Source organism: Lynx canadensis, chromosome A2 (genome assembly GCF_007474595.2).
Source record: "Lynx canadensis isolate LIC74 chromosome A2, mLynCan4.pri.v2, whole genome shotgun sequence".
Classification (NCBI taxonomy): domain Eukaryota; kingdom Metazoa; phylum Chordata; class Mammalia; order Carnivora; family Felidae; genus Lynx; species Lynx canadensis.
Window position 1 is genome coordinate 21,553,351 of NC_044304.2, and position 63,734 is coordinate 21,617,084.

At 51.2% G+C, this 63,734-nt stretch overlaps 1 protein-coding gene across 1 annotated transcript; it reads right to left on the reverse strand.

Annotated features, from left to right (window-relative positions):
* Positions 1-16,464: 16,464 nt before the first annotated feature.
* On the reverse strand, positions 16,465-42,781 carry TKT (transketolase). Its single transcript, XM_030307016.2, has 14 exons — positions 42,579-42,781; positions 32,349-32,466; positions 31,375-31,488; positions 30,521-30,618; positions 26,262-26,453; positions 24,165-24,283; positions 22,513-22,706; positions 21,485-21,649; positions 20,251-20,407; positions 19,990-20,120; positions 18,992-19,075; positions 18,792-18,885; positions 17,464-17,586; positions 16,465-16,746 (listed from the first exon to the last, which is right to left on the reverse strand). Exons 1-14 carry the CDS (start codon positions 42,683-42,685, stop codon positions 16,571-16,573), a joined length of 1,872 nt encoding a protein of 623 aa, XP_030162876.1. The 5' UTR covers positions 42,686-42,781; the 3' UTR covers positions 16,465-16,570.
* Positions 42,782-63,734: the final 20,953 nt, after the last annotated feature.

Genomic DNA, 63,734 nt, shown 5'->3' on the forward strand with positions numbered 1-63,734 from the left:
GTGCCAGATACTGTGTTGAGTTCTTAATCCCCATCGTGTCAGTAGTCCCTGGGGAAATATTCCAGCAAGGAGATGCTGGAGGACCATTTTTAAGAGACTCAGGGATGCGAAGTTTATACATCTAGACGTCTGTCCTGACCTGTAAGAGGATCCTGGGGCTAGTCCATATCTCTAACCCATTCTCTGGCATTCATCCCAACATTACAGTCACATTTCCTTAATTTATTCCTTATTAAAGTGTGCATAGCTGATATGAGCTGGGAGCTCCCTGTTCTCCTCAAGTTTTAATAGCAGGAAACGAGGTGTGTCGAATTTGCCAAGGTGGGAGGGGCTAGTGAGTCCAGGACCTCCCACGGATGCTCTTGGCCTCATTCCAGCAGGCTGGGGGTTTGTACTCTGGAGCCCACCGTGCACCTGCCTTCTCTTTGGCCCCTCTAGGCTGGGTGGGACCTCTGGCTCCCTCTTGCGGCCTGACTGTGCCCAGCAGGTGACCTCACAGACTACCCTGTGGGTGGTTAGAGGCTGGAAAAGCTCCTGTTGGTTCCTCTGAGTCCTGACTTCCTTCCCAGGCACCTTCTTATCTCCTTGGTTCTGGCGAAGGGGAGATGCGCGCAACTGGAAAATGGAACCTGGTAGCAGAGAAGGGGAAGGGGGGCAAAGGAAGACCCTCAAAGGTGGATTCTAGGCCCAAGTCAGTACGGCTCAGGTGAGGCCAGACCTGTGAGGTTTGGGGCACTCCCTGGGTCTTTCATGTGATTGAATACAACCCTCTGTAGTCTCAGTGATTTAAACCTTTGAAACTTTGGGGCGCCTGGGTGGCTCAGTCGGTTAAGCGTCCGACTTCAGCTCAGGTCATGATCTCACACTCCATGAGTTCAAGCCCTGCGTCGGGCTCTGTGCTGACAGCTCAGAGCTTGGAGCTTGCTTCAGATTCTGTGTCTCCCTCTCTCTCTGCCACTCCCCTGCTCATGCTCTGTCTCTCTGTGTCTCAAAAATAAATAAAAACATTAAAAAAAATAAACCTTTGAAACTTTAACACCAGTCCCCAAATCAGGCTTTTTCAGCGACCTTAGAAGACCCCCAATTTATTCTCTTTCCCTGCTGAGAAATACATACTCTGAAAGCCCTGCCATTTACTGTTCAGCCCACATTAAGCACCATACAAAGCTCCAAGTCTTCTGGGGGAAGATATTTTTCCTTTTTATTCTTCTGAGATGGGAGTTTAGCTTTCTGCTGATTTCACCTGTGTTGGTGGAGGGACGATTTCTGTGGGTGGCATGGCAGTTTGGGGCTCTGTTACCAAATTCATGCATTCTGACACAGAATGGGTGCCTGCTCTGTGCCAGGAGCTCAACAGGCAGCCTTTGGAGCTGTCACTCAACAGGGCTGATCTAGCACTTACTGTGTGTGTGTGTTTTAAGAGCTCGTGAAGGGGACACCCTGGGCCTAGCACTGTGCTTGATGCTTTCCCTACAGCATCGAAGGCAATTAATCCTCACAACAGTCCCATGAGGAGAAAACTGGTAGTCTTCCCATTTTATAAATCAGCAAACTGAGGCTCTGAGAGGTCAAGGACAACTTGCCCTGGGGCTCTGGGCTGGGGGCTCTGTTGTGATGTTTTCTGCAGAGACAAGAAATCTCCCACAGTCTCCAGGGCTTGCTCAGGAGCTATTAGGGAGAGCACGTGAGTCCCTTGCCCTGGTCCCCAAAGGCTCCAGGAAGAGGGAAGGTGGGCCTGGTGACAGGCAGAGACAATGGAGGGCAGCTAGGATGGGGCATGGGCAAGCTGCCATGGAGCTGAAAGGACCCTCAGAGAGGGTGAATTTTCAGTGGGGATCTCTGTGGATTCACGATGGAAAACTGAGCTTAAAGAAGGAAAGGGGCGGGGCACCTGGGTGGCTCGGTCCGTTGAGCCACTGACTTTGGCTCAGGTCATGATCTTGCGATTCGTGAGTTTGAGCCCTGCATGGGGCTCGCTACTGTCAGCATGGAGCCCAGTGCAGAACCTCTGTCCCCCTCTCTCTGCCCCTCCCCTGCTCACACTGCCTCTCAAAAATAAACATTTCAAAAACAAAACAAAAAAAAAAAAAGGAAAGGGGCTGGGCTGTGTCACACAGGGAGGCAGAAGCTGGGACAAAGGCAGACCCTCAGGGGGAACAGACATTTGTGTCCCCAGCCTTCCCCTTCCCGTAGGGCAGCAGCGTGCCTCCTCCTTTCTGTCCACTGCAGGCTCACACCGAGCCTGGCACACAGTGGGCAGTCAGGAAACGCTGATGAATGAACACTTGTGAGCATGAAGCATCCACTGAGCACTTGCTATACCCCCAGCACTGTCCTGCCCCTCCTTCTCTGTCCCCTGCCCCTGCTCTGGGATGGGGAGGGGCCAAGGGTAAGTAGGGACAAGCAGGGGAGGCTGCCAGTCCTGCCGGGTGGCCTTAGCAGTGGCAGGTGACCAGAACCCAGCGACCTCAGAAGGTGATGTCCACCATCTGGTGGGTGGCAGAGGTCCAAAGCCCGTTTAAGAGAAAGGCAGCTGCGGCTGGTCACAGTCCAGTAGAAACCTGCCATCAATAATATTGGCAAGTCCTCTGAAGCAACTTCCTGGGTTTTAAATCATGAGTTCAGAAACAATTAAGCATACTTTGAATCAAATACGTTAAAAATAATGCATTTCAGGGGCGCCTGGGTGGTGCAGTCGGTTAAGCGTCTGACTTCAGCCAGGTCACGATCTCGCGGTCTGTGAGTTCGAGCCCCGCGTCAGGCTCTGGGCTGATGGCTCAGAGCCTGGAGCCTGTTTCCGATTCTGTGTCTCCTTCTCTCTCTGCCCCTCCCCCGTTCATGCTCTGTCTCTCTCTGTCCCAAAAATAAATAAACGTTGAAAAAAAATTAAAAAAAAAATAATAATGCATTTCATAAAAGGCTTGCTTTGAATTAAAAATGGATCTCGTTAAGCTTAAATGTTCTTGAATGCCCCGTTTGAAAACAATGTCTTTTTTAAAGCTATTCCTCTAAATGTGCCAGTGGTTTTATTTTTCTTTAATGTTTATTTATTTATTTTGAGTGGGGGAGGGGCAGAGGGAGGAAGAGAGAATCCCAAGCAGGCTCTGCTCTGTCAGCACAGAGCCCTCTGCAGGGCTTGATCTCACAAACCATGAGGTCATGACCTGAGCCAAAGTCGAGAGTCGGACACTTAAGTGACTGAGCCACCCAGGTGCCCTGAAAACAATGTATGTTTAAAAAAGAAAAAAAAGATTGTCTTTAAGTCCTCATGTAGGTTTGTCAATAGCTGGATATCAAACGCCCCTGTTTTTGTTGGGCTCATATTCATACTCAGCCTAATGTGTGCCAGAAGGTGGCAGTGCTTATGGCCAACCCATAGGATGCAGGTGTGGAGCCAGATATAGGTCTACACCTGCCTGACCCATCCCCAGCTGTTACTCAGCCTCTCTGAGCCTCAGTTTCCTCACCTGTAGCTTGTTCATAACAGCACCTTCTTTTTTTTTCTTTTTTTAAATGTTTTTATTTATTTTTGAGACAGAGAGAGAGCATGAGCAGTGGAGGAGCAGAGAGAGAGGGAGACACAGAATCCAAAGCAGGCTCCAGGCTCTGAGCTGTCCGCACAGAGCCTGACACGGGGCTCGAAGTCACAGACCGTGAGATCATGACCTGGGCTGAAGTCGGACGCTTAACCGACGGAGCCACGCAGGCGCCCCGACAGCACCTTCTTTATAAGGTTGTGAAGCTACTGCATGGAAGCCTTCTTGCAGCTTGGCACCCGGTAAGCACTCAGGGAATCTGAGACTATTGTTCTTATGAACTCCGTGAATGTTTTACTTCACGCATGCTTGCCTCATAACAAGGCTGTCAGTACAAGCCCAGACTAGTAGCATCCGGGAAACCTGTAGAAAGGGAGAGGACGTAGTTTCCCTGGGTTGGGAGTGAAGAGCAGTGGATTGTGAGTTGGGAGCGGATTCCAGACCTGGCAGCAACGTCCTTCACTGCTGCCCTCGCTAGGGGCTCTGGACATGAGCCAGCTCGACAGCAGGAAAATGAGGGTCTAAGGCTGATATGAACGGTGAGTGGGTCTCATGTGGATTTAAGTTCTGAAAAAGAAAAATTGAATGTCAAATACCCCCACTCTTGGCACAAATTAAAACCAAGTGATATGAAAGGCAGTAATTACCACTGTCATGAAATTCTATTGAAAGTTATGGCTGCGGCAGAAAGAACCCCTGCCCCCTCCTGTGTGGGTCTTACACCCCACGTTGAAATCTCTCCTCAAGCCTCATGAGCCTCCCCAGCATGTTGCAGAGGCAGAGCTGGAGAACCCCCCTGCCCCCCACACCGAGGCCCCCAAATGCATCTCCTGCTGGTAGCATCTGGGCTGCGGGGATAGGCAGGTTGCACTGATGTTTCTCGAGTAGCTATGAAGGTCAGATCCTGCACGGGTGGCTTTTCTAGTACATTTCTGGTCATGACTCCCAGAAGAAAGCCGATTCATTCTGTGAGCATTTAGTATGCACTGACTGTTTGTCAGGGCCTCTGCAGGATGGGAGGAAACCGGTGCAAACAAGGAACAGGCCTCATGGTCTCCTGGGGGAGGCAGGTGTATGAGCAGACAATTGCAGGAGGATGGGGTGAGGCGCCTGGTGGACTGTGGGTACGGAGAGGGTGTGCTGGCTTTTCCTGGGAGAGCAGCGGGGACTGAGAAAAGCCTTCTGGAAGAGGAGACATCTAATCTGGAGATCTAAAGAATGAATAGGTCCTTGCAACCCCTACCATCTGCTAATTGCTGACGTTCGAAGCAGTGGGTCCCTGTTAGCAAGGGTGGGCTGTAAATTGGCCCCCTTCTCCTGGAAGGCAATTGGTACTCTTCGGGGAGGCTGAGGACCCAGAGTTTGCACTGCTGGAGAAAGTCTTGGTGGGGACATTGAGAGCCACAGGTGCAGGAATGTTCGTTGCCTCGTTGTTTGTAAGATACAAAGTTGGAAACAACTGAATGTCCTCAACAGGAGACTAGATCCAGAACTGCAGGTGGATTCCTGCGGCAGAATACTGGTTCCTCTGCTTTCTCTGTGGGAGAAAGCTGCCGGCTTCAGGGCTTCAACACTGATAAAATCTCAAATCCACAGTTGAGGGCAGATCACATTGCGGAAGGGTAAGTGCAAAGTGATGAAATAGTACTGTGTGGAGCTCAGACTGCAGTTCGGTGTGAAGTTCAAGTTCACAGACCAGGGGTGGGAATGTGGGGCCAGGACACTGGCCACCTCTTGGGGGTGAGGGAGATGCATGGGGTCTGGAGGGTACCTGAAGGGCTCAACTTCCGTCTGTAATGTTTCGCCTCTTAAGACAAATCTGAAGCATGTAAGGAAAACCTTTAGAGGCTCATAGAACTCCATGGAGGGTCTGTAGCTGCTGTTTTAATCTCTGTGCCTATCTTTATGTTCAGAATGTATCGTGAGTTTTAAAGGTGTTTTTTAAAGAACTGCCAGGCATTCTGTCTCTTGACCTGACTGCTGGTTACACAGGTATCTCTTTTTTTAACGATTTGTTACACTGTGTATCTGTTCTATGTGCTTTTCTTTATGGAGGTGACATTTCAGTTTTTAAAAGTTAGGGGCTCCTGGGTGGCTCAGTCGGTTGGGCGGCCGACTACAGCTCAGGTCATGATCTCACGGTCTGTGAATTCGAGCCCCGCATCAGGCTCTGTCCTGAGAGCTCAGAGCCTGGAGCCTGCTTCGGATTCTGTGTCTCCCTCTCTCTCTGCCCCTTCCCTGCTTGCTCTCAGTCTGTCTGTCTGTCTGTCTGTCTGTCTGTCTCTCTCTCTCTCAAAAGTAATAAACAATTAAAAAAAATTTTTTTTAAGTTAAAAAGAATGAGCAGGTGAGAGGCTGGGGGCAGAGAAGCAGCCTCAGGCAGGGGTGAGTGCAGAGGCCTGGGAGCTGGGCAGAGCCCTTTATATACAGGTCCCCCAGGGATAAGCGGTCCCCTGAGTGGCAGTCCTGCTCCCAGCCCTGCCTATCTGTGGTTGGGCCCCCCTCTCCCCACCTGGCACCTAGGGGCTAGGCCTGATTCAGCCCCGAGCCTGCATGAGGCTGGCTAGAAATGGAGCTCTCAGGGAGGGACACCAGCTGGAGGTGAGAGGAGGGCTTCAGTGAAGTCTTTCAACCAGTGCCTGCTGGGCATGCGGCCTGAAGGTGGGGGTTACTAGGAGCTTGGCATTTCTTGGAGGCAGCGGGGGGTGGGGGGTGGTGGCAGGAGAGGGCAGAGCCCTGGGGGGAGGTACAGAGGAGCAGCACCTCACGTGGTTCCACTGGCAGCTGTCTTTAGGAGCTGGGAGGCTTTTTCCTGGGCTTTCAGAAGGTTGGGAAACACACGGCATGTGCAAGGGTGATGGCAAAGCTGCATTACTCTGGGGGAGAGAAAATAAGCTTCAAGTAGAAAAGGTTGGGTTCTTAAACTCTCTGGTGCTCTCTCTGCACCTGCATGAGATGGGAAGTCAGACCCAGGCAAGGGGCTTGGACTACCCGAGGAAGCAGGGTGCCTGACTTGGGTGGGAGTGCAGAGTGATTGGTCCTACAAGTGATCCTATTAAGAAAACTCTCAGGGGTGCTCAATTGGTTGAACTTCCGACTCCGACTTCGGCTCAGGTCATGATCTCATGGTTCGTGGGTTTCAGCTGTGTCGGGCTCTGGGCTGACAGCTCAGAGCCTGGAGCCTGCTTCAAATTCTGTGTCCCTCTCTCTCTGTCCCTCCCCTGCTTGTACTCGGTCTCTCTGTCTCTCAAAAATAAACATTATTATTTTTTTAAAACTCTAAGGCATATAGGAAAGGATAGAGAAGGATTTTGCCCCAGACTAAGAAATAAAACATTGGAGGTGAAACTGCCCCCTTTGTACCTCCCTCCCCAGCACACACCCCTGTCATTTTCTCTATTCTTCCAGAGGGGCCAGAAGCCACTTTTAGTATGTGGAGCATTTCTCTGCACCACAGGCCTATAGGCATCCCTGAACATAGTCTAGGGAGTTGTTTTCCCTGTGTTTAAGCTTCATACAAACAGTATCTGTGTCCTGAGGACCCTGCTGCCCCTGGATATCCCCCGGGCATGCTTTCAAAATTGATTTTTGCTAAGTGTTGCAGCTCACATGCTGTTCTTTTCTGTTTGTGAGAACTTTGAAATTCTCATGCCATACAATTCACCCATTTAAAGTGCAAAGTTCAGTGGCTTTCAGTGTGTTCGTGGAGTTGTGGAACTATGGCCACCATCAATGTGAGGACAGCTTCATCACCTAGAAAGGAACCCCACACCCCAATTCTCCCCTATCCAACCCTAGACAACCACTAGTTGACTTTCTGACTATAGACTTGCCTTTCAGGACATTTCATATAAATAGAATCATGCAATATGTAGTCTTCTGTGACTGGTTAAAGCATTGCTTTCCATGCATGGATGTTCCATCCTACACACAATTTATTTATCTAAATAAAGGATGTAGAATCCTGCTTTCAGCCAAGATGGAGTAAAGGGACTGTATTTACCTTCCTGACTAAAAAAAAAAAAAAAACTAAAAAAAAAAAAAATCAATGAAACAACAGTTCTCGAGATGCTGGACATCAGGCAATGAAGGGTAGTGCTTCTTGAGAGATGGGGACAAAGGAGGTGAGCCCTCTGATTGCTTTGGCTTTACTGCCTGGAGACAGTCTCCAGGCCGAGGACAGGGAGGGAAACACAGGTGGTGCCCAGTGGGCTCCTCAAGTCGAGGAGAAGCAGCTAGAAGTTCAGGGAAGCCAAGGTGGCTAGAATTCAGTGTAGCCTACTGGAGATGAGAGAGAGAGAAAGCAGGCTGGAGAGATGCCCAGGATCCTCTCTGAGCACTCAGCTTGAGTGCCCATTGGTACATATGTGCAAGGAAAAGACCCAAGGCTGGGGAAAGAGCCCTCTGTGTGGATCAGAGGGAACAATCCTCAGAACCCACATAGGGGTGGAACAGGATCTGTTCCCAGAAGCCAGACTGCAGAAGCTCATGATTTAGGGGTTACTATATAAAATACCAAGAAAGTACATCCTAGAAAAAAGCCTGATAATTTTTATGAGAATTCAGAAAATATCCAGTGTTCAGTAAGGTAAAATTCACAATGTCTGATACCCAATCAGAAATAACCAGACATGAAAAGAAATAGTAGAAATATCAATCAATTAAAACTGACCCAAAGCCGGGGTGCCTCAGTGGCTTAGTTAAGCGTCTGACTCCTGATCTCAGCTCAGGTCATGATCTCGCAGTTTGTGAGTCTGAGCCCCATGTCGGGCTTTGTGCTGATGATGTGGACCTTATTTATGATTCTTTTTCTCCCTCTCTCTGCACCCCACCCCCGCTTGCACGATCTCTCTCAAAGTAAGTAAATAAACTTAAAGGACCCAGGGGCACCTGGGTGGGTCAGTTGGTTAAGCGTCTGACTTCAGCTCAGGTCATGATCTCACAATTTGTGGGTTTGAGCCCCACATTGGGCTCTGTACTGACAGCTCAGAGCCTAGAGCCTGCTTCGGATTCTGTGTCTGCCTCTCTCCCTGTTCCCCACTCACACTCTATCTCTCAAAAACAAACATTAACAAAAAAAAACTGACCCAAAACCAACACAATGTTAGAATAATCAGACAAAGACATTAAAGTTATTATAATGTATTCCATGTATTAAAAAAGTTATGTAGAAGATGACTAGGCAGGAGCACATAGGGTTTTTAGGACAGTGATATTATTCTGTGTGTTACTATCATGGTGGACACATGTCATTATACGTTTGTGCAAACCCACAGAAAATATAACCTGAAGAGTGAACCCTAATGTAAACTGTGGATTTGGGGTGATAATGATGTGTCAGTGTAAGTTCATCAACTGTATCAAATGCACCACTCTGGTGGGGATGTTGATAGGGAGGGAGGCTGTGCATATGTGGAGATGGGGGAGTGTATGGGAAATCTCTGCACCTCCCACTCAGGTTTGCTAAAAGATTATAGCCCATTAAACAGAAACAAACAAAAAAAAAAAAAACCAGAGATATGGAGGATAGAAAAACCCAAATCCTACTTCTAGAGATGAAAGACATGCTGGTTGGGATTAACAGCAGATTAGACATTGCAGATAAAACAATTAGTAAACTTGAAGACACAGGACTAGAAAGTATCCAAAAATGAAGCCCAGAGGAAAAAAATAATTTAAAAAAAAAACAACAGAGCACCACTGAGTTGTGGTACAATTTTAAGCAATCTAATCTGCACGTAAGGGAAATCTCAGGAGGAGGAGGGGATAATGGTGCAAAAGAAAAAAATACTGGAAGAAATGATGGCAGAAAATTTCCAGATTTGATGAAAACTATAAACCCACAGAGCCAAGAAGTTCAATGGACCCCAAACACACTAGGCAGAAGGAAAACTACACCAAAACATGTCACAATGAATTACATAAATAATTGATAAAAACCAGTGGTAAAAAGATCTTTGAAGTAGCCAGAGAAAAACATCATGTTACAGAGGAACCAAAAAACACAAGGATTCTCTTTGGAAACCATGTGAGTGAGGTGACAATGAGGACAAATCTTTAAAATATCAAAGGCAGGGGGGAAACCGTGTCAACCTGAAATTCTATGGCCTGCAAGGGTGTCATAAAGAGTCTTCAGGGGTACCTGGTCAGCTCACTCAGTAGAGCATGTGACTCTTGACCCGGGGGTTGTGAGTTCAAGCCCCACATTGGGGAGAATTTACTTAAAAAAAAGTTTTTCAGATAGCCGAAGCCAAAGTAATTAATCTCCAACATGTATAGAAAGTGTTAAAGGAAGACTTTCAAGCAGAAGAAAAAGTATTCCAGACGGAAATATAGATCCACACTGAGGAACAAAGAACACCAGCGAAAGTGACTGTGTGGGTGGCTGGCATAGTAATGAAGCTTCGGCGAACTGTCATCTGGAGTTGCAAAGGCAGGCAAAGCAATCCCAGAGGTCACATGATTTAACATTCCTTTATAAAAGTAAAAGTCATTCCCGCTATAGGAGTGGACGCACTCCTGTGTTTCTATGGTGACGAAATGCAGGAAACCTTCGGCAATGTGTCTGCACATGGAACTCTTCCAACCACCATCACAAAGTTTTCTCAGGCTGATGTACTATTTTGCTACTCTTTTCTTAATTACCCACTTTGTTGGACAGCCATTCATGTGACATCTGCCCTGTGCAAAAGCATTGTCCCTGGCTATGTGGAGAAAATAAAGATGAACCAAGAAATTACCCAGGTTTTAAGGATTTCACAACTCAGAACACATTGCCTTGATAGAAGGTAATAAATCGAATTCCCTTATGAAAGGAAGAAATACAGAGAAGAGAGGAAGAGATTTCTCCTAGCCAGAGATCTCAGGAAGGCCATTTTCTAGGGAACCCTCTGAAGCATGAGAATTTAGAAATATTTAGTTCAGAAAGCCTGCAACTTATTTGTCATTGGTTGACAACTTATTAAAATATTAAATTTCTGGGGCACCTGCATGGCTCAGTCGGTTAAACATTCGACTTCAGCTTAGGTCATGATCTCACGGTTTGTGAGTTTGAGCCCTATGTTGGGCTCTGTGCTGGCAGCTCAGAGCCTGGAGCCTGCTTCGGATTCTGTGTCTCTCTCTCTCTCTGCCCCTCTTCCCTGTTTCTCTCTCTCTGTCTCAAAAATAAATATTAAAAAAAAAAAAACAAGAAAGAAAGTGGATTCTGACTATACTTAAGAGTCCAGGCATGGAAACCAATTTGACAATAAATTTCATATTAAAAAAAAAAAGAAAATACAGACCTTGCTAAAGCCAAAAACAAAACAAAACAAAACAAAAACAGAGTCCAGGCAAATCAAGGGTACTTGGTGGCTCAGTTGGTTAAGCATCTGACTTTTGGTTTGGCTCAGGTCATGATCTCATGGTTCATGAGTTCGAGCCCCATGTTGAGCTGTCAGGACAGAGCCTGGAGCCTGCTTCAGGTTCTGTGTCTCCCTCTTTCTCTGCCCCTCCTCTGTTCACACTCAGGCTGTCAGTCTCAAAAATAAATATTAAAAAAATTTTTTAAATATTAAATTTTGGGTTAAAATATTAAAGTTTCTCCTTCTGCTTCATCCTGCCCTCCCCCACCTTCTGTTATCCTACTGTGTTTGAGTTGGGAGGAGAGAGAGAGGACAGAAATGAGCACAGACAGTGAGGCAGTGTCGTGGGGAAGATAGTTTTTGCCCCCACGATGTCTAGATTAACTATCTCCAGAAGCTGGTGGGAGGGTGAGTGGCCTTGGAGATCACCACCGCACTTCTGGCTTGTGCACAGACTTCCCAAGCGTGTGGGCGATATGAACAGAGAGTCCGATGATATTTTGGTTTGGGAAGTTTAGGAACCTCTGGAAAGTCTGACTAGTTTGAATTTGATTTAATTTCAGACTCCAAGTACTCTCTGCCTTTATTTTCTCTTGGTTTAGCAAACCCCTTTTTGAGCCTTGTAGTCTGCATTGTCTTTGCTAAGGAAAGCCACAGGAAGGCATTGCCTGGGGCCTAGGACCTGGTACTTGCGGAAGGAAATCTCCTATCTCTTCATTAACCAGCTTTGGGAAGTCACAGGCCTGGAGGCCGTGGACTGGGGCTGGCTCACCTTTGGATTCCTCTTTGCACAGAACCTGGGCAATGGAAAGCATTCAGTAAAACACTGGAGAAGGAAAGAAAGAAGTTCCTCTTCCTGCAAAAGTAAAATCAGAAGTATTCAAGGCCATATCATTCCACCCCTTCCGCGAGGCCTCCAGTCAAGCTAGATGTTTGCTGTTGCCCAGATAACCCGTGCCTTCCTCCTGGAAGGCCCTCGCCCACCCCCCATGCACACACAGCCCACTCTGTCAGAATCCAGTCTGTTTCCTGGATGTAACCTCCTCCCAGAAGCCTCTTGTGATTGTACCCTCCACCCCCACCAATCTCTCGCTTCTTCCTGTTTGGTCCTCTCTTCCTGGGCCAGACTGACTTGTGTTTTCCCCAGCCCTAAGTGTTTAGGCACCAGCCCAGGCTGGGGAGGGGTAGGAGGCAGAAGAGGAAGTGGGAGAGAACCGAGAGAAGCTGGAACTGGGCCTGTACTGGGGCCTGGACAGTGAGGGGAAGACAGTTTGAGGGGGGGCCGAGTGGGGGGCAGAAGGCCACTCAGGGCCTCGGCCAGTGTCTGGGCTTCATCTGGTGGGAGTCATGGAAAGGGGGCTGTTGAACAGGAGAGTATTTGTACCAGGTTCTAGAAGGTTCCTTGGGCTGCCACACTGAGAATGAGCTGAGGGGATGGAAAGAGGTCAAGAGGTGGCTGGAGGCCATTGACTGTCACCTGAGCAGGGGGAGGTGATGGAGGTCTGGACTAGGATGAATGGGGCAGGAAGTGGCACATTGGGGGTCATGTAGGCAGTAAAATCAATAGGACCTGGGGCGTTAGTGGGGAAGAGCCCTGTGCAGTCTCATGGGAGCTGCCTGAAAGCTTCCTCTTTGTGCCAGCATGCATCTTGCAGCTTCGGTGCTGTTTGACTGCCAGGAGGCACTGCGGCAGCCCGGGGTCTCTGGTCCATGAGTCCGTTCCTCATGGTGGCGGTCCAGTCTCCTCCTCCCAGGATACGCAACCCGGGCCTCTGCTGACGGCCAGACTGGCTAGCGGCTGAAACTGTGTCCCTGAGATCAGCTAACGTGCGATTCCCCCCCACTCCTACCCTGGTGGACCCCAGCTTGGCTCCAAATGCTCTCTTGTAGAGAGAAAGCTTCTCATCCGGTTCTGAATTGGGTAGTGGTCCCTTGTCTTTTGAGCACGGAGGAGGAGAGGTGGAAACCCCCTGAATTCAGGGTGTGGCACATGGACAGGAAGTTTCTGTTAAAACCCTGGTCAGCTGCCCTCCACCCTCCCCTCCGAGAACATATGTGACGAGCGTTACTTACTGAATGCTCAGATCTGAAGTCACCAACAGGAGCATCAAGACGGGCTGTGTGTAACTTGTGTACCAGTAAACTCCCCCTTGGTGAGTGATGGAGACTCAGGCAGAAGCAGGAGGCAAGCTGTGAACTTGGTGGATTTGGAGGCTCTTACATACTGAACTACGTCCCTCCTAAATTCATAGGTTGAAGCCCTAACCCCAATGTGACTGCATCTGGGGATGGAGCTTCTAAGGAGGCACCTAAAGGTTAAATGAGGTCATGAGCAGGGGGGCCCTGACCCAGTGGGACTGGTGCCCTTATGAGAAGAGACCCCAGATCGCACGCTGTGTCCACACGTCTGTGGAGGGCAGGCCACATCTACCAGCCAGGACATGGGCTCTCACCAGAAGCTGGCTGGTACCTCAATCTGGGACCTCCCAGCCTCCAGAACAGTGACAACTTAGTTTCTGTTGTTGAAGCCACCTCGCCTGTGGGATTTTATTATGGTGGCTTGAGCCGACTAACATAGAGGCTTCCGCAGCTCCTGGGCCCCTCCCTGCCCCTCCCATTGTCCCTCCCAGTTCCCAGAGGGGCTGGGAGCAGGATACTCCCGGTGTCAGGCCCAGGTCATAGGGGCAGCAGCAGGACCCCCAACCCTGAGGACAGCCCTGGAAAGTTCCCAGCCTTTTCCTGCCTTGCCAGCTGGACCAAAGGCTTGTTCTTCCCACAGCTGCACCTGGCCTCAAGTACGTCAGCACCAAACGGGCGGAACACAGACCCTGCGTTCCCAACCTGGGCCTCTTTGTGGCATCCACTTCAGGGGAAACTTTCTTCCTCTTGCACTAGGGGCCATGTCTGGGTGACCCCCTTTCTCTGGAGTGGACAGTGGGAGCAGTATCCCTGCTGGGGGGCCCCACTGAGCCGCCACTTGGGGCAGGGGAAGGAGCCCTATGGTTGTCCCCTCCTCCTCCCACTTTCTGCACTTACGTACTGTCTGTGATCCATACTTCAAATCCACATATCCAGATCCCCGAGGGTCAGTGATTTCTGGAACCCTGCCCAGGGCATTTGCCTGGTGTCCCCTTGATGTCTTGTTACCTCTTCCCCTTCCCAGAGGGGGACAGAGAGAGCATAGGGAAGGCCCAGGTGGGCCATATTCGGGGGGGGGGGTGGTGACTGGAACGTGCCTCCAAAATGCTTTAGTTGCAAAAGTAATATCCTACCAAGCCCCGGATCCTGGAGCCCAGGAAGCAGGGATAGACTGTTTGAGGTGGTGGCTTTCCTTGTGAGGGGGACCCAGGTCCCTACCTCCAACACACCATCTGGGAGGAAATCTTTGGTGGGATTGGGCAGCACAGTTATGACCCCAGCTCTGCAGCAAGAGGCATCTGTGTGGCTCTCAGCCCCTCGGAAGCAGAGGAACTTCACTGAGGGAAGGATCATTTGGCCCCCCCACCCCCTAACTGCAGGTGACGTATCTCACAGTCCTGCCTCCCCATCCTCCTCACAGAAAAAAAAAAAAAAAGGGAAAACCCTTGGGTCCTATGAATGAGAAAGACATGAACATTGGTAAAATCCGAGTAAGTCTGTGGTCATTTAAGACACTGTGAAAGTGTCCATTATCTGGTTTGGTAATGTGCTAATACGTAAGATGCCATCATTGGGAGGAAGCTGGGCGACGGGTCAAGAGACCGCTATACTTTTCTTTGTAACTTCTTGTGAATCTATAATTCAAAAGAAAAAGGATTTTTAAAATGACAGACCCACAGAATAGGGTAAAATATTTGCAGATCATAAATCTAATAAGGGACTTGTATCCTGAATATATACAGACAACTCAAGTATCCATTAACTGATGAGTGGATACATAAAATATGGTATATCCATACAGTGCCGCGAAAAACTAACAGGTGTTGGAAACCAGCCTGGGCTGCAGCAGGTGGAACCCTGTGTGTCCTGAATACTCGTCTGTGGTCACACACAACCCAGTGCCCACTCTACCGGTAGAGTTGGTGCCCTTGCCTGGGACTCGCTCTGAATTGCAGCTGTCTTCAGCCCCCTGGCACAGTGCTAATGGTACTCCTGCATCCCTTACTGCGTCCTCACAGCAGCCTTATTAGGAGGTGCTGCCGTTATTCCCATTTCACAGATGAGGAAACTGAGGCTTGGGGAGATGATCCCCCAGTGGCAGAGTGGAGAGTGGCGCAGGTGGGAACAGAATACAGGTCTCTTACACCAGAGGGTTTTGGTCTGCGGAGATTTCTGAGGCTGCCGCCTCCCTGCCTGCCCCTTTGTCAGGCTCGCAAGTTGCAGCCTCCTTTGAGCAGCTTGGGGACTGTAAATGACCCCATACACCCCCGTAGCCATGTCACGTGCATGACTGTGTGGTGTGAAGAAATGTGATCTCCAGCTTCCCCTCTTTGCCAGCTGGGCCGGGAGGGCCTTTCATTGGTACCAGTCAGGAGTCTGTCCTGGCATGGCCAGGTAGTACCAGGCATGGCCACGAGATGGCACACCCACCTCCAGCTCTGTCTGGATTTCCTTGTGCTTCTAAGGCATCGCGGTACCAGGCATGGCCACCAGGTGGCACACCTACCGCAGCTCTCAGTCTCGGGGCTGCTGCCTGCAGACCTTGGTGGTTTTTGTTCTATGGTTTTGCTGTTTTTATCTTGGATTATACAAAAAGGGGCAATCACACTTGTGTCAGGACCCAGTGCTGTGGCTGAGAGTTATCCTCCCCCCACCTCCCTTTCCCATGTAGTAAGAGAGGGCTAGACTGCTTCCCACGGCCCCCACATGTGGGCCTTCTGTAGTGCCTGCTCCCCCCTCGCCCCCCAGCTGAGCTCAGGCTGGTAGGGGGAGAACTAATCCTCTGGTCACAGGATGAGAGAACCAGCAGTGGGGCAGGCCTGGCACACAGGTCTGCGGAGCCCATTAAGCGTGAAAACAGAAGCTCCTGGACCCGCTGTCACATGGAATCCCAGAGGCAAGGCCTGGGAACCTGCATCTTCATAAACTCTGCACACGGGATTGAGAACTTCTGGTCTGTGGTGCCGGGTTTGCAGCTGGGCCTCCTCGTTTGCCTCACCACCTGCCGCTCTGATGCCAACCTGAGGGGGTGACCTTCCCCAGGAGAGGGACTGCCCTGTTTCTCTCTGCTTCTCTGAGGCTACTCGTTAAGAGGACCTGAGGAGCTGGGACAATAAACAAATGCGCCTCCCTACCCAGGGAGACCTCTGACCACAGGGCTGTGAGGAAGGTGAGGCGGCCCTGAGGGGCCCTCCAGACTAGGAGGAGGCTCCCTCACCTCCACGGGGCCCGCTGGCTGAGGGTGAGGTGAGATTGCGTTGTGGCCTCTGGGCTGGAAGGCAGGCTGCAGTTTAACGTTGTCTGGCGGTGTCTGGGGGCAGGAGCAGGTCTGGTGGTTGAGGGCAGATGCTGGGCCCAGGGGAGGTGACTGACCAAGACCCAGATGCCTTCCCTCGCCCTCTACCAGCACTGGCTGCATGCACATCAAATAAACACTTCAGGGATAATTCATTTTTTCTCAAAACATAAATTTATTACTCCTCTCACTACATCTTTGAGCACCTTTGCCAGAATCTCGGGAATGTGTAGAACCCTTTGCACACTTTACCCTTACTAGGCCTTGGCGACAAGGTCCCTCACAGCTTGTGCAATGGCATCCCTGTCGATGCCAAACATCTTCAGCAGCTCAGCTGGCTTCCCACTTCTTGGTACCTCGCCAACGGCGAGGCGGGAGACAGTGATGCCAGGCTCACCCACTAAGGCGGAGGACACTGCCTCACCTATGCCACCTGGGTAAAGGAAAGGAGGCGAGTCAGGTGACTTGGGCCTCAGGGTGAGCAGTGGGCACCTCCTCCCCGGCCCTCTGCTAATCTGAGTTTATTCCTTTACTCAAGGATGACAGAGACCGCACACATACACCCTCCCCCAGGCCTGTGGCCAGAGCAGACATCACCAATCACTCACGATACTTATGTTTTATCATAGGCCCAAATGCAGCCTCTGTATCATTTTTAACACCATCCTCTGGGCAGCGGTTATAAACGAATGAGCATCTGGACTTGACCCCAGAGACTAGGCCCATCTCTTCCCCTGGCGTGGAGCCTGTCCTGGAGGACACATGGAGTGTGCTAGTGAGGGGCTGCTGTGCACAGGACCGTACAAGACAGATTCTGTGTTGCTTTCCCAGTGCGATCCCGTACAACAGCCTTAACGCCCAACTATGTCAGGGACACAGGCCACCTTTTCTACTCTTAGAGGCAAGGTCAAGATCCTCACGGGCTCCCTGGGTGGCAGGGGCTCCAAGGAGCCATGTCAGCAGCTGCGTTTGCTGGGTCCCTGGCCAAGCCTGGGGCCCGTTAAGAGGCCAAGTGCTAGCTGCTCCGCAGGACGGCTCTGGGTTTCCTGGGGCAGGGGATGGAGAGACGTCCAGCCCTCTGACTGTGGTCCTGTGGCCCTGGCCCTCCCCTGACCCGTCTGCCCCTGCCTCTCTAGCTCGGGCTCGTCACCTTCGTAGTAATGGTCCTCCACGGTGAGGATCCTCCCCTTGGTAGCTCGGGCGCTGCTGAGAATGAGATTCCTGTCCAGGGGCTTGATGGTGAAGGGGTCCAACACACGAATGTTGATCTTCTCTGTGAGGGGAGAAAACACAAGGGCGCGGTTTGAGCAGAATGTGCTGGATGCTGTGGGTGTGTCCTCTGACAGGTGGGGGCAGGCGGAGGTGTCTGAAGAGTCGCTGCACAGTTACAGGCCTGCATCCTCCGTCCCTCTGTTCCCTCCACCTGGCTAGTGTTTGCCAACCCTCAGTGGCTTGCCCTCTATCTCTGCTGATCTGTGATGCCCACATCCTCTGGGCCCATCCCGCACCCCCTGGTTTAGGAGCATTTGGTCTTGGGGAACAGAAGCGCCCCTCTCTCTTCCCTCATATCCTGGGTCAGGAGATCTCAGCCTTTGCACCACCAAAGAGTGCGGAGTGGCACGGCAGGGACCTGCACAGTTTTGCTTCATCCTCCCAGGTACCTTCGAAGATACAGGGAAAGCCAGAGGACAGCTCCAGGTGTCTGACGCGAGACAGGGCCGGGGCTCACGGGGTGCGGTGACTGCAGGCCCAGGTGCCAGGTCAGGTGGGGACCCAGCAGAATGGCCTCAGAAGGACAAGTCTGTCCCGTGCCTGCTTCAAGTCTTCCCCCTGGGTCTCCATCCCTGACAGGGCTGGGCTGCCCCTGGCTTCTCTCCAGCAACTTGGAGCCCTGTACACACTGTTCCTTCTGCCTGGGCCTCTCTGCTTATCAGTTCCTACCCACATCTGAGGTCATTTTCCTAAGGACACCCACGTCTGCCTTCTCCTTCCTGCTCAGCACGGCTACGACGAGGCGTCTGTTGCGATTCTGTGGTGTGGGTGTGGGCTAATTCCCCTACTGTATCAGTAGCTAACATCTGTGAGCCTGCAGTGATAACAATGCTAGGTCACATTTATTAAATCCTCAGGACAGCCCCACCGGGAAGGTAACAGTATCTCTATTTTATGGATGGGGAAACTGAGGCATGGTGATGCTTAATAACCAGTGCCCCCACTAAGTGGCGATTCAGGCCTATTGGCAGGCTCTAGACCTCTGCTCTGACCACCGTGCTGAGACACCTCAAGTCCTGCCCTGTGGCCCTGGGCCTATGGCCACTGCAGCCCCAGCGTTTAGCATCATGCTGGCCACATAGTCACAAGTGCTCAAAAGGTGGCTTTTATTACTACCATTTAATTCGAGGAGACTCATTCTCACCCCCAAGACCTAGTACACCATCGGCACCCGATCTGGGACCTGCTGGGTCCCTCCCTCCTCACCTTTCTTCAGTAGGTCGGCAGCAGCCAAGGCCTCATGCAGGGTCACCCCGGCCCCAATCACAGTCACCTGGTCATCCTTGCTCTTCAGGACCACCTGGGGAGGACATGGATGCCAATGAGGCTCAGGGATTGGTGGCCCGGGGTGAGCCCTGGCTTCGGGCATGCTTTGGGGATCTCACTGGGGCATGTATGGCACTGACCTTGGCTTGTTTGACTTGGAAATCCTCATTGCTGTTATAGATGATGGCGTTTTCTGGGCGACTGGTCCGGATGAAGCAGATACCCTGGAACAGAGCAGAATGACAAAGGATTATAGGATGCGGCACGGCCAACCTCAGGGAGTGGATTCCTTCTAGAAAGGCCAGCCTTCCTCACTTGCAAATCTCCACCATGCTGTCCCCCCATGGGTGTGTGACAAGCCACCTCATGCTGGCTGCCCCTCCAGTAGGAAAAGGGACTGTCGTTCCTCAACAGGGTGGACCTCTCCAGACACTCCTCCTGAGCGAGAGCAGCCCAGCAGCTTGGCCAGCCCCAGGCCCCAGACAGAAAATGGCTTTTCTTTCAGGTAGGCTGGTCTCTAAGTCGGGCTTTCCCCCAGAGGGCATCTGGCAAAGGAAGGGGACCCATGGGGGCACCCCGGTCTACGGCATTGTGGCTCTTGGTCGAAACCACGTCACTCAGCCCATTCTTTCGGTGTTGGAGAGCCCAGCTCAGGAGAGCAGACAGGCGTCAACGGCCCGATGGTGCAGGAGCTGCAGATTCTCAGCGAGGAGAGTATGGTGCTGGGTTAGCAATGTCTGCTATGCGGCAGGAAGGGGCATGTGTATTTTGTTTTTCCTGATCTAACCTCTACAAACTACAAACACCAGTGGCAAGGTCAGGAGACACCACTGTGGGGCAGTCAATGACCAGACCAGCTCTTGGCTGGCATGCTGACACCACCACCCCCCACCTCCCCCCACCCCCACCCATACTGGTCAAGAATAGCCACGTGACCGACCAGGCCCTGTGGGTGGCTCAGTCGGTTAAGTGTCTGACTTTGGCTCAGGTCGTGATCTCGTGGTTCGGTCCGTGGGTTTAAGCCCTGCATCAGGCTCTCTGCTGTCAGCACGGAGCCCACTTCAGATCCTCTGTCCCACTTGCTCTCAAAAATAAACAAACATTAAAAAAAAAAAAAAAGAATAGCCATGTGACCAACCTTTGTATTGGCTGCTAATTCCACTGCCTTTTCCGTAGACACACCATCACTTGGGTAAAAGACAGTTGCAGTGGGGATTGACCGAAACATGGCCAGATCTTCCAGAGCCATCTGAGAGGGCCCGTCTTCCCCTGGGGTGTGGGAAAGGATACAACTGAAATAAGCCCCCCACCCATGGAATGGAATCCTGGACCCCCAACCTCCTGATCTGAAAGTCTGGGGAAGTTACAGGTGCAAGCGTCCTGGCCCCGTTCAACTCACCGATGGACACACCACAGTGGGAGCCACAGAAATTGATGTTGCTCTCAGAGATGGCCGCCATGCGAATCTGGTCGAAGGCCCGTGTGAAGAAGGCCCCGAAAGCGCTGCAGAAGGGCACTGTCCGGTTGCGTGTGGCACAGCCCACGGCGACACTCACCTGGGAAGCAGGTAGGGGGGGTGGTCAGTGTCGGCCCCAAAGATGGGGGAGAGGGTGGCCGGAGAGCCCAGAACGTCTCACCCCTCTTGAGGGTCGGAGGATTCAGTCATCCTAGTAAGTGAATTCCCTTCTCCCCATGCAAGAGATCCCTGGGTACCCACGGATTCCACAGTCTGTCTCTGAACATCAAACTCCTTTGACTTGGAATAGCCATGTCAAAAATTCTCTTAAAATTACTTTCCTGGGGATTTTTTTTCTAGCAAATAAGCAAGACCTTGCAGAGGGTAGGCTAATAAACTTGGACACAGATGTTCTTTCCTGGGGTTCTGCAAAACCCCAGGCCCCATCTTCCTGGCCAACCCCCAGCCCTCCCCAACCCTCTTTATGCCTGAGGAAGTACCAGACCCAAATCCCTGCTTAGAAGCACCGAATGCAGGCAGTGGTTCCAAACTGGCTGCCTCCTGATGTGAGTCCTCCTTCCCCAGCCCCTGGGCCCACACCAGCCCACACACCCTGCCAGTTTGGTCTGGACCCTCCAGCTGCCCAGACTAGAAGCCTCAGAGACAGAACTTCAAGTTCAGCGGGAGAAAGAATTTTGGATAGGGTAGGGCCAGATGGCCTTCAGACAGAGGAAGCTCCCAGTCGCTGGGGGCTTGTAGGCCAGGCTGGGCAGTTTGGCCAGAGGACCAGGGCTGTTGGACCCATTATGTTCCAGCCTGTGACTGTGCCTGTCCTACCACCTGGAAGGCCCTTTACCCCAAGAGACAGGCCTTGCACGCCTTTCACCAGCACGCGTGGCCTCCACACCGCATTTCCTGCGTGTGACCGCAGTCTCACTCAGCTCCTGTCTGTACCCTCATCCGGGATATGTGCACCCGACGATCACGGGCACATCCCTCTCCCTTGCCACTACAGTACTCAAGGTCAATGCCGGGTCCTGGCGGTTCCTGTGGTCTCTCTGGGATGGCCTCCAGCAGGCACCTAACACTGCCAACATAGCTGCCCCAGGGGAACAGGAGGACCTCAGCCCCAAGGCTGTGGCTGGCTCTGTGCCCGCCTGCCTACCCCAGCACCCACCATGTTCTGCTCAGCAATGTAGCACTCAATGAATCGGTCTGGGTGCTCCTTTTTGAAGATCTCTGAGAAGGTGGAATTCTTGGTATCCCCATCCAGGGCGATGATGCGGTCATTGACGCGGCCCAGCTTCGCCAGGGCCTGTCCATAGGCCTTGCGGGTAGCTATCTGTGGGGGATAGAGCATGAAGGCTCTGAGCACCAGGATGGCCTGAAGCCTGGCTTGGCCTCAGCGGAGGGGCTGCAACTTTTAGGGAGGAAAAGGAGAACAATAGGGGCAGAAAAAGGAAGCCCGGCAACACCCAGTCCCATGGAAATTTAAGTTCTGTAAGGTTGCCAACGAGAACTTCTACAGGTCTTGGAAGTACCTGCAGCCTCTTGTCCTGAGCCCAGCTGTGAGCCCTCCAAGCTGCAGATGTTCTAACAGATCCCCCCACTCCTGTGACAGAGGTCCATGAATCTATCCCACTCCACACAGGAATACACAGAGGGCCTGGGAGTCATAAAGCCTGGTAATGGTTCACACAGGGGAGGGCCCTGGAGCAGGACAGGCCTGCTGAGGCTCTGCTAGGCCACACACCAGAGGGTGGGGGGTGGGGGGAAAGAGTCCTGAGCTCAGACCTAGGGACTCAGGGTGAAGGGCCAGGGATGGAGAGACACTCAGGTGCTGTGGGCTTTGATCCCAGCACTACCAGTAGGTTGCTGTGTGACTGGGCAAGTCTCTTGTCCTCTCTGAGCCTGTGCAGGTAAATAGTTCCAGAGCTGGCAGTCCCCACGGAGGAGATGGCAGGACCAACTCCTGGAAGGCCCTTTACCCCAAGAGACAGGCCTTGCACGCCTTTCACCAGCACGCGTGGCCTCCACACCGCATTTCCTGCGTGTGAGGAGGAACCTCAGGGTTCCTCCTCACCAGCAAATCCCTCTTCTCTCCCTTTCTGAGCCTCCCAGAGACACATCTCGGCCCCAGGCTCTGGAAACCAGAGAACAACGACTACGCCAGCCAGGCCAGAAAAGCAAGGCCCAACTCTGTACCTTGTCGCCAACTTTGTAGCTGGGTGGGCTGGGCATGCGGATGTTGGTGATGTCCACTAAGGGGGCATCCTCTTGTGGGGGAGTCACGAGGATCTTCTTCGTGCTCTGGATCTGGCTGTAGATTTCCTGGACAATCTGATCGGCCATGTTTTTGGGGAGGGGCTTCCCATGCCAAGCCTCCTTGTCCTCTATGCCTGTGGGTGCAACAGAGGAGGGCAGAGGGCCCAGTAAGACAGTAGTTCCCGAGGGCCAGGAAACCGCTCCACCAGTTGAGGGCAGGCCAGGAGGCCTCCCTGGAGGGGAAAATACAGGGCAGGAAGGATGCTGCCCCAGTGAGGCAGAGCCCTGTGCTGGGAGCTACGGGGGTCAGGAAAAGAGGGTCGTGGTGACCAGGAGTCCACATGCCTGGTGCCCACCAAGTAGCCGGCAGTTCTCCAGGAGCCCACAGCCAACGGGGGAGGGGAGCATGCATGGGTCGCTGTACTGCCTCCCTACATGCAGGGAGGGATCTGTTATAGAAACCTACTCAGTTTGTTGAGTGGGTTGGTCAGGAGGAATGCTGCCCATGAGAGAGGCAAAGCTAAGGCCCAGAGCAGAGGGAGCACAGTCAAGGTCACCCAACACACTGGTGTGCAGCAGAATGGCACCCAGGCACGTTCCTCACCATGCTGCCTTGCTGTGTGAGGAGCAGCAAGGCTTAAGAGCCCCCTCCTCTGAGGTCACTGCAGCCCAGGCAGAGCCAAGGACTGACCCTCCCACATAGCATGCAGCACCCCCACAGACCACCGCCTGCCCCAGAAGCTTTGCGGTTTCCAGATCCCACTTGATGGTAACACCTGAGGCATCAGTGCCAGGCAGCAGCACTGGGGTGGGGAGGATCCCAAGGGTCTTCTCCTTGATGTCCACCCCCTACCAGAAGGCTCCAGACCCACACACCTTCTCCCACACAGCAGTACTTGTCCTCATTTCCCGAGTCCACGTGGGCAGGTGGGCTGCCATGGCACGTGGCACAGGGAAGCTGGCCCGAGGTCTACAGTTAGGCCCCATGTCCCTGGGCAAGTTCCCTGACCACTTCTAGCCATGTTTTCCCATGTCTACCATGGGCCAGGGCTGCCTCAGCCCGAGGGGTCTGGAGCCCCAGGAGCCTGAGTGCTGGGGAGGAGGCTTACATCTGCATCATGCTCTCAGGCCCAGCCAGGAACATCTTCCAGACCCTTCCAGGCCCTCTGCTCATACAGGACTCTGGACGCACTTTACCCGGTCTTCCCAGGTTCTCTGGGCCCTCTGCGCCAGCCCTTCCACTCAGGGCAGACGGCGAGAGCTGCCAAAGATGCCGTGCAGATGACAACCAGGAAGGGTGTGGGGGACTGTGTCACTCGTGAGTCCTCCTGCAGGCCCTCCTCTCCTCCTGCCCAACCTGGGCTTCAATCCTGGCTCAGCCATGCTGACCACTGAGTCACTTCTCAGAGCACAGCATCGCCTGACCCCCCTTCCCCAGCCAGGTGCATGCGGTGTAAGGTGGCAAAGGGTCAGTACTACCCCAGACACAGGACCTCAGAGACCACCCCCACCTGTGGAAAGCCCTACCGCCTCCACTGGCCACAGGGCCTGGTCCCAGGGGTGGGGTGAGCGAGGCAGGGTGTCAGACAGACCTGAGATCCCCCGGCCCTTGAAGGTCTTAGCGATGATGGCCGTCGGCTGGTGCTTGGCCTGGCCAAAGGCCTTGCACAACTCCTCCACGCTGTGTCCATCCACGATGACGGTGTGCCAGCTGGGGACAGAGGAAGGAGAGTGAGCAGTGAGGGACGGGGCCCACCCCCCGAGGGGCTGCCCTCACTCTGCTGCACAGCCATAGGCTGGGAAACACTGAAGAGTGTCAGGGGCGCCTGGGTGGCTCAGTCGATTGGGCATCCAACCCTTGATTTCAGCTCAGGTCATGACCCCGTGGTTAGGGAGTTCGAGCTCCACATCAGGCTCTGCACCGACCTCCAGGGGCCTGCTACCGATTGTCTCCTTATCTCTCTCTGCCCCTCCTCCACTTGCTCTTTCTCAAAAATAAACATTAAAAAAAGAAAAAAAAAGACTTTGGACTTTCTGTTCCCACTTTTGGTTTCATTTTCTCTTTTTCTTTCTCCTTTGTACACATTCTTTTACTTCCTCTTATTTGCCTCTGAATAGATTTTCTTTCTCTTTCCTAAGTATTGCAAAGCTTGGTCCATTTATTTTCTCTTTCGTTTCTGATCTACTCGTTTCCCTGAAATCTACTCATTTCCTGAAAGCTGCATTGGGGACAATGCACTGGGTCTGGAATGTGTCTGCTGTTGGCCTTTTATTCAGGGAACACATCACTCCATAAATGCTGGATGTGGTGCTGGAAACACTTACAAAGTGAGCCAGGCTGACAAAGATAGAAGGGAAGGAGCCTGGGCAGGCCGAACTTTCTCTCTCAGGCCCTCCTTTCTGGGACTCCAGTAGCAATCAACAGCAATAAAATTAGTAGCAATAAAATAGCAGCTAACGTGTCCGGAGTGCGCACTCTGTGGGCACTCACCGAGCACCACACATATGAACCCACTGCAGCCTCACCACAATCCCTTGGGCTGGGTACTGTTGTTTCCCCAATTTTTTTTTTTAATGTAAAGACTTTTTTAAAAATGTTTATTATTTCTGAGAGATGGGGCAGGGGGGAAGGCAGAGAGAGGTGGGGACACAGAATCTGAAACAGCTCCAGGCTCTGAGCTGTCAGCACAGAGCCCGACACATGGCTCCAACTCACAGATCACGAGATCATGACCTGAGCTGAAGTCAGACGCTTAACTGACTGAGCCACCCAGGCATTCTGTTTCCCCCATTTTATAGACACATGAACTGAGGCACCGAGGATGGAACAAGCCTGCCTGCCCAAGTTCACAATGCAAGTTGTTGACACAACCAGGACTTGTGGACACAGGTTATGGACACAGACCCAGGGACACTGCCAGGGTTATGCTGCAAGTCCCCAGCCAACACGGCCTGGGGAGGCTCTAGAGACCCTGGTGGCCCAGTGTCCTCCTCTGTCAGTCACCAGAGAGAACAACTTGTGGCTGCTATGTAACCACAGACTGCAATCCCACCTTTGACCTCTGCCAGGTAGACTCCTCTACAAGAGCGGCCCTGGAGGCCCTTGGCCCCTGGAACCCTGCACAGCCCCAGCCCAGGGCCTCCTCAGCAGAGGATGAGTGCGGGGGCCTGGGTTCCCTAGAGCCTCAACCACAGCACAGCTTTTATTTGGGTCAGGGGAGGGACACTGAGGTGAGGGCCCCCCTTGGCTAACACCCACCCAGATGACCTCCCTGCTTGGGAGTACGTGACCCCAAATTCCCAACCATTCATGGCCCCTCGAGGAAATCTGAAAACCCCGTGTTTCCCACTTCACCAGGAGAGGGGGCCTGCTTCTGCCCTTCAGGCTGGCTAGGGCCACGTACAGGTAGTAGCCACCAGACGGATGCTCAAACCCCTCTAGAACTATCATGTCCCACAGCCTCACCAATAAAGGAACTCACTCACTCTGGGCCTCAGCCCACAACTCCAGCTGGAGGCCTGGGTTGCTAGTTTAAGTCTGAAATTTTGAGTCGAACGCTGAAAAACAGACACCTTCTTTAGATGGGGCTTGGCTCGCAGCTGACTCAGCCCCTGAACCTGAAAAGCTTCCAGCTGGGATAGCTCCTTTGCCGTGAGCGTGCTCAGGCCACAGCCCTCCCTGTACTTACCCAAAGGCCTCGCAACGCTTCTGGTAGACGTCCACCTGGTGCTGCAGCGGGGTGGGGTCGCTCTGGCCCAGGCGGTTGATGTCAAGAATGGCAATCAGGTTGTCCAGCTTGTAGATGCTGGCAAAGGCCATGGCCTCCCACACAGAGCCCTCCGACAGCTCCCCGTCTCCCATCATGCAGTAGACGCGGTAGCTGCAGAAAGGAAGTGGGTCAGAGGCTAACCCCTCATCCGGGGCCCCGTGCTCCCAGCCCATCCCTCCTGGAGAGCTGTCCCCAGAGAAGGGCACAGCAGCCGCACAAGACATCCGACAGTGCCGTCCGTCAGGTCCCTGCTGCCCAGCTGGGGCCACACCCAGGGCTCTGCTGAGTAAATGAACAGTTGGTGGGGTTACTCTCACTGGGGGCACGGGACTTGAGACACCTGCATGGGGTGGGTCTACTTCTCTCCACCTGCCCAGGAACTAGTAATGTTGGGGAGCCCTGGGGACTCGATCCCAGGGGCAGGATGGGGAGGCCGAGACATGGCACCAGGAGCATCCCAGGGCAATTTGTCAGGTGGGAGAAGGGTCACTAACAGGGGCATCTGAGGACCGGGATCACGGTGGGAACAGTGCATCCTAGGATGGGCTCTCCCTGAGGCTCCAAGGCTGCTTCTCACCCCAAGACTCACGCTAGGCCTAGCCCTTTCTCTGTCCTGGGGGCCTTGTCCTGAGTCCACAAGGCAACCATGATGGCTTCAAAGGCAGTGCTACCTGATAAAAAGAGCACTGAACTTGGGGGCAATTTACCTAGTGAACAGAGCCTTCCTTAGATCCCAGGAGGGTGGAGCCAAGGGGATGAGGCTAGAGGAAGGGACACCAGTTCAGAGACTCTGAGATGTGGGTGGACAGAGGTGGCTGAGGGGTAGCGGCCACAGGTGTTAGATCCAATGACCTCATCATCCACGGGCCTGTGTGTGGCACCTAGGGGTTCCCTGTACTGAGTAGCCCTGTCCTTGAGGTAAGCGTACTTGCTGTTCCCAAATCACACAGACAAGAAAACAGGCTCAAAAATCGAGGGTCTTGTCTAAAGATCACGCAGCTGGGGACCTTAGCCCACACTGTTCATTCCTTGCTGTCTAGGAACACACACAGAGGAAGCAGTGACAGGACATGGAGATCCTTCCCTTTCCTGGCCTGGGGTCCAGCTGTGTGGCCCCAGGGAGTGAGGCTCAGAGGGGACACAGCTGCCTGCTGCTGCAGCAGGCAAGCCCTGGAGTGGGCTGCAGCTGAACTGTTCTAGCTTCAGGGCCTCCGACTTCCAGGCCAAGGCAGGGGAGCTGGAAAAGAGGCGGGGACAGCCGGGGTGTGCTGTCAGCATGACTCAGCACTTCTGCAGGCCGCCAGGTCAGGGAGGGCTCCAGCATCCTCCCTCTGCCGGTGCCTTCCCTTCTGTGGCCTCCAGCAGACCAGGCCGCTGGGTCCTGGACCAAGAGCAGGAGTTTCAGGGCCCACACTCGAAGAGGCCTGTCTGAAGCTGTGTTCTGTCCCCACGCTGGTCTCCTGTCCCCTCTGCAGGCTGCAAGGGGGCCCAGAGATGCTGCAGGGGTCGCATCTGTTACAGAAGCTCCAGAAAGTGAGGAGCCTGATGGAGACTGGTAGGGAACCTGACTTCCCCAGGAGACTGCACGGAGGCACACTGGCTGCCTTCCCAAGGCCAAGCCCACTTCTAGGGAAGTCACACTGGGGCCAAGGGTGGAGCGTAGCCTCAGGCTCAGATCAGGAGGGCGTGCTAAGGTCCTGAGGAGACACTTGGAAGCCCGTGAGCAGGAAAGGGGCCCCACAGAAGCTGGGGCTAACCCTGAGGCTCTGTACTGAAGTTGCTAGATTTGGAGAGGGGGCTGCAAATGCCCATGGTTGTGAACTACCCTGAAGAGAAGGAACCCTAAAGAGAGGCCTACCTTTGCTGCAGAGGTTATCTGAAGAGCACCTCAAATGTCCAACAACAGGACTGCCTAACAGGTTTATATCCATAAAAGAGAACACTACGCAATCATTAAAACTAGCTCTCAGGGGGCGCCTGGGTGGCGCAGTCGGTTAAGCGTCCGACTTCAGCCAGGTCACGATCTCGCGGTCCGTGAGTTCGAGCCCCGCGTCGGGCTCTGGGCTGATGGCTCAGAGCCTGGAGCCTGTTTCCGATTCTGTGTCTCCCTCTCTCTCTGCCCCTCCCCCGTTCATGCTCTGTCTCTCTCTGTCCCAAAAATAAATAAAAAAACGTTGAAAAAAAAAAAATTAAAAAAAAAACAAACTAGCTCTCAGGGCGCCTGGGTGGCTCAGTTGGTTAAGCATCCGACTTCAGCTCAGGTCATGATTTCATGGCTTGTGGGTTCGAGCCCCACGTCAGGCTCTGCGCTGACAGCTCAGAGCCTAGAGCCCACTTTGGATTCTGTGTCTCCTTTCCCTCTGCCCCTCCCCCGCTTGCGTTCTGTCTCTCTCTCAAAAATAATATAAACATTAGAAAAAAAAAAAAGCAAAAAACTAGCTCTTGACAGTTAAGGGAGAAATATTCATGATGCTTAGATTTTTCTAAAAAGCAGAATGTAAAATTGTATACATACTAAGATTACAAATTTCTAAGTTTCTTCTCTCAATAACATGGAGGAAATATGGTACATTAAATGAGACTCAAATGGGAGGTAGCTGAGACTAGGAAAACGGTTCATTTCTTTTTAATGCTGTTCCATATTTTTCACATGAGCTGTAACTGTACTCGACAACTCAAACAAAATTATTTAAAAGAGGAATGAAAGTGAGCCAACTTGACGTATGTTTCTTGGTTGAATGACAGGAGAGACGTGACCCGAGGCCAGATCTATTCGATCAGGCCGCTACCTCTGGGAGCCGGGTAATTCCCTTGACATCCCCGCCCGCTCCCGACAAGGTACAGTCTAAGGGCCTGAGCCTTAGCCAGCCCTGGCTGCTGAGAACCCAGCTAAACCCCTTCTCCCTACACTGGCTTGTTCCATTATGTTAGGGTCAGGAAATGACCCTTCACAGGGAATTATTTCAAGCATCTGTAGGGAATAATTAACTCACATCTCTGGTTCTGGGCCAAATAAAATACTCTTAAACATACATCCCATTCTTTGTGCCTTTCACCTCATGGTGAATCACTTCTGGTGGAGCTGAGCTTGGCCCCAAGAGGGTCTGAAAGCCCCCAGCCTCAGCTCACCTCCTGGAGAGCGGTCTCAGGAGCCCCTTCCCCTGCACGTAGTGTCACAACCTATGAGGCTCTCTGTAGCCCTTCTCTTCACTGGATCCACAGTGACCACCATACCCTCTTGACTGCCCTGGCTGTGGTCCTTGTCCTGCCAGTGGACTGCAGGGCACTGGGAAAGGGACTCCTCCAGGAATCCTACTCACGGGCTCCCAGAATCTGCTTCCCTCGGGCCCCTCAGAGCAGCCTGGGGCCTCTTAATACACTCTGGATGCTGGTCCTGGGTGCAAATCCTGCCGCCACCACTAGGAAAGTATTTTACCTCAGTTTTCCCATCTGTGAGAGGGGTAAGTGTAGTCATGTCACCACCCAGCCCACAGGGGGCTTATCAAGGTGAAACCCTAGAAAGCACTGAGCACAGGGTCCCAGTCAATAAAGGAATGAAGGAACCATCTGACGCAGCCAACACTTCTCCCCTCCTACCAATAAAGACACCGGTCTGCAGGCCCAATCTGGCCACACTACATAGCCTTGTGACTAAGATCTGGTGCAAGGGGGTTCTCCTCCACACGTCCCTGGGCTGGAGGCGCAAACCTCTCTGCCCACCCTCTGCAGGTCAATCTCCCCAGTGTTTGTTTCTTCTTTGGCTGACAGGTGGGGCTCAGGGATGCCCAGAACCCTGCAGAACACATAATCTCCTTCCCCACGACGAAGGCATGTGGCTCGAGCCTGGGCATGTGGCCAGACACCGGAGGGGTGGGGCCTTCTGAGACTTCAGGGTCCAGATGCTGGTCTTGGGGAATGCCACAGGAATTCACCAGCCCAATGACTCTCCGTACACTCCTGGCCCTGCCGTCACTAGGAAGGGACACTGGGCATGTCTCTGCTCCTATGAGCCTATTTCCTCATCTGGAAATGGGGCCGGTCATGGTCCCGCATGCATGGTTACTCAGCTTCTATTCCCCACCCCAAGAGGAGGTACCTGGGTGCAACGGTTAAGGCGGGGCCACTGAGGACCCCTCCCAAAACTACTGAGGGTAGCATTTGGGGAGTGCGAGTGTTACCTGGCTTTGTCGAAGTATTTGCCCGTGTAGGCCATCCCACAAGCGGCCCCAAGGCCCTGGCCCAGGGAGCCAGTGGCCACATCGGTGAAAGCTTGTTTCTGTCATAGCAGAGAGCCACAGTTACTCACAGGGGAAAGAGCAGGCAATAGCATTTCCCAACTACCCTCCCAGAACCCGGTCTTGGGCCCGCCCTCCCCCACCGCTGATCCAGGTGCAGGGCGGGCAGCCTCCACCCAGGGTGTGACCTCTCACTCTCCTGTAACGGTAACTGTGCCAGCCCTGCCCACAAGCTTGCTGTGTGACCTCAGGCTCCCACATCACCCACCTTACTACACAGTGTCTGGGAGGAGTCTATGACAAGACTGATGAAACATTTGACCCTTGTGGGTGCCCGGCTCGGTGGGAGGGGCAGGGGTGAGTTTTCATGGTGACCCACGAATTCCGAACATTCGCAGGAGCCAGCACCTCGAGGAGTAAGCTGGGACCCTTCCCTGGGGTGTCACAGCAGGATGCTGGTGACACCCTCACTGACTTCCCGGTGAACCTGTCTGCACAGCCAGGGAAGCCCAGCGGGGCAAGGAGGCTGGATGTGTGGTGCCTGAGGAGAGGTCGTCTCTGCAGCTGATCCCTGGGCTGGGGCCTCAAAACACCTTGCTTGTCTTTAAGGACCAGCTTGGGGTGAAGACCGTGCCCTGGAAACCCCCACTACATCCTTCCGTCTTCACCTCAACGCCCTCTTCCCCCTTTCCACACCATCGGTTTCTCGGTGAGCACCCTGCCCCCTCTTCCCACAGCCCTTGAAAAATAGGAAGTGGAGACAGAGGCCTGTGCTGCTCGAGGTGGGGGCTGCTTACCGGAACAGGGTGCCCGTCCAAGTCAGAGGTGATCTTCCTCAGGTTCAGCAGCTCCTCCTCAGGCAGGAAGCCGGCCTCAGCCCATACGGCATACAGGATGGGAGCCGCGTGGCCCTGCCAGGGGATGAACGGTGGAGGGGGCATCAGCTGGGGAGCTGAGACTTGGGGGCTGTTCCTGCCACACACTGAAAGCGGGGCCCGGCCGATCCCGCTGGCCTTTCCAGGGCAGTAGCAAGTGAAGGCCACGTTCCCCCTTCATCCCTCTCCAGCTCAAAGCTCCCACAGCCAAGGCCGAGTGGGCTCCGGGACAGGTGCAGGGGGAGCACAGCTGTGGGGCCGGTCGATGCCAAATCCCCAGCAGACAGCCGGCAGCCCTAATCCCTGGTTTCTGGCATGTGAGCGGACTTGGACAGCCTTCTAAGCTCTCATGCCTGCCCTGGGAGCCCAGAGGCCACAGGGCCAGAGCTGGGTACAGGTGGATTTCAGGGGTCTGTGGAATAGTTTGTGGCTGTGATTCTCGTGAGTGAGTGGCAGGACAGGGCGGCTCATCCCAAACCCTGCTGTGGTGCGCCACTCCTCAGGGAGCACACAGTGGCCCTGGAGTGCTGGCCCAGCACAGAAAGATGTGTGCACAAAGCCACAAAGCTGTACCCCAGACATGGACTTGAGTCCTACCTGTTGACACGAAACAGGGGGAGAACACCTGGCAGATCATTCTCACGGTCCCCTATCAACAGTTGTTTATTTCTTAACGTGGATTTAGTGTGCCAGCTGGGTCAGCACAGACAAAGACACCAAGAGACAGGCTGGGCCGAGCCGGTGGACGGGGAGCGTGGGTGGAGAGGGTGGGCCGGGGCCAGGCTTACACTAGGGGGTAGGTCCCCTTGGAGATCACTCGTTGCCGGCACCTTCTCACCATTCCAGGGCCCGTGAGACACCTGGCCCAGGAGAAGGCTGGCAGGCTGGGCTCCTACCTTGGAGAGTACAAAGCGGTCGTTGTGAGGGTTCCGGGGGTCCAGGGGCTTGTAGCGCATGGTATGGAAAAAGAGGACAGCCATGATCTCCGCGGCACTGCAGCATGACGTGGGGTGGCTGTGGGCCAGGAGAGAGACAGAGGCATGCATCATGGCCCTGGGCCTCTGACCTACAGCACTCACCTCAGGCCCACATATGGGGTCCTGGGGGGGGTGCATGTGCTAAGGAGTCACAGGCCTGGCTAACCAGAGCCACGTGCTCCTATTCCTGGGAGGGCTGCACGGGGTCTCAAGGATGCTGTATTGGTGGCACGGGGTCTCACCCTCCTGGGGCCCAAGAGTCCAGATCCCCAGAGACACAGCAACTGAATATTTCTGGGGCCAGACTAGAATAAGAAAGAAGGGGCCCCGGAGACTGGGCCCAGAATAGACCCGGTGCAAGGCAGTGTCGAGGCTGGAAAGTAGAGCCTAGTTCTTACCTCACGGCTCCTAACAGCAGTTGGGAGAGCTCAGCAACCGGGAAGCAGTGACCCCTTTATGTCCGACCCGTGAGCTATATCCCGGAGGCACTGCTCAGGACGGTGCCCACTTGTGAGGGATACCCTGCCCTCCCAGGCTGCCAAGCGTGCTGGCTCTCTCAGGCCATGGGCAGGGGGGTGAGGGAGTAAGGCTCATAGAATGAACACAAATCTCCCAGCAGCCTCAGTCCATGGGGTCGGCAGTCGGAAAAGTGGGGCTTCGGGCTCTCCGAGACATCACTGGTTACCTGGAAGCTTTTCAACGGGCATTTTAAAAGCTGGTATAGCCATTAAAAGCCAAGCCTTTGTGCAGAATTTAAAAGGCAAAACATATAATCTCATCTTCCACAAAGGCTAAGATCATGAAAAAATGAAAACCCAACAAGGGTTGCAGGGGGCGCTGACACAAGAGACTGCCCTTCCGGCCCTGGAGTGGTGGGGTCAAGGGGTCTCCCCTTTCTTTAGCCTCTTGCTCTATGAAATACAGTTACTTGAGAGAGCAAATAACAACCTGCGTTAACAACAGAAAGTGCAAAGGTTCTACCTTAGCTGAGAGTTGTTCAGGTCTCTTTGGGCCCCACACAATTAACCCAGCACTGGGGCTAGAGACTGGGGGACATGCTGTAATTCCTGGCTGGTCCTGAAGCCTCCCTTGTCCACAGTTTTGTCAATATGTTAGCCTCAGAGCCCAGTGCCTCCCAGCCACCCGCTCCATGCAGCTTAGCATAGCCCTCTGATGCTGCTCAGAGGTCCACGTGGAAACATGCCCAATGCCAAACCCAAGGGGGCATGCAACATCTGGAGTTCACGCGCACCTCCCTCCTCCCCTGTCAGTCTGCTCCCCCCACTGGGTTAGGGGGTGAGTCACTCCCAGCGCAGACACATTAGTAGAGAAACCCAGAACTGCCCATGCTGGTTTAGTACCGCATTCCCGGCACACAATCATCTTATACTTAGCCATCTCTATGAACTCCTGGTCATGGGGAAAAGACACTAGGCCTGAAAGAGGGAGGTGAGGAGATGTAAATAGGAAACCTTGCTCTGCCGGCAGGATCCCCGCTCCCTCATTCCTGTGCTGAACTTCAGCTGGAGGATATCCCCATCAACACCAGTTAGGCTGATGTCAGGCCTCCCGAGCCTCCCAGGGTGGCCCGGTCTCTGAGGACCCCATGTTTCGGAAGTTATGACCCCATGATGAGAAGTTGGGGAAGGAGGCGGGTGGAGAGTGGGCCAACCTCTCAGAGAAGAAGGAAGGAAGGCAGGTGCAACAGCTCAACCCGCCCCGCCCACCATGTGAACCCAGGTGACATTCCCCACAGGGGCTTCATGTGGCGGCAGCATGCCCAGGCCTGGGCAGAGGAGACGCGGACGGAGGCAGAAGGTCAGCCGTGAAGACACTCCAGAAGCTGAAGGGTGTTGATTTTAACCCTTCCTTGCTAGGTCCATGGTGAGTGAGCCTACAGTGTTATTCCCGCCAAAGCCTGCATCCCAGCCTCACTGCTGGCCTGGTACCCACAGAGTAAAGAAAGAACAAGTGCTTCACCTCCCCAAGGCTCAGCTCCTTCACTTGTAAATGGGGATGCTGTGGTGGGAGGCGGGGTGGGTGCCGGGAGGCCCGGTAACATAATGCATCTGTCACCACTGGCCACACCATCTGCTGGAGGACCTGATGCCAAACCTCTCAGTGCTACTCCAACTCCTCACGTGCTGGCTGGGACCATGACGCCTTGCTGACCATGCGGCAGGCAGGAGGAAAGAAACAAGCCAAAGATTGAGATGTGGCTGTAAACTGTAGAGTGCTGAGCACACAGGAGATGGTTACTTGTAAGCTCAACCTACTACAGGGACTTCAGGGCCCAAAGTGTATGGAGTCTGTAGCTTCAGGGCCTGAGTTTTCCCAGCAACCCCAGCCTGCCTGGGGGCAGACTTCTGGGGGTGGAGGCCCCACCCCTGGTGTTGTGACACACCCATGGATACAAACTGGCTAGAGACGGGTGGGGGGCTGTAGGGTACTTTACATCCTACTCCCTGTGACGCATGGGGACTACAAGTTTGTCCAAAGTAAACGGTCCACTCTCAGCCTCGATTTGTTCAACCTATGAAGAGGGCACTGGCTGCTTAGAGTAAGGTCTGATAAGTGTCTCAATGGTCCCACTTAGCAGAAGACACATTCTTCCAGGTGTTCCCCCTCTCTTCCCTTTAGCATGCACTCCATATCTTCACCAGTTTCCCTGCAGGAAAAGTGCAGAGAAGGTCCCTCACCCCTCTGACTAGGCTACTCTCCATTATCAATATGGCTTTGAGTCTCCATAAAAATGACGCTTCTCCACCCATACTCAAGCTGGGCCAAATCACAAGGAGTCACAAGGCTTCTCAGCAAAAGAACAAACCAGGAATGCCAAACAGCCTCACCAAGGGAGACCCCAACGTGTAAAAGTACAAAGGAAGTCATCTACTGTGAAGAGGAAGTAAGTACCTAATGAAGAAAGTAAAAATCACAAGTGTTGAAAACCCATAGTCAAGAAACAACTTAGAAGGTTAGAAAAATGGAGTGAGCTCAGACAGTAGAAAGATAATAAAATATAGAAATTCAGGAAATAGGAAGCAAATATACAATAAGAAAAAAAAAAATCAAAGCCAAGAGATAGCTCTTAACAAAAGAGTACAAATTTAGAAAACTTCTGATAAGGCAAGATCCAGAAAAAGAGAAGGCCAGTGTCAGAAGCGGAAGGACAGGCATACCAGATGATACAATACTGTAAACAACCTGATGCAAATAAGTTTCAAAACAGGAAAATGTTTAAGAAAAAAAATAACTTATCAAAACTGACTCAAGAAGAAATAGAAAACCCAAGTAATCTTTGAACTGTTACAAAGAAACCAATTAGCAGCTGCAGATGCACATTCACTAAGGCCCAGCAACTCCACTAGTAGGAACGTTCCCCCAGCAAAATGTGTCCTCTAGGAAACACAGGAGTTGTCCCTGCATCGTTTACAATGGCCACTCCTGGAGGCCACCCATGTGTGCATCAACAAAATAGACTCATCACATTATGTTCAGGTAAGGGAATACACTGCAGCACAGGGACAATGAGTGAACGACACAGACCCAACACCCACATGTGAGCAAAGTGCACTACAGAAGGATCTGCAGACCAGAGAAGACCATCCTATTTACAGAGATATACAAATATTTTAAAACAATAAGGAAAATAATGGGCTGAAAATGCAAAATTCAGGGTGTAGCTCTTTCTGGAGGAGGAGGGACATCCAGGAATGTTAAAGCACTGTAATGTCCCAGTTCTTAAGCCTGGTGGTAGGCGCATACAGTGTGTTATTTATAACATGTGCATTATTTATATATCTTTAAAAAAAGGTTTGTTTATTTATTTGGGGGAGGGGAGGGGCAGAGAGAGAGGAGATAGAATCCCAATGTGGGGTTCCAGGTCATGAACTTTGAGACCATGACCTGAGCTGAAATCAAGAGTCAGACACCCAACTGACTGAGCCACCCAAGTGCCCCAGCATTATTTATATTCTTGTTTAGGCATATATTTATTTAAACAAAAATACTCAGGAGGGAATCCCAGGGTGCAAGGTGGAAGTGAACCTTGAAAGCAGTCCTAACCTCTTTCTGTTCCCAGACGGCCCTAGCTGGCTCCTGCCTGGAAAGACTGCCTCCAGACTTTCCCAGCTTTATCCCATGCCACCTCCTCTGAGAAGCCCTCCCTGACCACATTATCTAAAAATACCTCTTCTGGCCGGCTGAGTGGCTCAGTCTGTTAAGCGTCCAACTCTTGATTTTCGGCTCATGATCTCATGGTCAAGAGATCGAGCCCTGCGTTGGGCTCCATCCTGAGCATGGAGCCTGCTTAAGATTCTTTCTTTCTCTCTAAATAAATAAATAAACAAATAAATAAATAAATAAAATAAAAAGACCTCTTCTTCCCCGCATTGACACTTGCCACCACCTGACATCACATGCCTATTTTCTGCCTGTCTATCCTACTGCAACACAAGCTCCGGGCAGGCAGGGACTTTGAGCCTTTTCACTGTCGTATCCTCAGGCCTGAACAGCTCCTGGCACACAATGCACAAATGAATAAATGATGTATCCTGGCCCTGAGCCTCTAAGGATGTGACCTCTCTGAGTCTCGGTAAACATGGAGATAGTAACAGAACCTCATGGAATGAGGTAGTGTATGTGTAAAGAGCTGGGCACAGTGCACAGAAAAATGGCAGTTGTTCGATATTTGCACTTAACATATCAGAGATGAAGTTAACCTCTTCCTCATTTTGAGGATGGAACCACTAAGGCTCACAGAAGGGAAGTGCCTTGCCCAAGGTCACAGAGTCTACCAACAGAAGAGCTAGGACAAAAGCAAATGCTATGAGAAAATCAGGGCGCCTGGGTGGCTCAGCTGGTTAAACATCCGACTTCAGCTCAGGTCATAATTTTGTGGTTTGTGGGTTCGAGCCCCGTATCAGGCTCTGCGCCGACAGCTCAAAGCCTGGAGCCAGCTTCGGATTCTGTGTCTCCCTCTCTCTCTGCTCCTCCCTGACTCACGCTCTGTCTCTCTCTCAATAATAAATAAATGTTAAAAAAAAAAAAAAATTTAAATACTAAGAGAAACTGCTAAACAGATAAAATGTGGTATATCCCCGCACAATGGAATATTCAGCAACAAAAATAACTAAGTGCTGCAGTCACATGCTACAATATGCAGGACCTTCCAGACATTATGCTAAGTGAAAAAAACCAGACCCTAAAGATCTCATTATGTATGATTCCACGGATATGAAATGCCCAGAAGAATTAAATTTACAGAAGCTAGATTAGTGGTCGCCTGGGAGCTGGGAGTGAGTGCAAATGAGCAAGAGGGGCCTTTTAGGAATGATGAAGTGTCCTAAAACTTATGATCAATCACGGTTAATTTACTAAGTTTACTAAAAGCCACGGCCTGTACACTTAAAATGTTATGATTTGCATATAATACCCAATAGAGCTGTTGCAGATTGTTTTTAAGTTTATTTATTTATTTTGAGAGAGACAGTGAACAGGGGAGGGGCAGAGAGGCGGTGGGGGTGGAGGGAGAGAGAGTACCAAGGAGGCTCCTCACTGTCAGCGCAGAGCCTGCTGTGGGGCTCGAACTCACCAACCGTGAGACCATGACCAGAATGGAAGTCGGACACTTAACCAACTGAGCCACCCAGGTGCCCCCAGATTTGTTTTTCAAAGGAGGAAAAGGGGTGGGGAGCCCCCAGTGGAGGAAGTTCTCGAATGTCCGCGTTTCCCTGTCCCGTCGTACAGCCCTCAGAGATCCATTCAGGCCACAAGTGCAACTTCTGAACAAGAAGCCCAAACCGTGCAGGCCCAGCCAGCCGGGCCCACCTGCCGCTGGAGTCATTCACCTAGACCCCCACAAACAGCCTGAGCAGACTCTGCCTCACTGGTCAGCGCAAGAGCACAGAGACCTCCGGGCAGGCCCCCACCCTCAGGGCGCTCCAGGCATCTGGGGCGAACAGCTGTGGAAGTTCCAGATGCTGTGACCCAGGCTCTAGTGACCACAGAGCTGCCTAAGGAAGTAAAGCCCAGGGACCAGGGCTGTGACAGGGGCCACAATGCGTTCAGAGCTGACGGGAAACCATGGAACATCTCAGTCAGACCTTAAGCTGGTTCTTGGTTTCAAGAAACACTGACCACCAGCACTGCTGAGTTCCAAAGTCACTCAGGCGAAGAACGGAGTCACTCTAGGCTGGTGTTTTCACACTGAGTTGGGAAATGCTGCTGCTGGGGAAATCTCAACGGGCTGGGTGCTCTTGCCTCAGTCAGCATCAGGATAGGGTGGAAATCAGCCCCCAAGGAAAAGGAGGCCCAGGCAGCAGCTTTCTGCCCAAAGAGACAGGGCATACATGGGGCCAGAGACTCAAAGGGGCCTAGGCCATGAAGGGGCCCTCTGAGCACTCAGCCAAAGCATCCTCGAATGCCAAAGCTGGGTATGTCCTTCCTGTCACTTCAAAGTTACAGGGACCACCAGAAAGTGGAGCTCATAACAGCAGATGGCAGGACCCCAGAGCTTGCTCAGTCCGTTCCCCCAGACTACTCGTGAAGGATCCAGTTTGAAAACCACCTAAGGACTTCTCCTTTCAAGATGGGGAAACTTCCCTGGGATGGGAAGGGCCTTTCTTTCTTTTTTTTCTTTTTTTTTTGCATTTTTATTTATTTTTGAGAGACAGAGAGAGACGGAGCACAAGTGGCAGAGGGGCAGAGAGAGACTGAAACACAGAATCTGAAGCAGGCTCCAGGCTCTGAGCCGGACACAGAGCCAGGCACAGAGCCGGACGTGGGGCTTGAACTCACAAACTGGGAGATCATGACCTGAGCTGAAGTCGGACGCTGCAGATGCTCAGAACAGGGCCTGGGTTAGGTTCCTGTCGTCTTCTGCTCACCAGCCAGGTCTGGCCAGACATTATATTCCCAGGTATCCCTCCCAACACTGTGGGTCAGAACCCAAGGGACTCGCTACAGGCACAAATCATGCCCCCTCTCCCCCCACCCCACACTTCAGGCCTAATTCTAAAGGTGTCCTCCAACAGCACTCAGCACTATTTGGATAATGCCACAGCCCAGAGCCCCGGTCAACGAGAGCTACAAAATCTTCATCACCAGCCTCAGCAGCCAGGCCACTTCTGACAAGACCATCGGGTTTCACTTTTTTAAAGCCTAGATGAGCTGGCTCCCTGCCACAGTTCCCTCAGCATGTGCAGGGATAGGACCCCGGAGAAGCCTGGCCATTGTTGAAGCTGCCTCCACAAAGAGCCCTCTGTGAGGCTCTGTCCCTCAGCGCCTCTGACACAGAGGCCAGTGTCCTTACTCCCTGGGGCCTGGGGAGCTGACATGGGGTCAGCGATGGCAGACGAATGGGAAAGCTCCTGAGAATCCAGAACCCTCCTGAACCCAGAACGTGTGAGCGCAGCCCCTGTGGGGGGCCATGAAAAGACCTGGCCGAAGCACTGTTTCTCCCCCAGGGCGTAAGCTCCCCAGAAAAGGGGTGTCCCGAAGGGATGGTCACTTTGGCTGTGGCTGCTGCCCAGACTGGGCCAGGGCCTCACTCCCTGTGGGGAGTGGGTAGGGCCTCAAGGTGAACATCCAGAGTCCTCTGTTGCCATCTTTTGTGCACACACAGAGCTCAGCACACACCCTCGAACACCCCTTGTGACAGGGGTTGTGTAGCAGTGTTACTTCCTTCTGAAAAAGAAGTGTTCTCTAAGTCTCTCCTGCGTCTTTACACACTCACAAACAACACAGGAATCATGTCTTCTACGCTCTTTTTTTTCCTTTTGGCAACTGGACACTTTTTGAGCTCAGTGAGTTCCTCCAAAAGGCATTACAATGTAAACTTGAGTGTCTCTCAGGGCCACACACTGTATCTTCTTCCTGCAGGTTTTTAACCACGTAACAGAGACCCAGGAGAGCCCCTGATCCCACCCCCAACAGCTGTAATGTTATCTTATTTCTCTCAAAATGCTTTCAGACTGAGTGACATCTGCCATCACTGCACCTGGTCTTCCCTTTTCCAACTTCCCCCTGGGAGGCCCCTTCCATTATAATGTTACTTCATTTCTCCAAGTGCCTTCAGACTGACTTGACTGATACCTGCCATTACTGCACCTGGCCTTCTCCTTTCCCCAACTTCCGTTCTCCAGCCTGGCACTCCCTGCCAGCCCCATGAGTCTTCCTATCAACCCTAGCCCCTCACTGGGAGCACAGAATAGCTAGCCACCAATGAGCAGCTTGGGCAGCTCACTTAACACCCTAGCCTCAGTTTCCTCATCCGTAAAGTGTGCAGGTAACAGCATCTATCTCATACGGTTATTCTCAAAACGCATGAGACAACATTAGCAATAAAGGATGCTTTGTGTCATGCCAGGGATACCCATTTGGGGGCAGGACCCTGCAATTGTCTGCAGGTCATATCTAGCCTCGCAAGATGCTCAGATATGTAACACCACTTAGTCGGGTAACTGCTGTCTCTGCAGCTAGATCCCCAAGAGCCTGGCTAGACAGGTCCTAGCACACAGTAGGGATCAATAAGGCCCTGCAGGGTGAATGACCCCACTGAAATGGTCAAGGGAAGGAGATCTAGTAGTACCCAGCAAGCAACACAAGGTGTGCGGACCTACTGTGGGTCAGGCAGGGGAGGGGCACTGCAAGGTGTCTGGCAGGGGAGAGGCACTGCGAGTAAGGCAAGGGACGTCAATCAGAATGGGCAAGTCTGACATAAACCTGATAGAAATAACAGCTCTAAAGCATGCATGGGGCGGGGGTGGGGGTGGGTGGGGAGGGGGGTGGGCAGGAGAAGCTGCCCGCCAGGGGAGGTCTAATCCCTTCTGAGAACTGGAGGTCTTGAAGGCATAAAAGGTGAGTACCCATCCTGAAAGTCAGAAGAGATGTACTTATTAATGTACCCTGTATGACACTGGCCAGAAGCCAGAATTTTGGGGTTGTTCTAAACACACAGCTTGATTGGAGAGATTCCTGGAAAATCACCCCTACCCAACCCTCAAGATCACTTCATCAATCCAGCACAGGGCAGTCTCTGCAGCCTCATGCCAGGCCCCAAGGGAGGTGCTGGAATCCCTGAAACCACCCAGTTTCAGTGGGAGCTACCACTGTTCCCATTTTACAGAGTGAGAAAGCCTGTGGAGTAACTAACTCACCGGCCCACCCTCTCAACGGACCTCACCGACTGCCCCCAGCAGCACAGCGCCCTGTCATTATGTCCCTGCTACCTTCGGAGGCGGCTCCCTGGGATCAACAGCAGCCTTTCAGCACCTTCTCAGCCAGAAAGGCTGGCGGGAAAGGATGTTGGGGGATGGGCCTCCCGCCCCTGCCCCTGGCGGCTGGCCATGCCCTGGGACCTTGTCCTCTATCCTCGGTTCTCTCAGCCTTCCAAATCCCCGCTCCCATTCCTCCCGCCTCCGGCCTGCAGGTCACGTCTTAGACCTCCCCTGCACGCCGCGTGCCAGGGTTCTGCATCCACACGGCCACTTCCTCCCCACTCTGCATCTCAGCAGACCCCTGCTCCAGAATCAGACCCAAAAGCAAGGGTGGCAGGAACGTGAAGAGGCGAAGGGGAGAGGTTGTGAGGCGGAGAGAGGGCCCGGCCCCACTCAAGCTGCAAAATGAACGGCTAAAACAGACGCTCTCGCGTAGGGCAGCTTGCATTTCAATTGCAGCCCTCGCCGTGTGTCACCTTGAGCAACTGACTCAAACTCGGAGCCTCGGTTTCCCCATCCGCAAGGTGGAACGTTGGCGGTGGCGCCCACAGAGGGCCGCGCGTGCAGAGCGCATGGCACAGGGCCGGGCTCTCCGCCACAGTGCAACAATAGTGGCCCTCTCGGCTCCGGATTCCCAAGCGCAGTCCGCGCGCCGCGGAGCAGCAAGGGAGCCGGCGCCCGGCGAGGGGCAGGGCGGGCCCGAGACGCAGCGGGAGCCGCGGCCCACCGGATGGAAGCCGGCCAGAGAGCGCGCGCCGCGGCGGGAGGCGCCTCCGGCCCGGGCCCTGCGAGGCGCGCGCCTCTGCTACCTGACCGCGACCCGGCCGCCTCCCTCGAGGAGGCTTAGTGCAGCGCGACATGGAGCTGGCGCGCCCACAGTTACCGCGGCCTTCGGAACGGCGCCCTCCCCCGCCACGCGTCTGGCACTCACCCCGAGCCGGCCGCCGTGGTGGCCTGGATGGAGCTTATGCGCAGGCGGTTGGCCGTGTCCTTCAGGGCCTGCAGCTTCTGCTGATCAGGTTTATGGTAGCCCTCCATGGCGTGGCCGGGCGGGCAAGCGGATGGGGAGGACGAGGACGCGGTCGCGGAGACGCACGGGTTGCACTACCGCTCCGGCGATGACTGGCAGGGCCTAGGCCCGGCGCCGCGAGGGGCGAGTTAAGACTCCCCGGACCCGCCCACGAGGGCGGGGCGCCGGCATCACCCCAGGCCTCTGCGCCGCGGAGCCCTCCTCGTCCCGCCCCCGCCCCGCCCCCTGGCCGCAAGAGCGACCAGTAGCCTAGCCTTCCCGCGCCGTTCCGGGAAACCCAGGACCACGTCGTCCTGGGCGCCTAGGGACCCAGCCCCACTCTATCCACCTGCCTAACCTCCCCCTCCCCCTGTTCGGACCAGACATTTGCTGGGCAGCTTGGGGCTGCCAGGCTCCTGAAACAGAACTGCCCTGCCGGAATTAATTATACAGACAAGTAATAATAACTCCAGGTTCTAGGCTTAGCTCAGTTTGCCTGACTCACATCTTCACTGCAGAATGTTCTGTCTCCTTCCTCCGCACAGCTCTGGGTGGAATTGAGAGGGGAGGTTTCATTGGTAACCCATTTTACAGATGAGCAAATTGAGACCAGCCAAGGTCACATGGCTTGTGGGTGCAGAGGTCTTCCCTAGCAGAATGGCTCCATCTACAAGCCCCAGTCCCAAGAGAGTAAGCCCCAGGGCTTTGGGGGCCTATAAGATGGGGATTATGAAAATGAGAATTAGCAGTAGTAGTAATGATAATACCAGCTGACGTTAACTGAGAAATTACAAGTGGCAGGCCTTTCACAAATTATTAGGGCCTAAGGGCTGCAAGATCAAAGGGAGGTATCACCAGGGTATATCATGGTCAGAGGCCTAGCAGGGTCTGAATAAAGAGGACATGACTTTTGGGGTGCCTGGGTGGCTGAGTCAGTTAAGCATCTGACTTTGGCTCAGGTCATTGTCTCGAGGTTCATGAGTTGGAGCCCCGGGTCAGGCTCTGTGCTGACAGCTTAGAGCCTGGAACCTGCTTTGGATTCTCTGTCTCTGTCTCTGTCTTTCTCTGCCCCTCCCCCCACTTGCACTATGTTTCAAAATATATCAATAAACATTACCAGTTTTTTTAAAAGGAGGACATGGCTTTGAAACCATTTGAGAGCTCTGTATCTTCCAACTCTATTTCCTTTAGAGCAGTGGTTTCCTATTCCAAACCTCAATTTCCCCATCTGCCTGGTGGGACTAATCCTTGCCACTCTGCACCCACCCTGGTCTCTGATGATGGCAGGAGACTCAACCAGGCTCTGGAGACCCAGTAGTGATGGAGCCCCCCTCCCCACCATGGGGCTCTAGGGTCCCCTGGGGGCAGCTTCTCATCTTGGGTCCAGGTGAATGAGATCTGTTTCATCCTGGCTTCAATTGTATTTCAGGGGCTCCTGGCTTTCTTTCCCCAGGGTCCACTTCAGGACCAGAATCCTGAGTTGACTGGAGGTGTTTGTCCAAGTGGGTACTCCTGTCCCCAGGTCCTGAGTCATTATTCAGCCACATGCACCTCATAAATCACATGGCAATCGGGAGGGAGACCTTGGGTCCTGCTGGTCACGGCTTTATGCCTGGTGTCAAGCTGCCATTTTGCTCCTCTACTCCCTTCCCATCACCCCCATCCTCTTTCAGCCTCCTGGTTATGCTCCCTGGGGCTGCTAGAGAGAACTTCTGCTGCCTCCCAGCTAAGCTCCCCTTGCTCTCCCTCCACCCGTAGAACACATTTCCTTGTGGTGTGCATGCTCTGCTACTCCCACCTCTCTCCCTTGTCCTCTGATGGTGCCCCCACACCCACACCATTCCAGCCACACTACCCTTTTTGCTTTCCTTAAAAAACACTAAGCCCACTCCACCTAGAGGTTTTTGCATGTGTTATTCCCCAAGTCAGTAATGCCATTCCTGAACCCTTCGCGTGGCCTGGATCCAGAGCAGCCCTCCTTCCCATCTGTGGTGTCCCCTGCCACCTCCTGGAGAGCTTTATCCCAGGGACTACGACTGTGTCTCATATACAGTAGGTGCTCAGTAAATGCCTTGGGAATGAAAGCATAACGTTGCATGATTTGTCCAAGGTCACACAGCCAGCAACTGCTAGAGCTGCACCCAGGGACAGAGTGTCCCTGGGAGACATCAGGGCAGGGAATCTGGCTTTTTAGGAGTTGGGACACAAAGGGACACTGCTGGAGGATAGGAGGTGGCACAGCTGTCCTGCTGCCAGCATCAGGTGTCAGCAAAAGGCCACAGCGACCTGAAAGTAGAGTCATGCACAGGAGGCTGAGCCATCCCCAGGACCCACACGGCACTTGGGGAGAAGGGCACACTTAGGGCAACCTGGGCAATGCAAGTCCCCATGTAAGTTTCCACAGCCGGCTCCCCGGGGACCTCCAGGATCACTGGAAGGGGCTTGAGAGGGAAACTGGGGTGCTGAGGGGTAACATACAGCCTGGCACTGTTATTGGGGGTAGCTTTTGGTCACCACGACAGTGCTGATGGATTGTAATGGCTGCCTGGAGCTGAATGTTGACCACAGAATTCTGAGCTACATTTCAGAAGGAAATGCCAGGACCCATCAGCAATGCTGAGCAGAGGCGACTGGTATGGGAGACTGGGAGTGGGAGGCATGCTTCTCCCACTTCTGCTGGGTACTGCAGGGAGCCGGGCTGGGCGCGAGCGGGAGCAGAGACGGCTGGAACCATGGGACTGCCACATGCTCACACACACACACATTCACACACACACATACACTCACTCATGCCATTTCCCTCTCTTGCCTGTCCTGGAGAGTGCAGGCGGCATCACCACAGCACCTTCGTGGCCCCCTGTAAAGCCTGTGTGCTTTAACTAAGGCAAAGGGCAGAGCCAAGGCCCCGCTTCTTCTGCTGCTTGGCCCATGGCGTCCAGCCAGCCCTTCCAGCACAAAGGCTCCCACAATGCTCATGCCCTTAGACAGCAAGCTCCATATCTGGGAGATGATCCTGAGGGAAACCCCGGCTGCAAACAGGTCTGGGCAGCAGAGGACAGGGACTGGCAGAGGCCTGAGTGGTCATTTTACCAGATCAGCATGAAGCCCAAACCTCAGAAATGGGTTTACTCATTTACTCAGAGTTTATTGACTTGGGGACCACAATCAGGAGGGCCTGGGGGGGAAATGCAGGTCCTTAATGGCCCCTACGACCAGTCTTGGCAGTCCTCTCAGTGGCTACATCATTAGAATTGCCTGAAGCAGTTACTCAGCATGCGGCTCCCTGGGCACGACATCTAACCTTCTGAATCAAGAGTCTCTGAGGTGGGGCCTGCGCTTCTAAGAAGATTCTCAGGCAATTCTGTTTGGGGGTTCTAAGAGCTCTGCAGAGAAAAACGTCGAGAAGACCATTAGGACTTGGGTTCTGGAGCTGAACAGACCTGGGGTCAATGCTTTGCTGGGTGCCCTCTAGGGCTGAATATGCTACAGCCGGTTGGGCATTGAAATTTCAGCATCTGGTGGGAAGATGTTGTGATATGTTGGTAACAGGGTGAAAGCAAGGTGTAGAACAGCAGGTAGAGCGTGATTCTACTTCTGTCAAAGATAAAAAAAAACAAACACAAAACGGGGTGCCTGGGTAGCTCAGTAGGTTGAACATCTGACTTCGGCTCAGGTCATGCTGTCTTAGAGCCCGTTTCGGATCCTCTGTTCCCCCTCTGCCCCTCCCCTGCTCGCACTCTTTCTCTCAAAAATAAATAAACATTAAAAAAGTAAAAAAAAAAAAAAAAAAAAAAAAAGCTAAAAGCATGTGCGTGCATGCTGCCCCTATATGTGTGTGTTTGTAAGTTTGTGTGGATGAGGAGAGCCGGCAGAGATAGGCAGGTGGACTCTCAGATTTCTCTTTTGTTGGAATTTAGTGCCAGTGAACACGGATGACTTTTCTAGTCCAAAAAAAGCAAAACAAAATTCTATCTTGAAAAAATGTTGTTGAGGTCAGGGGATGCCTTTTTATGAAGACACTTTTTCTCATGATTTTCCATGATTATGTAAAGCTGCCCCTGTGTTTCACAAGCCAGGCTGCGGCCCTGGCTGTTTTGGGGTTGGGAGCACACCCCCAGGCGGTGGGTGCTCGTCCTCCCGTCCTTGCTTTGCTATCCACGTGAAGCTTGGGGCAGAGCTGCCCTGATGTGCTCCTGCACATCCACTGAGCAGGCACTGATGAGGCGTGAACAGTCCCAAGCAGCTGCATTCCTGAGTGACAGTGCTGGGCATCGCTTTGGCAGCTCTAGGCCCATGTGTATGCTCCTGCGGCACGCCTGGGCTGGGCACTGGCATTGGGCTTGCATCGGAGCCAGCATCCGAGTCCGGGGCCTCCAGACACTTCCCTGGACTCCTATCCAGGGCTGCGGCCTGCAGGGGACTGGAATAATTCCTATGTGAGTGTGTGTCTAGCCTCATGGCCACCGAGATCGAGTAGAGGGCCCACTGCGGGCATTCTCTATAGGCTTGTACATTGATTAATTAAGTTTTCATAAACCCATCTTTCCTCTCAATGCCCCAAATTTCATTCTGGAGGCACGTTTGGGAAAATGCCTTTTTTGATAATGTTGCCCCCAGGAAGGTGAGATCACATAAGGTTCAACTCATGAAAACTCTGTTGTTTTTTTTTTTTTAGTTGACTTTTGTTTTTGCTTTTGTTTTTATTTTTAAAAACAGGTTTTTGGGTGCCTGGGTGACTCAGTCGGTTAAGAGTCTGACTTCCACTCAGGTCATGATCTTGCGGTTCATGAGTTCAAGCCCCACGTCAGGCTCTGTGCTGACAGCTCAAAGCCTGGAGCCTGCTTCAGATTCTGTGTCTCCCTCTCTCTCTGCCCCTCCCCTGCTCATGCTCTGTCTGTCTGTCTGTCTCTCTCTCAAAAATAAATAAACACTAAAAAATTTTTTTAAATAAATAAAAATAAAAGTAAAACATGCTTTGGGCAAAAACCTAGAAGGTATAGGGGCATATGGTTGGCTCAGTTGGTACAGTATGTGACTCTCAGTCTTAAAGTTGTGAGTTCAAGCCCCATCTTGGGCATGGAGTCTACTTAAAATAAATACATAAAATAAATTGATTAATTAGTTTAAAAAAACACCTAGAAGGTACAGGAAAATTTTAAAGTAAAATAAAATCATGCATAATTCCATCCAAAGAAGGTTAAAAGTCGTTTGTTCATTTGATGAATATTATTCATTAGGATTGTTATAAAGAAAATAAAGCAGGGTCAAAGGTCAAGGTCTTGGAGAAGGGCTGGAGAGGGGCAGCAGGACACATCTGGACCCCAGGTATCAGGTGCGGCTGAAAACTAGAGTCATTGCTCAATATGTGTTTGCTATTACGGGTTCTTTTTAAAAATTATTATTTTTAACACATTGTCAGGATCGTATACAATTTGCCATTTTTCTCCTACATTTTCTCATCAGCATTCTGAAATTTTTCCAAGACTTCATTTTTACTAGCTGTGTATCGTCCTGTCATAGAGTGATGTCCTCATTTACTAGCCGCCCCTTAGTGGTGGATATTTGGAGTGTGTCCATTTTTCACCATTCTATATTACCCTGCTGTGAACATTTTGGTGCCTATAACCTTTGTCCTCCTGGCAGGTTATCTCCAGAACCCAGAGTTCTAAATAGGAAAGTACTGGGTCAGAGGGTGGCAACCCTTCTAGAGCTCTTGATACATATTTGGCAAAGAACTCTCTAGAAAGTGGTTCTGTGACTCAGTCACCTTTGTCTCTCACTGGAGATGTCCCAGCATGCACTCAGAGTAGAAAGTGGAAGAGGGAATCTGAAACCTGCATGGCCTTGGGTGGATCCCTGCCCTTCTGAACGGGACCTCAATTTCTTCATATCTAGGAAATGGATTCATGCTTGCAACACAGAGGCTGAGTTTCCCCTTTGTGCCAGGCCCGGAGTGCTGGCTCAGAGCCTTGCTGGGCTACTCTCTGCCTGCAGGAAGCCAGTTCAAGTGAGTTTAGCAGGGCTGCAAGGCTGCTGTCTTTTTCACAGGCTTGGGAGCTATTCTTGGCGGTGTTATGCTGGCAGTAAGAGGGGTTGGACCCCAGTGGCCAGCACGCCAAAGGAAGATCAATGAGAAGAGAGAATCCTCTTTGATTGAATAGAATTTTGTACATGGCTTTCTCCTGGACATCTGCAGACCCTGGGGCCCTAGGCACATGGGAAGGAGGAGCGGATGGGAAAGGGAACCTGGAGACAGGAGATGACGCACCAGCTCCTTGACTTCCTGGGACCCAGACACACGTGGCTCCTTCCTTTCTCATGTAATGCTTCTTTTTAAAAACTATGGCTTCACTGAGATATAATTAACACATCACAAAATCCACCCTTTTAAAGTGTACAATTCTGTGATTTTTGGAATTGTGCAATCATAGAATTCTAGAGTTGTACAATCGTTACCATGATCCAATTTTAGGACATTTTCGTCACCCCAAAAAGAAACTCACACCTATTACTGGTTGCTCCTTATTTACCCCTCCCTGCCAGGCCAGGGCTACCTCAAAGCTACTTTCTGTATCCATGAATTTGCCTATTCTAGACGTATCAGATAAATGGAATCCTACAATATATGTTTTGGGGGACGGACTCCTTTCACTTCATATGTTCAGGGCTCATCCATGTTGTATGTAGCACGAATCAGTGCATTATTCCTTTTTTTTTAAATTGAGGAATCATTTTCCATTGTATGGACAGACCACATTTTGTTCATGCATTTATGGGTTGATGGACATTTGGGTTGCTTCCATTCTTTTGCTGTTATGAATAAAGCTGCTTTAAATGGTGATGTAAAACTGTGTGGATAGATATTTTCTTTTTTTAAGTTTACTTATTTATTTTTTGGAGAGAGAGAAAGAGAGAGGGGAGGGGCAGAGAGAGAGGGAGGGAGACAGAGAATCCCAAGCAGGCTCCACGCTGCCAGGGCAGAGCCCAATGCTGGACTTGAACTCACAAACCTGTGAGATCATGACCTGAGCTGAAACCAAGAGTCAGATGCTTAACCTGTTGAGTCACCCAGGCACCCTTGGACATAGCTTTTCAATTCTCTTGGGCATACACCTAGGCGTGGATTATACAGCAATTCTGTGCTTACTTGTGTTACACAAGTAAACTTGAAGAACTAATTGGCTTTATTTGACAAATCACAAATTGGGCAGCATCCCACCTAGCAAGCAGAAAGGAACAGAAAAGGCTTTTACAGGCAGAAAGGGGAAGAGACAGGAAGTCATAAACAAAACAAAGGCTTATTTTAGGCAAGGTCATCCTTCTTGGTGGAAGAGAGTGAAGGGGTCTTTTACACACATCACCTCACTAATGCTTGTCAGGAGTTTCCAGACTGATCTGGCTTAAAATTCCACTCCTGATGGGGCGCCTGGGTGGCTCAGTCGGTTAGGCATCCGACTTCAGCTCAGGTCATGACCTCGCGGTCCGTGAGTTCAAGATCCGTGTCGGGCTCTGTGCTGACAGCTCAGAGCCTGGAGCCTGTTTCAGATTCTGTGTCTCCCTTTCTCTCTGACCCTCCCCTGTTCATGCTCTGTCTCTCTCTGTCTCAAAAATAAATAAACATTAAAAAATAAATAAATAAATAAATAAATAAATAAAATTCCACTCCTGAGAGATGCTGAATCTGCAATTAAGTTAGGTTTGCTTATGTGGGCGTTAGTACAAATGACTCCTTTTTGGGTCTATTGTGTCTTTTTTATCTTTTTTTTTTTTAATAAGTGTTTATTAAGTTTTGAGAGAGAGAGCATGAGTGGGGGAGGGACAGAGAGGGGCGGTGCAGAGAATCTAAAGTGGGCTCTGTGCTGACAGCAACAAGCCCAATGTGGGGCTTGAACTCACAAACTCCCATGAGATCATGACCTGAGCTGAAGTTGGATGCTCAACTCACTGAGCCATCCAGGCACCCCTATTGTGTCTTTTTAAATTTTATTTTATTATTATTATTTTTTTACGTTTATTTATTTTTGACAGAGAGAGAGAGCATGAGCAGGGGGAGAGGCAGAGAGAGAGGGAGACACAGAATCCGAAGCAGGTTCCAGGCACCGAGCTGTCAGCACAGAGCCTGACGCGGGGCTCGAACTCACAGACTGCGAGATCATGACCTGAGCTGAAGTCGGACGCTCAACCAACTGAGCCACCCAGGTGCCCCATATCGTGTCTTTTTTTAAACAACTGTTTGAAGAACCACCAAACGGTTTTCCAAAATGGTTACATAATTTTTACAATTTTACCAGCGGTGGATGAGGGTTCCAATTTCCTCATATCCTTGTCAACGTTTGTTATCATAGGTCTTTTTTATTTTATTAAAAAAATTGTTTTTAATGTTACTTATTTTTGAGAGAGTTCGAGCAGGGGAGGGGCAGAGAGAGGGGGAGACACAGAATCTGAAGCAGGCTGCAGGCTCCAGGCTCTGAGCTGTCAACACAGGGCCTGACGCAGGGCTCAAACCTATGAACTGTGAGATCGTGACCTGAGCGGGAAGTTGGATACCCAACCGACTGAGCCACCCAGGTGCCCCACCCCAGGTCTTTTTTATTTTAACCATCTTGTAGGTGCAAAATGGTATCTCATGGTAGTCATTCATTGCTTTTAAAAAAACCCACATTATATAAGTAACACATGTTCCTTGTAGAAAATTAGGAAATTTAACAAAAATACTGTGATGATCCTTTTTTAGGTGTCATTTTGGCTAGGCTATAGTCTCCCAGTTGTTCAAACAATAACTAGATATTGCTATAAAAGTATTTTTAGGTGTGATTGAAGTCTGTGATCAATTGACTTTCAGTAAAGGAGACTGTTCTAGATGTAACCTGGGTCGATCTGATTCATTCAGTTGAAAGGCTAAAGAAAAAAAGTGGGGCACCTGGCTGGCTTAGTTGGTAGAGCATGAGACTCTTGATCTCCGGTTTGTGAGTTCAAGCACCATGCTGGGTGTAGAGATTACTCAAAAACAAAATCTTAAGGGGAACCTGGGTACTCAATCAGTTGAGCGTCCAACTCTTGATTTCAGCTCAGGTCATGACCTAACAGTTTCGTGAGTTCGAGCTCCCATCAGGCTCTGCGCTGACAGAGCAGAGCCTGCTTAGGATTCTCTCTCCCTCTCTCTCTGCCCCTCCCCCATGTGCCCTGTCTTTGTCTTTCTCAAAATAATAAATAAACCTTAAAAAAAGAAAAAAAGAGAAAATCTTATTAAAAAAAAGTGACTGTACTTGAAGCAGCAGTGCCTAAAAGCCCAGCTGCCCTTCCTTAGGCCTGCCCTGCATGTCTACGATTTGCCTGGCCAGTGCCCACGATGGATAAGTCAATCCCTTTCAACAAAGCTCTTAATATAGACCTCCTTTGAGTTCTGTTTCTCTGAACCTCGACTGATACACACACAGAAGGATCCCTTAATCCCCCCAAATCACACCATCCAGAGATCATCATGGTCAACATTTTGTGTACTTCCTTCCAGTCTTCCCCCCCCACCCCCTTTTTCTACCCAGGTTGCAGGGCATCTGGCAGTCTCAGTCAGTAGAACATTTGACCATTGATTTTGGGGTCATGACGTCAGGCCCCATGTTGGGCATAGAAATTACTGAATAAAAACAACTTCTTTTTTAATTAAATAAGAGGGTGTCTGGGTGGCTCAGTCAGTTAAGCATCCGACTCTTGATCTCAGCTCAGGTCTTGATCTCAGTATTATGAGTTCAAGCCCCGCATTAGGATCTGCACTAGGCGTGGAGCCTGCTTGGAAAAAATAAAAATAAAAAAATTACAATTAAAATGAAGAGGCGCTTGGGTGGCTCAGTCGGTTGAGCATCCAACTTCGGCTCAGGTCATGATCTCATGGTTCATGAGTTTGAGCCCTGTGTCAGGCTCAGTCCTGACGGCTCAGAGCCTGGAACCTGCTTCAGATTCTGTGTCTCCCTCTCTCTCTGCCTCTCCCCCACTCATGCTCTGTCTCTCAAAAATAATAAACATTAAAACATTTTTTTTTTAAATTTTTTTTTCAACGTTTATTTATTTTTGGGACAGAGAGAGACAGAGCATGAACGGGGGAGGGGCAGAGAGAGAGGGAGACACAGCATCGGAAACAGGCTCCAGGCTCTGAGCCATCAGCCCAGAGCCCGACGCGGGGCTCGAACTCACAGACCGCGAGATCGTGACCTGGCTGAAGTCGGACGTTTAACCGACTGCGCCACCCAGGCGCCCCAACATTAAAACATTTTTTAAAAATTAAAATTTAAATTTAAAAAGGTCTCAAACCCTTTACACGTGTTGCTTTTGCTTTTGTCACTGTGCATCTTAAGTCTTTCCCCACAGAGTCTGCATGCTTTTCTCCCCCAGGATTGTCGCCGGCTCGGAGGAAGTCAGCTGTTGTCCCCTTTGGGTGGATGTTTGCATTGCTCCTGGGTTCACGCTATAACAGGAATACTTGTGCTCTCGCTCTAGCCAGCACTGTGCTTCTGGGAGAAGGCTTTTTTTTCTGGCTGCTCCTGCAGACCAGACCCTGTGTCTCCTTGGCCAATCCCAGGACTAACCCTGGGGGTTGACCCTTGGAGTCGCCCCGGAAGGCCTGGGGCTGTAGAGACCTGGCACTGATGGAAGGCGAGCACCAGTGTGGAGCCCAGCCAAGCGCCACCAGGACCGCGTTCCTTGTGCACAAAGGAAAGGTGCCTCGTCATTGTAGTGTGAACAGTGCAGCCTGGGCGCCTCCCTGGGTGGGGAGCAGGGAGCTGCCTCAACAGTCTCCGTCAGCTCCTTCCCAGGGGCGCCGTGCCAGGCCCGGCTAGGGCAGCACTGTTGACACTCAGGGCACGTTTAGGGCAGCTGGGCCCTGCCTTGCGTGGTCTGCAGGACTGAGTGGGGAGAACCTCAGTTTCGTCCTTCTCTCCGCTTGCTCCTGAGTAAGCCAGGCTGGTGGAGGTGGCTAGACTGTTCCCGTGGATATTAAAGATGAATGTGTTTGTTTAAGTGTGGAGAGATTAAGTGGATTTTGTCCCGGGTAGGGGGGTTGTTGAGGAATAGCTGAAGTGAATGGTTGCTTAGGGCAGGACTAAAGCTCTCCGGAGAAAGGCACGGAGAGGGATTGTTTCCTGTTCTGAGCCACAGTTCCTCCTGGGAAACGTGAAGCCGTTAGCGGGGCCTCCCTCAGAGGGCGGAGTGGGAGGATTAGTGAGGAGATAAAGTCCCAAGCCCTCCAAACACAAGGCCTTCTACTATCTCTCCCCACAATTAGCAACGGCACCCAGGCACCCAGTCCGCTGTCCTGTTCTGGTGACTTAGGTGAGGCCTCCGGAAAGCATCGGCTCCGTGCTCCTGGGCAAAACAGAAGCACAGCTGCAGCCAGTCACCCAGTCAGGACAGAGAAGAGCTGCTGCCATCACTGGCCTGTGATTCATTCACCATTCATTCCATGTCTGACTCCATGTCTACTCATTCATTCCACGTACCGAGGCCTGTGTGCCGGTGCTGTGCTAGATGCTCGGGGAAGGAAGGTGATCCTGTCTCTGTACTTGGCTCTGAGGATGTCACAGGTTAGCAGGGGCCATGTGTGCATCTGTCTTGTGATCTGGACAAAGAATTGCCTGCTGAGGCTGCAGATCAAGGAAGGCTCCAAGGAAGAGGTGACCATGGACAGCATGTTTTGAAATAATAGTATTCCCTGCAAAAAAAAAAAAAAAAAAAATCGTACCTGTGCCAAGCTAGTATGGGTGAGGGCAATTGAGACAATTGTTAAGAAACAAAGTTCAACTAAGTAAATTTGGAGATCTAATTGGCTTTATTCAAGGAGTCAGGAATCAGCGTCCTATCTAGCAAGTAGAAAGGAGCTCAGAAGAGCTGTACAAAGTGGAAGGCTTTTGCAGGCAGAAGGGGGCAGGGACAAGGAAGTCCCAAACAAAAGAAAGGATTATTTCAGGAAAGGTACTTTCCTTTGCGGGAACCGGAAGGCCAGGGGTCTATCATGAAGGTGACCTCACTAGTGCTGGTCAGGAAATTCCAGGCTGCTTTAAAATTCCACTCCCAGAAAAGGTTGAATTGAGCAATTAGGTTAGGTACTAAGTTTTGTTTTGCTGACGTGAGGCTTACTGCAAGTTACTCCATTTGGGGCCTTTTTTTTTTTTTTTAATAACTCCCCCATTTTGATCAGAATCTCAGCCGGAGGGAGATGCGATCCACACTTACGGCATCAGAGCCAGCCACTCTTAGCTACTGCTCTGCCAATTCTTACAGCTTTTCCTGACCCTCTGGGAGACATTCGCAGGTCAGGCAGGGTTTGTTTGTTTTTGCTGAATCTTTGTAGTATTCATAGGCCACAATTCAGGCTCACAATTTTTTAGTCGGTTATTTTGTTTATTCCTTTCTTGACATTCCAGTTTTAGGGAGGTCATTACCTTGGTGGTTAGCAGCTGTAAACGTGCATTTAAAGCTTTGGCAAGAATACAATGTGCCAGGGAAATAACTATGACTATTATAAATAGGTAAGTCCCAACGTCTAGAGTGTACTTAGGAGCCGAGACTCAAAGCAATCGAAGTAACGTAAGTCAACCCCCCTTGAAGGGTCACTTTTTTTGTTTTTAATGCTTATTTCTTTATTTTGTGAGGGTGGGAGAGAGAGAGAGAGCATGCGCGTGTACACACACACACACACGAGCACACGCACATGGGGGAGGGGGCAGGGAGAGTGGGAGGCAGAGAATCCCAAGCAGGCTCCGTGCTGCCAGAACCCAATGTGGGGCTGAGATCATGACCTGAGCTGAAATCAAGGGTAGGATGCTTGACCAACGGAGCCACCCAGGCTCCTTCCAGGAGTCACCTTTTTAAACTGAGTGGCTTGCTAAGTGATCCTATGTAATTGAGTTTCAACTTCCCCAAAAGTGTTAATCCACATGCCACAGGTGGTGTCGGCCCCAGCGTGGACACCTCCTTGCTCAACTAAAAGATAATCAAGGGCTATCATGTAATCAGGAACAACTTTGGCCAGACAGTCTAAGCATTTCTGTTGGCCAGCTATTGTTTTAGCAGCAGATTCTGCAGTATTTTCAAGAATGAAGGAGAGGTTCCTGGGGCTCCTGGGTGGCTCAGTCGGTTGGGTGCCTGACTTTGGCTCAGGTCATGATCTCATGGGAATAAATAAACAAACAAACAAACAAAAAAGGAGACACTCCTGATTACAGCCTCATTTACATTTACTCCTGAGTAGGGAAGCAGGGCCCCTGCCAAAGGAATCGGAAGCTGAATCGTGAATGCCTCCTGGTAATTCCATTTGACTTTCGGGGTCAGGACTGGAAAGGTAACTGCCATGGAGACGTGTGTAATTTTAAGGGTTGGTAGACAACACAGGCAGTTTTGGTTACCCTTCCTTGTGTCTTTTTTTTTTTTTAATATTTATTTATTTTTGAGAGAGAGAGAGAGAGAGAGACAACACGAGCGGGGGAGGGGTAGAGAGAGCCGGAGATCCAGAACTCAAAGCACACTCCAGGCTCTGAGCTGTCAGCACAGACCCTGACACGGGGCTCAAACCCACCAGCCATGAAATCATGATCTGAACAGAAGTCCGACGCTCAACCTACTGAGCCACCCAGGTGCTCCCCTTGTGTCCTTATTTTGCGTAGAGCTTGGACACAATGCTCCCCAAGTTTGGGGCTGTTAACCAGACATAGGGAAACAGACCAGGGGGTCTCTAGCATCACGGACAGATCAGAGTTTTTGATGACAAATCCAGCAGTCTGAAAGGTTACCTGCCCTTAGCAACAACCTGGAAAGATATAGGCCTGTATAGGACCAGGTGTCTGGTGGGGCCTCCTTCGGCTGTAAGAAGTGTACCCGGGTGAGGGGCACCTGGCTGGCTCAATTGGTGGTGTGCAACTCTTGATCTCGAGGTTGTGAGTTCCAGCCCCATGTTGTGTGTAGAGATTACTTTAAAAAAAAAACAAAAAAAACCTTAAAAAAAAAATGGAAGTGTACCAAGACTCAAGTCCCTGAAGTTTGGCAGCCATCTGGGTGGTGAGGAGGACCTGATGTAATTCCTTCTAAGGAGATCTAAGGGCAGTCTTTGTTTTTAGTGATTCCAAATTGGAAGGATGGGAGAAAATTGGAAATATTAGGTTGCTGAGTTGGAGCCAGATAGAGGAAACTAGAAGAATTCAGGACTCCGTCCAATTACAGGCATGTCCTAACAACTGTAATCATGCTCTTCAGTTCTCGTGTTATTAACTCTTGTTCTCCTTGGATCCAGGTTGTCTATCCCTTCTGGAAATTCTTACCAGTTCAGTTTTATGATCTTCAAGTTACCAGGAACCTGTACCCTAGAGCATGCTTCATGAGTCTCCCAGAAGATGGGGCACTTTTACAGGCACAAGCATCAGAGTAAAATACCAGCTCTTTGCAAATGACAAAGACTTAGAAATGTCCATTGTTAAAGATCTGATGAGAATTCATTATCATGGAGTTGAAAAGGAAATTTGGTCATTTCTGTGAAACACAATATTTTTAAATAACTGAAATTATGATAACATTAATGCCAGTACATATCAGACTTTAGGAATTGCATACAATTTTTGGAACACTGAAAACATACACCTACACAAATATGACATTTGACCAGTTAGGAAAACTGGGTAGAAAAAAAGTATTATATTTAGTGCTGATAACTCTAGAAACTTGCCTGTTTCAGGGGTGTCTGGGTGGCTCACTGGGTTGAGTGTCTGACTTTGGCTCAGGTCATGATCTCACTGTTTGTAAGTAAGTTTGAGCCCCGTGTCAGGCTCTGAGCTGATAGCTCAGAGCCTGGAGCCTGCTTAGGATTTTGTGTCTTCGTCTCTCTCTACCCCTCCCCTGCTTTTGCTCTGTCTCTCTCAAAAATAAATACACATTAAAGAATAATAAAAAAAAATAGACATGCCTGTTTTAATTAAACCAACGAACTTAAACTAGCTTTAATACCAAATAGTTTCCCAGATCATGTGAACCAGAAATTCATTTGGATTAAGTTTCTCTTATATTTCTCAGAGTTTAACTTATTTCAGCACTTAATTTTCTTTAAGCCAATTAAACTAGAGCTCGTTTACAAATTAATTTTGTCAATACCACCTGGAGGTGTAAAATTCCACACATCTCCCACACATTTATGTGGGACACACATGAACGTGCATGGAGAAGACTACGTGGGACATTTACATCTCAAAGGCACAAGGACTAGGCTTTTGAGATAAATAGGGGAGGTTTGGGATTGGTAAAAAGTATTGGTGGTGGACTCTGAACTGTTTCTGGGGCCACACCTCTGGTCTTGTAACCCTGACTAGATTGGAAACACAAGAGCTGCTGTTTTTATTTCCTCAACGAATTGTGTTACTGTCTAAATGGTATCAAAGGACTGACACACCCACCCACCTGTGTTGGGATGTCTTTATTCCCCCCAGGGGTACATTTAGCTTAGGGGAAAAGATCTAACTAAAAAAGTTCTTATTGGACTCTGAATATCAGCCCCCAACCTGGATAACCTCTGACCACAGAGCTACTTACACATTTCTTCACATATCTTGTCAGTGTTTAGCTGGGACAAACTGCCACAGGGAGAAACTTAGCATGTCTGACTCCATGTTGCTTCCATTTCCCTTGCTGCTGTGACACAGAGCTTGGAAACTTCTGCTTAGCCCTGCACATAGGCATGTTAGTCATCAAAGAAATTTTGTTTATAGCTGAGATTTGCAAAAAAGTGTTTTCCCCGAAATCAGCCTCATTCAAGGAGATAAGGAAGTGAGTACAGAAATGACTATGCAATGTTTAATATCTACAGGAGTGACATGATCGGATTCCTACACACAAAGATCAAATGAACAGGTGCAAAGAAATTACAGGACTTTCCTTGGATGTCTACAGATGCCAGTCACCTTTGACTCCAGCACCTTCCTTCTCCCTCCTTTTGCTAACTTAAAAAGAAGCTCAAAATTCATGCCCAGGGGAAATGGTTCTTTGGGACAGTAGTCTGCCATCTCCTGGTTTTGCTGGCTTTCCCTACCCCAACTGGCTTGTTGTTCATCAAGCGTAACCAGGTTGGACTCAGTTACAAAATGTCAAGTATTTCTGGCAGTATTAAACAACCTCATGGATCTGAGAGGCATCCTTAAAGAGGGTGCAGAAGATATCATCTTCATAAGATCTAGAGTCACCCCCAAAGATCAATAACCAGTGGCCTAGATTTGGAAATGAAGGGACAACATGACCATGGCCCTTAGATTGGCCTTTGACTGAGGAGTGAAAGATGCCTGAGAGGCTCACCTGTAGTGGTTGGTGGTATTATTTCAAAAGATAAATAAACGTTTAATAGTCTCTGGAGTGGAAAGACCATTTGGATGGAGGATTACTAGACTGAGCACTGAGAGGAGGATAGAGGGAAGCAGTAGGAGTTATGTCACCTTGAACCAGCAGCTCCAAACTGTGGGCTGGGGGCTGTGCATGGATGGAGAACTGTGCGTGACGTGAACAGTTCCTATGCGGATCTTTGGACAGAACTAAGGGTTGAGGGTCTTCCATCAGAAACCTGGGAGTTTGGTCTGAAAAGCTAGGGGCTTGGCTCCAGGTGGAACTGTCTGCCAGCTCAAGCTGACCAGCCCTGTATTGGAAAGCCAGTTAGATCAGGTCCTCAGTGCAAAGAGGGCAGAGCTCAGGACCAAGAAGAACTTACCCATGGCCCTCGGAAATGGCAAGAAAGAGGATCAAAATGGGGTTCCCATGGGTACCACACCTGTGTTTCTGATCCCCAAATGCTGGTGGAAGTTCACGCCAGAATCCACTGCTGCCACCAACTCTGCTAAAAAACAAAATTCGATGGAGTGCATTTGAGATCTAATGGATTATGACTGGGGCAGCATCTCCTGTAGCATGGAGAAGGAGCAAGGAGGAGCTTACAAAGTAGAAGGCTTTTGTAGGCAGAAGTGGGCAGGGACAAGGAAGTCACAAACAAAACAAAGGATTATTTCAGGCAAGGTTACCTTCCTCTGGGGGAAGGGCCAAAGTCTATCATAATTACTTTACTAGTGTTGATTAGGAAATTCTAGACTGATTGGTTTGAAATTCCACTCCAGGCAAAACCCATCAGTCCTGAAACCAATATTACGCTGTATGCTAACTAACTAGAATTTATTTATTTATTTATTTATTTATTTATTTATTTATTTATTAATATAATTTATTGTCAAATTGGCTTCCATACAACACCCAGTGCTCATCCCAACAAGTGCCCTCCTCAATGCCCATCACCCATTTTCCCCTCTATCCCACCTCCCACCAACCCTCAGTTTGTTCTCAGTATTTAAGAATCTCTTATGGTTTGCTTCCCTCTCTGTAACTATTTTTCTTTTCCCCTACCCTTCCCCCATGGCCTTCTGTTAAGTTTCTCAAGATCCACATATGAGTGAAAACATATCTGTCTTCCTCTGACTGACTTACTTTACTTAGCGTAATACCCTCCAGTTCCATCCACATTGCTGAAAATGACCTGATTTTATTCTTTCTCATTGCCACGTAGTATTCCATTGAATATATAAACCACATCTTCTTTATCCATTCATCAGTTGATGGACATTCAGTCTCTTTCCATAATTTGGCTATTACTAACTAGAATTTAAACAAAAATTTGAAACAACAACAACAACAAAATATAATTCCACTCCCAGGGAGTGGTTCAATCTGCAAGTAGGTTAGGAATTAATTTGCTGACTTGGGGCTTAGCACAAGTAGCTCCATTTTGTGCCTTTTTTTTTTTTAAACAGTAAACCCATGGGGCACCTGGGTGGCTCAGTCGGTTAAGCGGGGCCGACTTCGGCTCAGGTCATGATCTCGCGGTCTGTGAGTTCGAGCCCCGCGTCGGGCTCTGTGCTGACAGCTCAGAGCCTGGAGCCTGTTTCAGATTCTGTGTCTCCCTCTCTCTGACCCTGCCCCGTTCATGCTCTGTCTCTCTCTGTCTCAAAAATAAATAAACGTTAAAAAAAAAATTAAAAACAAAACAAAACAGTAAACCCATTTCAAATTCTAAAACACTGAATTGGAAAGCAGCAATGGCTATGGAGGGGCAAAGCAGGCTGGGTCTACACCTACCTCCTGCCCTGGGCCTCAGTTACCCTGCTTAGGAAGTGTCTCGACAGGATGCCTCTGGGCCTGCCCTGTCCCCTTCAGGCCTAGGGCTGAGGAAGACCTACGATAGCCACATGTGTGGAGATGACCGGGAGTAATCACAACAGGTGAGGCAGTCCTTTAACGGATAAATGGCCCCTGTCAGGGGGAGCAACACCACTGCCATTTCAAAATGCTCTTTGCAATTGTCTAGGAACCTCCATGGCTTTCTCCACAAACCACAAACCCAGAGGGAGGTGGCATGCACAGCTGGGTTCAACTCTGGCCTCTGCTGCCCTCTATCTGGGTGAACTTGGGCTGATTCTCTTTGGCAAATGACTCAATCACCAGTTCCCTCATCAGACAAATGAAGTAACGACCTGTGTCTCCCAGGTGGTCCTGAGGGTGAAATTCACTCGATTCCACCAATTGTAACACGCACCCCTACCGTGGGCCGTGGTGTGGGTGCAGAGGGGCTCCAGCAGTCCGGTTCACAGGGAGCCATGGTGTAACGGGAGCGGCACACGCATGCGTGGGTGTGGGTGCCTGTGCTCGAGCGTGCACACCTGGTGTCAAGCACGGTGTCTGGGGCTGAAGGGCCAACGCCCCCACCTGCGAGGGGCAGATGAGGACTAACTAGCGTCTGGTGTGTCACCTCCTCCCGCCTTTCCCACTGCCTTCCTCCGCCCTCTCCCTGAGACACAGCCTGGGGAGGTGGTGGTTGGTCGAGAGAGCAGCAGCCACGGCACCAGCCCATCATTTCAGGACCCCAGGGCCCTCCAGGAGTCCTAATTAATGACCTCGCTCTCTCCGAGGTCTGAAGAACCGAAAGGGCTCCTCAGTTTCCTTTCTGGGAGAGGCACAGCGAGTCTGGGCGCGGAGAGCTGAGAGCCAGGCTGCGGTGACAGAGGGGTGGAGGAGGCTGACTCCCAGGTGTGCGGGGCCCTGGCCAGGCCCTTTGTGGTTGTGGGAGAGGGGCCATCATTTTTTTTTTTTTTAATTTTTTAAAAATGTTGATCGTTTGATTTGATTTTTTAAATATTTATTTGTTTTTGGGAGAACACAAGAAGGGGAGGGGCAGAGAGAGGGAGACAGAAAATCTGAAGTGGGCTCCATGCTGACAGGCTGACAGCAGTGAGTCCAATGTGGGACTCGAACCCATGAACCGTGAGATTGTGACCTGAACCGAATTCAGATACTCAACCGACTGAGCCATCCAGGTGCCCCAATGCTCATTTACTTTTGAGAGAGAGAGAGAGAAAGAGAGAGAGAAAGAGAGCAAGCGAGAGTGCATGAGTGCTGGAGGGGCAGAGAGAGGAGGAGACACAGAATCTGAGGCAGGCTTCAGGCTCTGAGCTGTCAGCACAGAACCTGATGTGGGGCTCAAACTCATGAACTGCAAGATCATGACCTGAGCCAAAGTTGGAGGCTTAACCCATTGAGCTACCGAGGTGCCCAGAGTAGCCATCTTTTGAGTGGGCTGGGGACAAGTGTCAGAGTGAAGCAGGGCTTCTCTACAAATTTGGGGAATGTGTGTCGTTGTGCTCAAACATTTACATACTTAATATGGAGCATTTCATTATAATACTTAAAAATTTCTCCTTTAAATTAAAAAAAATTCTAAATATTTATTTTTGAGAGTGAGAGTGTGCATGTGCGTGAGCAGTGTAGGGGAAGACAGAGAGGGAGAGGGAGAGAAAATCTGCCCAGTCAACACAGAGCCTGAGGTATGGCTTGAACCTGCAAACCATGAGATCATGATCTGAGCCAAGATCAAGAGCTGGACACTTAACCAACTGAGCCACCCAGGCACCCCTAAAATTTCTCCTTTATATCACAATTAGGATATTATTTTATTAAAAAAATATTTATTTATTTTTGAGAGAGAGAGAGCGCATAAGCAGGGGAAGGGCGGAGAGAGGGACAGGCAATCCAAAGCAGGCTCTGCACTGACAGCAGAGTCCAACGTGGGGCTCGAACTCATGAAAGTGTGAGATCAGGACCTGAGCCAAAGTCAGATGCTCAACTGACGGAGCCACCCAGGTGCCCCAGGATATTATTTTAAAATTGTGTGTGCAGGCATAGGTTTATTCTATGTGAATTCCAGGTCAGGATGGTAAAGGAGGAATCACAAAATATTTGTTTATAAAGGGAGCGAGGTGCCTGCTGGGGTGGAGCCCCTGGACATTCATGTTCAACGGGGGCGACAGCCCACACACCATTACTAGACTCCCCTTCCCCACCCAGAGAGCCTGGTGGAGGGTGGGGGTCCGACCTCAGTCGGGAAAGCTTCTCAGTGCCAGTGGGACAAAGAGGGTGTCCAGCTCTGTTCGGGCAGAGACCCCTGCCCGTGAGAGGTCTGGCAAGGACAACCTCTGGGAGCGGGGACATGTCAGGGAAACAACAAAGTGGGGCTTGCGTAGCAATGTGTGCAGGGGTTCAGGTTTGCACCTGTTTCAGAAACCAGGGCACCGCTGCCAAATCTTCGAGAGACTTCACAAAAAATGGGGGGGTGGGGCGGTTTGGCTGAGGGAGCCACCCAGGCCTTGCCAGGGCTCAGGCAGCACCAGACTCGTTTTTCTGGAGTGACAGGGACCTGGTAAGAAAACAGTTCCTGTGGACTGTGGCTGTCTTCTGGGCTCCACATTCTGGGGCCCTTTTCAGACTGATGGACTGACATCAGTCTAAGCACAACCAGTGCCTCTGGCCAACCCCCCCCCCCAAAAAAAAACCAAACACACAAACACGTCATTAGAGACAACTAAGAAACCTAAAACCCATCTGCTACAGCTCTTATTCAGGACCCACTGACCTTAGTTTTTCAAGAAATTCCAATGAGCCTAGTTACCTGGTTTCCTAGGCGCCGACAGATACAAACCAGCAGGTGAGCAGACCACTCTAGCTTTTAACAAACACTGGTAGAGG

Excerpts from the sequence above, each read along its gene's own strand:
- TKT (XM_030307016.2), bottom strand. The coding sequence starts at position 42,685 with ATGGAGGGCTACCATAAACCTGATCAGCAGAAGCTGCAGGCCCTGAAG. Across the intron at positions 18,886-18,991 it reads TCCAAGTCAAACAAGCCAAG|GTGGTCCTGAAGAGCAAGGA; the intron begins GTCAGTGCCATA and ends TGTCCTCCCCAG. Across the intron at positions 16,747-17,463 it reads GGAGGACCATTACTACGAAG|GTGGCATAGGTGAGGCAGTG; the intron begins GTGACGAGCCCG and ends TCCTTTACCCAG.